Genomic DNA, 60948 nt, shown 5'->3' with positions numbered 1-60948 from the left:
CATAGGTTTTACATACAGTAATTAAAAAATGCATTGTATAATATTTGGAAGCTCATATTTTGAAAAAAATTGCTAAATTATTTTGTTGTTGAAACATGCATTCAAATTTAGATAAAAATATCTAAAACTTTAAAATTTGGAACAAGATTCTTCATACATTGTTTTAACAGTATTTCTAAAATTGACGCAATTTGTTTATTAACGAAATTTGTATTTTGACAACATTGGATATCTTTGTATACGAAAAATTATTCTTAGAAGAATCGGTGTATCAGCCATAAGGTGATATAACCACCAAGTATATTTTACGATGAGTTTTTCTTTTATAGAAATTATAAAGTAATTTACTTTATTTTTATTGTTGTACTAGATTAAGATAATTTTTTTCAAAAATATTGCATTTAATATATTTTTATATATAATTTCTAGTACAAATTATTTGGTCCACCGAGTTTTCCGTACTCATACCAGTTACACCATATATTTATATAAACAACATGTCTCCGTTTTACAAATGTATAACATAGTGTCATAGTAAAAACCATTTCACGCGAGCAAGAACCGTTAGGGCTGAGTTAAGCAACCAAATGTCACACTAGAAAGAGAAGATTTCGGATTATGCAACACCGTTTTTATTTTTTCGATATCAGAACTAAAAAAAATGTTATTTAAGTTTGAAAAACATAGAAGTAATGAATTTTAAAACGATATAAGAATTTTTTGTAGTAACATGTTCGTTATGTATATGACTTGAACGGCCCAACATTTTCGCAGTCCGCCGAGGTTTACTCGGTAATTCGCTGATTCAATCCGGCAGTGGGGTTAATAGCCCATCATACGACCTTAATTATGTATTTTGAGACTTAGCCATGAAGGTCGTAGGACAATCAGCAGTAAAATATTTAAAATGTCGAGTTAAATAAAAAATAATTAGCACTATTTTCTTATATTTTGGCGGATATACAACATAGTGGAGTATTATATAACAGCCATACATTATACCTACCTATGTAAGATTAAATATCATTATCGAATAAATTAGAACTTATGAGTTATGGAATGTACATTTAAATTTACTGAATGATTTCTTAGTTTTGTTAACAAATGTTTTTTTTAGCTGTGGCACTCGTGAGGTGAGAGTTTGTTTAACACAATATATAATGTCTAAATGTCTTGATGAGTATAGTTATTCTCGCTACACATCAACATATTCATGAAATATTTTAATTATATTGTAGTTATAAATTATTAATACATGTATGTATTAATATTTATGTGTTAGATAGTTAGACAGCGTTACCAGAGACAAATTAATAATATAGTGGATGGTAAATCCATCAGTCTTCAATTATGTTAAACATAAGTTATGCAGATTATATTAACACTGTCGTTTAGTGAGTTTTGAACAAATATAAAATAGGTACAGGTCTAAAATTATATCCAATCGTGATAACTATATTTTATTTTCTGTTACCCATGGCAACTCTGTACAAACAAAAAAATGTACCTATGTTTATCTGAATATCAGTATCTAATAAATAAGTGGCATTCGTTCTCGCGTTTAATACGATTAAATCGAACTACCTGGAGAGTATTACATTATATTATGATAATATACGTATATTGTTCAGTTGTTTTAGAGAATATTTGTTTAGGTGTTATCGACTTTGCAACCTTTAGCCTACGTCACCGTTTAAATATTTGATATATATTGTATAACTAACTCGTCCAGATATTCTAATTAAGAAAATGCCGTATAGTCACCGAGCATATACGATATTAGCTATATTATGGGTTTATACAGTATGGTCGGAGCTAACCGAATTTTTAATACACGCACACGAACAATATTAATTCTACATTACAATATATAATAATATAATAGTACTCGCGGGCGCACTATATATAAAATGTTCAGTACCTATATAAAAATCTGAATAAAGTAAAACACGAAAGCTTCGCGTGTAACTCAAATCTAACCCTCGCGTACAGCCGCGACCACCCCCTCAAACTCGTCGTCATCGCCCTCTCCCCCTTTACCCCGTCGCGTACTCGTTGTACGAATATTATATAGCTTATTATTTTATAGGGGTTTGTCGGCGGCGGTTCGTTACTAACCTGCTTTGGTTTTGTTTTGCACGGCGTGTTGTCAAGGAACCGTTTTAATACATAATATTAAATACGTCTAAAACATAATAGGTAGATACCTATATATATATATATTATAGTGACCTCACAAAAACGTAAAAGTGTATTATATAATAATAGTATACGGACGTTCCGCGGGTAGGTGGTACGACGGGTACCGCGGGCGGTGGACGATTTTCACGAGACGGAAAACAAATGCGTTTTCCGCTCGCTCGCACTCGGCGTGTACCCTACGCGAGACACGACACGACGAGGGGGGAGAGAATAAAAATCGTATTTTATTTTTATTTTTTTTTTTATTATGATTATCATATCGCCGGTGTTAGAGACACGCATTGCACCGTTTCCTCGGCGCGGGCGGCGGAGGGTGGTTAGCAGAGTTTTATTCGTTTTGACGTATACCTACACAATACGAGGTCAGCGGGCGCGTTCGCCTGCAGTGATGTGTGTACGCACGCCGTACGCACATCAATCACATAAAAAAATGTATTGTATCGTTTCGTCGATCGCCCCTCGTCGCGCACACGATATCGCCGGTAGTACGCGCGGGCGTCCACTCGCCACCCACTCGGGGGGGTTCCGGAGCGCGCCGGAGCTTTTATACCGCTGTCGACCCGGGCGCGGGCGCGACCCGCCCATTTTTGGGCCGCCGCCGGCCGTCCAATAAGCCACGAAAGCTCGGGCGCTTATCGATCCCCTGCTCGTCGTTTGACCCCTCGCCGGAGCGGCATCTGTACACGGCGCGAACGTCGTCATATACGATATACCTACCTATATATAATATCGCCGTCGCGCGTCGTTCCGTCGAGTTCGTGCCATTCGCGCGCTCCTCATCGCCGAATTCGGTTTCCGGCCGCGGCAGTCCCGTCGGCGCGGCGCGACGCGCACGTCGCCGGACGCTCGTCCGTCCCCGCGGCGTCGGCGACTATTACAATAAGTATAACGCGTACGTAGGTATATCGCTGCTCGCACAGACGCCCTCGTCCGTCGCGTTTCGCCTGCACCGCCACCACCACACGTCGCCGGCCGGGCGCACGCGCGATATATTACTATTATTATATGTTGTCGTTGTTGTACGACATACCTATATACATCACGCCGCAGCTGCAGTCGACGACACACGACTCGAACACCGTCCGTCGTCGTCGCACACACACGATTTTAATATTATTTATAATAATAATATTATACGAGTATACGATGATATTCCTTTACCCCGACCGTTTTCGACGAAAACCAAAATCACTCTCGTTCGCCGGCACGCGGAAATCCGTTACGGTGTTAGGCCGCGTTCACGGGGCATAATTTCGTGCGTATATACTGCAAGGTGAGTAACGACCTATATAAGTATAATATTATAATAACGTATATGAGACTATATTATTATATCGTGTGCTACGCACGCGCTCGTATATATTATCAGTGGCGTGCGACAGTCGAATATAATATTATTATATAATGATCTGCAATGTGGCACGCCGCTTCGAAATACAATATAGCAGTAGTATCATATTATATATAGTCTGTAAGCTCGTTATTTATAGTCTGTCGATTTAACTGTTTTTTAAGTAAATTATTATAATAATATATATTTATTGTTTTATAGTTGTAATATTCGTGCCACTTATTGCAGTAATGCAGTGTTGTTTATATATATATATATATGTAGGTATACGTAATATGTTTATAGAATGTACCTACATTACGTTTTATGCATTGTTTTATCGCGGTGCGCGCGCTCCGGTCGCATACCGTGCCTGATGTGTATCGTCGCACAATGTTAAAATATTCGTTTAATGTTATCGTATAATATGTAATACGATAATACCTGCGGTCGTGATTACGTCGTATAGCACGTCTAACCGTCCGTGCGACGGCGGTCGGTGTGAACGTTTTTGATTCGCGAGCGTAGGTATATTGTACAAAGTCGGACGCGTCGTCAGCGCGGTAGGACTACGTTTGGGGAACGAGCGTGATATTATTACCATTAGAGGTATATTATATATTATTTTGTACGTGCGGAAGACTGAAAAAAATCCAAACGAAATCGGTGGGGAAACTCGCGTCATGTACGAGAAGGGGGCACGTAATCTCTGGTGCGAGACGGCCACTACATTACGTAGGTATCTCTTAAATGTATATAATAATGATATTTATAGGTATATACTCATAAGTCTGTTTTATTTATGTATACCTATTAATGTAGGTATATATCCTTAGGAAAGTGGTTTTAATCAAATTATGTATATAATAATATTATATAGATATAGATAAATCGTATATACATATACCAATAAGTCCGATATACCTGTATAGGTATTATATTAGTAACATTAGGTATCTTTATTTTATATTTATATATATATATGTTTAATAATTCTAAACGAATCGCTATAATATATATAACAACAATATCAGCTCTATAGGTACAATACAATATTATACCTATGTATATAGGAGGGAATTTATTATTGTCGACTGCGGCCGATTAGTTTCCGTGTGTTAGCGGGATTTTGTGGTGTGTATTGTACCGTACAGGACGTATAAGAAAAATACTATGAAAAAACACGGAGGCTTAGAAAAAAATAAAAAACAAAAATTAACGTCTAAAACGAACCGAGTATGAAAAGGAAACACGAATTAGGTACGTGCGGTCTCGCGGGGCCCTGATTACGCGAAGCAGAACAGATAATCGCGATTATACATCGTATTGTATAGGTACCTTTATCGCATGATGTACCATGTACATGTATACTTGTCGGTGGGCAAGCAGAACCGTTAGAGGTCATATAATGAAAATTTACGGGTTGAGGAGCAACGGGCTCGGGCCAATACTTGCGTGAAAAATACAAAAAAAAAAGACACGGATGGAGAATTGTAGAACTGGCTGTTTTTGATGAATAACGCGTGATTACGAATAAAAATTATGAAAAACACTAAACAAACGCCCGGGTGTAATAATATTTTAATGTTATGTTATAAAATACTGAAGCGCACTACCTATTCACCGTGATGTAGAGTTGTGAATTACAAATCTTTTATGATAACGCGAACAGTGTTTCTTGATATTTTTTTGAATGTAAAATATTTTAAGTTTAAACTTTAAAGACAAATATTTAAGTATCTATAATAGTCATCAGTCGTTTTCAATGAAAATCGATACCTGGGTAGGCATTAAGTTTGCATTGAATTGAATGTTTGACTGTCAATTTGTTGTATGTAAGAAAATGTCAATTTAAAAGTTTTAATTAGTGACGGAAGGGGGGGGGGGGGTTAGCCAAGCCTCGAATCGCTAAAAACTCATATTTCGAGATAATGCACATCACTAAACGCATATCTATTCGTACATATAATTAATCGGTGTAATATGTAATGATAATTATATTACTATGATATTTTCAATGTAGATTACAATTTCAAATACTGTAAAAAAATAGTTCGTATCACATATTATCGTTGATTTAAAGAAAAAAAACATTAATAATAAGTATAAAGCTCGGAAGTTGTAAACATTGCAGTGTATTGTTCTATGTACTCTCAATTTATAAAGTAGAATTTAAATCATATAATTTGTACATATTATTTCATCAATTTTAGGAAAAAATTGCATATTTAATTGATTTCTAAACATATAAGTAATTAATATTTTCTAAAAAAAAAATGATTTTTTTTAACCTATGTATTATTCTAAATGATTTAAAATTATATTTAAGTAATTTTAAGTATTTAAACTCTATTACGCAGCTAATATGCCGAAATACTAACTTATCGTACATCTATATCATTGCTTATCCTTATTCATTAGTAAAGTTGTTTTAGGTACACATACATACAATTAATATTTGATAGTATTTTCTAAACTATTCCTTCATTAAGATGCCATCATGCTAACCAGTTTTCCGTATATTTTAAATGTTATACATTTATTTTTTCATATTTTACATTCGTTTTTGTGCATATAATTTGTTATATTAGGTGTTTGTTTTTAAAATGTTGAATATATTTTTTTTAAATCTTTTTGTATATTCAACTTTTTCTTATGTATATTTTTATAATTTTTTCATGCATATTTTGCCTGTTTTTTAATTCCTATGACTACTGAACCCTAATAATAAGTAAAATTATACACATTATTTAAAAAAAATTATTTTATAAACGCTGTAAACACACAAAAAAAACGAATGAATTAACATTTTTTCAATACATTGGAACAGTCAAATAAAAATATTTATTTGATAACCAACGGCCAACATAAACAAAGACAACTTGATGGTGTAAGAAATTCATAGTTATTAGCTACTGACGCCAAAATTAATTTATTGAATAAAATAATTACGAAAAAAAAAATGTCACGCATACGCGTGTAATTAGTTAATTCGTTCTTTAAAGATTATAAATCTTTTGCATAATTGGTACCTACCTACCTAATATTGTTTGTTATCGCCTCGCCACCGTGACATTTAAACTTTATTAACACTCCACACTAGATGTCTGTACATTGTTCTATATTTTTTATATGCCGTAGCCGTTACAAAACTTTCAAATAATGATAAATAATAATCATAAATGTTTTACAATTATTGTAGTAGCATACCTATAGTTAACAATTAATATTTAACAGGAAACGCACACACGTAATATTGTTGTCTCCGTTTCACAAGTGTGTAGTATAGCAAATTTACGTTCAGCAGTTCATGTTACTGTTAGCTTAATATTAAAGTGAATTTAACTTATTATGAAACTTATTGGTAACAACTTTATCTGTGTTCGTATGTAGGTTTTTTGATAATTCCGTTTTAGCGAGTTATGAGTATTTTTAAACTGTACTATTTTATATACGTAAAACTCAATAAAAAAAATGAATTATCATAAAAACCTTCATATGAACATAGATAAAGTTGTTACCATTAAGTTTCATATAATAATATGTTAATTTAATTTAATATTAAAACTAACGAAAAAAACGTGAACTATTGGGCTTATTTACCATGTTATGAACTTGCAGGACTGAAACAACAATCGCGGGTGTAGCATTCTCTTAATAATATAGTACCTACATACATACAAAAAATAAAACAGTTTTCTAGCACATTTTATTTGTTTCGATGATAAATTGTGTTTTAAAAATTTAATGCCAGTATTGAATGTTGCAGAAAATAGTTCATTAAAATTAATTTTCATCAATATTTATAATCAGCTACTGACGTTATTTTTAAAATAGGTATGCACTTTCTGTTACAATTATATACAAATATACTTGTACAATATAGCGACAGGCTAACAATACGATTAATATATATGATATATAATTTCAAATACCTATTATAAGAATTATATTTACCCTTTTTTCATAAATGTATCACATTAGACTAACACTAACCTACTGAAGATATAAATATATTAATTATATATCAATATAATATCATTGAGATATCTGATACAGGAAATATCGTTCATAATAATCATGAATATCAAAATTTTAGATTTTAGTTAAGATTACTGACTTAGATGACCAAGTGGTGGAGAAATAAATTGTTTGCGAGTTAGGGAGAGCGATAAAAAACAAATACCGCATTGTATTTATAAATATATATATATCACATATGTGATACCTATATAGTTATTTTGTATATTATAAATTGTATATTACTAAATTATTTAAACTTTCAAAACAATTTTCAAACTTTTCGTGTTAAATATCAGTATGTTTTGATTACCACAATTTTGTTGGCCATGTTTGCACCTGAAAATAAGATCATTATTTTCTCTCACTTATAAATGCATGAAAAAAAGAACAAATTTACTTTATTGGCATTAAAAAAATTCGTTGAACAATTATTAATTTAAATTATATTTAGAAAATTTCTTATCTCATATTATCTAGTCCTAAGGTTGGAGTTATCGAGTATTTTATGTAGATACCTACTGACAGTTTTATGAAAAACCCATTGGTATCTTAATAGAAATTTTTCAATGTATATTAATAAATAATAACAAAGTTGTACATAGGAGGTCATAGGTTTATTTACGCCTTAAATATTTTGTATAATATATAAATGTATAGCAATACCAATGTATTATTATTTATGACACAAAATTATATCGTTCTTAGAATGTGAGTTTGTAAGAAAGAATTATTGATAAGTAAGAAAATATAAAATTTGAAACAGTAATTTAAGTATTTAGTATAATGAGTATAATAAGTAATAACTACCAACTAGTTTCTAAGGAATATATTTTGGGTAGTTAGGTTAATTGTAAATTCGTTAATAATTAATACTACTAATCAGGAATAGCTTGGTTCTAGGATTTTATTATTTGTTGAACATAAATTAACAAATGAATATCTGTAGATATTTTAAATTTACAGCAAATATTTTATGTTAACATTTCCTATACATGGTATAATTTTCAAAATATTTTGAATTTTTTAAAGTAGTCGTAGACATTTTACAACTTTGATTTTTTTCTATGAAGTCGATAAAAATATTTTGATAGGTTAAACTAATATTTCTATATATTCTTTGTATTTTGAAGTCAATCTATTAAACTTTAACATTGAACTTTATACGCTTCATATTTTGAAAAAGATTATAATTTATAATAATAACAACATTGAATATTAATTATGCCAAAAATTAATTCAATCCATGCATTGTTTAAAATCAAAACAATTTTAATTATAATTCTGAAAATATATTTTACATTACTTATTATAAGTTTTGATATATGTTAAATTTAGATTATGTATACTTATTGCCTATTGGTAAAAGGATTATTTTTTTGTGAAACAAAACTTTATTAGACATAAATATGATATAAATATTTTAATATTTAATATGTTGGATAAATGTACATAATTTTATTTTACTCTTTTGTGTTATAAGCTTTAGAATAGATTTGTTAATGAGAAGCTAAGTTTAAGACTTGAAGTTGGACAAAGTAGGCGAAATCTGATGTTTAGTATAATTTGAAATTTCTATTTGGATTTTATATTCTATATATGTGACATTTGTCTAAAATACAAATAAGATATATTAATAAAACAATAGTTAAGATACCTATTTAATTAGTTTTTCAATTGAAATAGGTACTTTTCCTATGAGATGAATTGGAAAGATATCTTTGATTTTAAAGCAAATGGGACGTAAAAATGTTTTTTAAATTTATTTTTCATTCAACTGACAATTTTTGAACTTTTTCGAGTTATAAATGAAGGGTTTGGCAATTTGGCATAGTATGGTGATAGCGAAACTTATGCACAGGATATCAGTAAACGTTGCAATTAAGTAAATATACGAGTTTAACTATTAACTATGTACTTATACATACCTAAATTATTATAATATTAAATATTAATAATACATTTTTTATTGATCTCATAATTTATTTTAAGTATTTCTTAAAGATTTTTTTGTGCTTTATTACTTTAATTCAAATACTTTTTCTATAGGTACAGAATTCTGGGGTGGGTTGACATAATTTTGGGGAGCTACAGCCCTCTTAGCCCCCACCATTCTACGCCTATGCTTATAACCCTTTTCTCTTTAATAGTTTTTTATTTATTTAAAGTTATAAGAACTTATTATATATATTATAAGAACAATTACTTGAATATAATATGTAACCCAATCCATACATTATTGCCGTTATGTTGAATATTGATAATTAATGATGACTGTTTTATCGTATAAAAATCAATAATGTTATCTGCTGCAGCTAGGTTACGGTACCATTACTTATGTAATATACTTATATACTCGCATATAATTACTACGTATTAGTGTATTACATTTCCTATATAAACGCGCGTTATAAATTATATTATATATATTTATATTGTTATAAAAGAGTCAACATTGATTTATAAAAAGGAATTCTAATTTTCAATTACAGCAGGTATACCTGCCACATTATTACAGACAGGCATACTATTTTTTCCCATGCGTGTGTATAATGTAATACGATTTTCTACGAACGGTTCATGGATTAATACGGTTTAATGACTGAAAAGAACCAAGTAGAACGTGGTGGCACACACTCTGAAGAGGGGGTGGCCGTGAGGGTGGATGACAAATTATCGAACCTTACTTATTTTTTTTATTTTTTATTTTTATAAACTTTAAACGATCCTACACACACACACACACACACACACATACACATCCATCTCGAACTCAAACACACATACCACAAACACGGACAGTAACCGTGAGCGTTTTCGGTAAAACTCTTTTTAAGACCCGCGATCAAGCGAATCGCCTGTTGTAATTATACATAGGTATAGGTACTAATGCGAGGACGTCAGAGCTAGAATTGGTAACATTAAAAAAAAAAAAAAAAAAATTAAAAACCGATTAAATCCTATTGTTGTACTGAAAAGCCTATTATTTGCCATCAGCTGCCTTAGCAAACCTGCAGCAGAGTGTGCTATGATGGCGGCTGCAGGTGCGTTTCGAATGGTAATAATACTAAATAACTAATAACCACTACGACTGCGGCTACGGTGTGGAAACTCCTAATGGGCCTTATAATAGTGACTGTCCCACTCAAAGTATATCGTCATATTATGTAGTTACGTTTTGACGCTTTCTGAATTTAAGCCACGTTTTGAATTATTCCGATGAGAGTATCACACCAACTTGGACGAAATCTAAACACCCTGCATGTATTAAGTATATAAGCTGCTACGGGAAAAAGTGCTACTTTCGTGTTCGTACTTTTATTACATTCTGTACCTTTATCAAAGGTGTTTATATAGGTGTATAAGTTAATGAAAATAATTAACTCAAGTTAACTCGAGAACGCTAGGTTATGGAAGTTGGTAGTTAACAAATAATACCTATGTTTAATTATCCAAGTCTTAAGTTGATATGTGGAATGGATCATTATACCTATTATTTTATCAAGAAAAACAATAGAAATTATAAGTTGTACTTTTCTTATTGGCTATTAGTTTATAACTAAAATTTCATAATCATTTTTACTATTAAAACTCGATACAGGTTATTCTGAAATCGACCGAAAACATTTCGATCGTTTACGAAACTATGTATAGTTGAAGACGACTTAAGTAAATAATAAAAAAAAAAAAAAACTAATACTATCTCGTCGAGTCGAAAGGTTTTTGAAATAATATGTACTTTCGTATCTACGATATAATAACCGCTAATGCTGTCCCTATCAGCTTTGCCTATTAATATAATAATATATATTACCTAATTATGTGTTTACTGCACACGAAAATCGATATTATATTATATTTTTTATATATTTTATATAAATTTAATACGTACGCACTGAGACACATCATCTCACGGAAATTATCGCGGCGACGGCGGTCAGGTTAGGTTTGGCGCACAAACCGTTGAAAATGTTTAAAAATTTTATAATATTATTATTATGTGTTAGTGTCAGCGCGCGCACATAATAGTTTACGCTATGTACGCGCACAGGTATTAATATAATATAATATAATATAATATATTGTATGCATACACGGTAAATTATATACGGTATACGCGCGGTATATACCAACATGTACCTATACGGTCGTCGGCGGATGTGTGTGCAAGAGCCGATGAGAGACTCTTTGTGTCTACGACCGTACACCGTCTTCACACGTATATTAACGGCGACGGTGCGCGTGTGTGTGCGGTGTATATGGCGCGTTTGTGTATAGTGTACGCCTGCGTGCGCGTGCATAGCAGATACCTCTATGTATACGCGCCGTATACCGCGGTTGAGGTATACAGGGCGGTCGTTTTGTTGTCGGACAGCGCACTCGTTATTATATCATATTTTCGAAAACAATATTTAGGTTATTTTTATTTTTTACACACCTATAATGTCTGACTATCGTTACTTTTTTGAATGTTTCTGATTTCAAGTGTGTTCCCGCAAAACGTAATCATATGATTAGATACAGTAGATTCGCGGAGTGCCTATTCCAATACAGGTATGTAAATTTACTTAGAACTATTATATATCATATAATTATCGACTCGACGGTAGTCGGTACCAATGTATAATAAATATGAATCGAATTTCGGAAGAGTTGTATTTATGACTACTACCTAAAGTTGGTAATATGACAACTTAAGCCGATTCTCTCAACACACGAATACTTTCGTCCGAAGTTCGATTTTTATTCGTCGAAGTATTACCCCGAAAATTAATATTCTGCATAAAAGTAAGGAATTCAAATTCATAGGTTAGGTATACAAAATATTAAAAAGAATAAAAACGTTTGGTAATAGTTAAGTTATTGAAATAATGAGTGATGTTCGATAAACAAATTTTTCAGTTTAACGGTGGGTCCAAAACTTCCAGATCGGATTAAAAAAAAAGATCGGGAAGTAGTTGGAAATATCATTATCAATATTATACATCTGTATAGGTTAAGTTAAGTAGGTCTGTTATATATTTGTCCAAGATCGAACGCACGAATATCAATTCATAGACTCTATTGGATATTATTTAATATACGTTTAAAATATTAAAATAGATTACTTAAATGTAATATTATACTCTTTAAATGTCAGTAAGTTTTTTTTAAGTTTACTGCAGCGGATCACGCTGTATATTCACGACGCTACACTGCATATTATGTTATTATAATGTAGAAAGAGGAGTTTTGTTTTTGTAATCTTAGACACTCATTATGTCAGTCAACTTTTGTATTATTTTAAACGATTTTGTTTTTTGAAGTACCTATGTATCTATAATATAATATGCATTATACTGTAGTACTTATACCTAGCAGGTTGTCTTAGTAGAAACCGTTTTTTCTTAAAATTATATATTAATTTGCATAATAAACCTACTTTGTATTATTATATTTTTACAATTCGAAAAATATCAAAATGATAACTATTATTTGTATTTATTGCGGCGATGCTCACAAGTTGTAGGTTTATTACTTTTCTTTTATGTTAAGTATGGATCTTATTATTTTTATTTTCATATTTTGAAGTGGGATACTTTTCTTAAATCTTTCAACGTGTAACTAACATTAGATGTTAAAGTATCGATATTTTCAGAATATAAAAGTAAAAAGCGAATAGAATACGCCGATTACGAAAAGTCGTTAGGTACTCGTTTCGCTTCGGTGCACGATATAGTTTGCTGCACGCCATCACTACATTACGATCTTAAATTTTACAATGGAAAATAAATCATCGCATTTGAAACTGATTTTAACAATCATACTTGCTTGCATTTATCCATTACGATTATAGTGCTACTTTTATTCATATCCAGTAAAATTAAAAAAAAAACCCAACTAAAAACTCTCGATCTCTTCGAAGTATCAAATTAACTTAATTATTATAAATATGGACTTTGATAAAGTGCTCTTTCTATACTCAAAAAGGCGTTTGGAGAGAAATTTAATGTAAGATTATTAAACAAAAACACGTAAAGGCTGGAAAGCGATGGTAAAAAATTAGATTTTCATCGTAAAGTATGCAAAGTAGTATAGTGTGACAACGAGTATTGATCATTCATTGATTAATGTGTATACATGCGGTGGCCTACGATATTTGTAATTCCTATAATAACATTTTTTCAGAGTTTTAATCGATTTAAAAAATATATCAAGTTTATTAGCGTGGATATAGTTGATGGAGAGTCTTTTTTAGATCTAGTCCCCTAAAAAAATGTCACGTTTGGAGCGCAACGTGCATTATTAATTTATTTATTTATCCTTGGTATGAATTGTTTTAAATTTAATTTTGACTTTGAAGTTTAAAAAGGTTATTTTAATATCATAATCCCAACTCGTCTCGTTCCGGGAATAAAATCATTCTATTATTGTACAATAGATTACAGTCATTCGAAGCATATTTCGCAGTAAAAACACCAATTAGCAAATTTGGAGAATTTTCGTGCGTTCGGTCCGAATTTTCATTACACGTGGTTTAAAAGTTAATTTCAATAGTTGTTTTTAATCTATTGTCGCTATGATAGGATTAATATATACGAATTACGAATATACCGCCTGCATAATATGTGATTGTAATTTTATAAGCCCTTTAATAAGTGAGTAATAATGTAGGTAATCATTATATTTCATACGTCAATATGGGGCGAGAAAATTGCTCAAAATAAATCTGATAAGTTCAACAACACCTTCGGTTCAATATTGTACAACTCTAATCGTCGTGACAATATTTATATGTGCGGATACCGGCGATTTAAACTCGAATCGCCCTGTATAATACACCTGTAAAACAGAGTATCACACACCACTGGCCGAGTGTGCGTGCGTGCGCGCTTCGAAAAAAAAAGAAAGAAGACATGAATGACGGCGGCGGCGGAGATGAGGTCGCCGAAGAATGCTCGTGTGCTGGTCGACGATGGCTCACGTCGCCCATAACACGGTCGCCCTCTCGTACAGCACTCACGCCGAATTTCCTACCGCCGCCGCCGCCGCCGCAATCCGTCCGCCGACGTTATAATAATGTTACATTATTATTTATTATCGTTGTGACGTGAGCGCGTCGTCGCCCGTCGTCGTGCAGCCAGCACGTCCGACCTCGCGAGCGTCCGCCGCCCGACGAGCCCGACGGATATCGTGTAGGTACGCTCGGCCACACGGGTACGTCGTGTCCCGGCAACACGTCTCGATCCGCGTGATTTCAACCGTCTCATGACATGACATAATTATATACCTACCTACCCGTTTGTGTTCTATACCGTCTTCTACTGCATTGGTTATCGTTTTTACCGGTTGCATTCACGTTAATATAATATTGTTGTCCCGATTCGCGGGAAAACTATATTCCAAAATAGACAATAATATACGTATTATGTACCTACCTATAGTTATGACTTATGAATTGAAAATCGTTCGTTAAGTTCACGATCAAAACGCGAATCTCGATTTTTATCAAACATCCGATTTTGATTTCATAATATTTACAATGTTTCCTCCTTGTGGTCATAATCGATAATACCTATATATATATATATATTTCTTATTTATAATCTCGAATTATTCTCGATAAAATGAGTAAGTCATTTTATATAGTTACAATAATAAACAACTCATTGTAGGATTTCTTTTAAAACTTCCTTTTATGAACTTATAAAAATATGAATGTGTTGATCGGAATTGAATTTTCAATGCTGTTTTTAATTCTAACGAGTATTTTATACTTACCTAATGATAATAATGTAAATCAATTTTTAAGATTATTATCCTATCACTCAACGTAATTCATGTAGGTATTTTATGTCGAAAATATTTGTATATTAAATTTAATGTATGCCTATATAAATTGTGTATTATTGAATGGTTATTTATTTTGAATAGTCTAAAATTATCTTATACTTATGTGTTTTATTAATATATTTATATAGTACAACTAATTTGAGCATATTCTAAATAAAGTATATATTATTATTCATTAGTATTAATAATAACAATTAACATTGGCATATTTTATTTTGGCTTTTGCGCCTCTGGCCTGGGCCAGTTTCCTTAGTTTCTTTCCAAGTTCTAGTTACGGTTCTGCATAATAAAAATTATTTTCTTTTTTGTACATTATACTTTGATTTAAAGCCTTTGAATATATTATTTACACAGGATATATTATTATGTCACTGTATAAATGATATTTTTTTAATGATTATACGACAATATGGAATTTATAAAATACCTAGTTAATATCAATAGTATAATACGTATTTATTATATTATAATATACATAGATACCTACTCGATATGGTAATTTGTTTAAAAAGTAGTTTTCTTTTTGCAAGTCAAACTTCCGTTATTTTATATTATTATTTTATATAATATTACTATATTTATTGATATCTACAACACGATCTACGCGGCAGCAGATTTCTGCGACATTACGATATACCTACCGTGGTTAGAGTTCAATATAGTAGCTTTAGGTAAAGTAGGTATCTTATACGTTTAGTTCAGAGTATATATTATAGACACGATGGATCCTGAATAGCTGTACATTTTAATAAAATGCATTTTAAAGTTGACGTGAATAGCATGAGTTAAAAAAAAATATCATGGTTGTTCTGCTGTATAGTAGGTTTAGAGTGTACAAATGACATCTCTATACTTACAATAATGATGAATAATTTAAATTAAATGATAATAATTGTATACAAAAGACGATTCTGAGTTAAGATGTTGTATAAATTGTTATTTTTAATGATAATTTATTTACATTACAGCTATATTAGTAATTTATTTTTCCCTAAGCATATGGTTTATTGAACTAATTTTCCATGAATAAATTACCTATAGCATAAAGTTAATCCAAATATTTTGAAATTATGTGTGTGTACCTATAGAAAAAAAAATAATAAATTGATATATTTCAAATCTCTAGGATTAAAATGTTTTGAATTAAAATATAACATCTGAAATCAGGTTTATTAGGTGTTAAAATTTTTATGTCAATAAACAAAAAAAATGTGTCTATTTATAGAATACTGTAAGAGCAACGTATATGATGAATCTTAAAGTTTTAGTCTATACATATGTATGTATATTTACGTGATTTTAATGAATTTTGTTTAAAATTTCAACTTTCAACGTTTATAAAAAAATTGAGACAATGTATATTAGTTATTTTTATTTATTTTTTTTTATTAGTTTTTTTTATTTTTTTAGTTGTATAAGGGGAATTTTGCATTAATCGTTTAAGCCTTTTCACTTATAAATAATAATTTCATTATCCATAAATGTCAAATATCTAAATATAGCACAAAAAGATCTAAAACATTTTGGAAATTATATTATATTTAGAAAGGTAGAAAATATTAATACACTTTTTTTTAGCAAATATAATTAACAGTATTTTGGTAGGCAGAAGCTTCTCAGCGCGTGACAACTAAATTATCTTTAGTTTATTTATAATCAGTGCACATCCGTACTCTTAGATACATGTCGATAATTATTTTAGTCACTAGCTGTTTCTAAGCCAGTCAAAACGACATAAAATAATGATTGTAATCTAAAAAATTTTAAGACTTTGGTTATATAGATTTTAATTTTGAAAATGGATTTTGATTCCTTTGGTTTAAGTTTACTACGATCGAAGCTGTTTTTAGTATAACAAAAACTGTTAATGTAATGTATATCATGATACAATTTAAGAATTATTACAATTGTATACATATTTCAGTTGAGGAAATAAATATTGAAATAATCAAAGCTGGCATATTACAATATTATGATTCAGATAGTTATTCAGGGAACGGGTTTTTTTTTATGAACAATTTTTCCGTAACTAGAAGTTTGAGTACTATTTTTTATAGCTATACCTTACTTTTATCAATAAAAAAATAATCATTGAAAAACTATAGCCTCCATATCATATCTATTAAGATCATTAATAATATTTTATTATACTTACTACAAATATTAATATTTTCAAAAAACTTAGTTGTTGAAAAATGTACTCGTACAAGGAAAAAGGGTGATATTCATTTGAAAAAAAGTTAATATCACCATAGCCCCTAGTACTCTCTTTTAATATTACGAAAAATATAAAAAAAACTAAAAACATAGTTAGTAGATATAATTTCCAAAAATTAGAAATTAAATTTTAATATTGTATAAATTAAATTATATACTTATCTATATAAAAAATGGGGTTAGACTTGCTTGATGAATCACTCTGTATTATAATATCACACTTGTCTAACCTTTTGGACAGTGCAGAAAATTGTCGAGCGTGATATATATTTCATGTTGGTTAATTTTATACCTAATATAATATAATAGTGTGTATTCTATGTAGGATATATGGTAGGAAATTAAAAAATTTCAAACAAAACGTATTATAATTTAGTATAGGTAGCCAATAGGTAAGTTACGGTATTATTGATACGCTTGTGAATTGGCTGTGATAACAAAGAAAAATGAATAAAACATATTAAATTGAATTATCTAGAATTGTCGCTCCACCGTCGTGGGTCAAAATAAAAGTTCATTGATGAGGTCAAACCACATGTACTTATATACTAACTGGTTAATGATTTTTATTGCGCAAATGCAAATGTACCTCTATCTACATAATATTATACCTTGTGTTGTTGACACTACGCAAATAACGCCTTTGACAACTGTAAGTATAGGAATGAAGACGTTTTCAGCGTGAATTTTACTTTATTTGAATAAGTTAATAATATACTTTGTGTGCTTATACTGCTTATCTATATTATAATACGATGTACATTGTAATAAGGCAATGTCTCTGATTCCTTTATAGGTAAGTAGTTAAAAATTATAATATATAAGTACATGTTGTTAAATTGCTAATACCTATTTCCATTCAAATAGTTTTTATGGTATAGTCGACTTTCGAAACACTATAAAAGTATTATAAGTACCTACTTAAATGAAATTGAATTGTGAGCACCAATCGTTTTAAAAAGTTTTAAAAAATCGCGATGATTTTAAATAATGAGATGTGTCAGATATTAGACTGTTTGAATCTATTAATTTTGAGTTTCAAATAACTATAATTATACATACTGTTATAGCGAATCGGTACCATCTTTAAATGGTTATTCTTATCAATTATTATGTATAAATACGTTTTATACACGTAACGATTTTTTGAAGGTAAACACTTTAATTTTATCGAAACCCATTCGAATTTTTTTTTTTTTTGTTACATAATCTGAAGTCATTAAAAATATTTAATTTTTCTTTATTGTCATTAATTTTTAGGTTTTTGTATAAGAGCTAGGATATATTTTGAATTTTGTAATTCGAAGCTGAACCAATATTTTTCTAAGAATAATTTCAAATGATTAAGTACCGTAGTTAATTAAAGTTTGGCTTCGGATTTGATTGCAAAATATGCATTTAATAAAACAAAAATGTAACAGAAAAATTAATATTTACCTATATGCAATAGTAGTCAATCGTCAATATTTAATTTCTAGTCAGACATGATAAACATTTATATTTCCTTTTTCCTCTGTAAAATGTCTAGAATTTGTTGATAGTATAATTTAATAGGTTAATTCATCAATAATTATGTTACCACGTATTACACGTAGACGTATTATTATAACAACATTAATATAATATGTTTATAACTATATATTATATTAGAATGTTATTACAGTATAAAAATATGTTAATATTGCTCCGATAACTTTGGTAGATGTCGAAAATATACAAGAATATTCAATATTCTCTTAGTTTAATGTTAAGTCTAAACACTCTAAACTGTTTACGTTTTTCAAATGATAGTTTTTTTGAATGCGTATTTTTATTTATTTTTTTAATATTCAATTATTAATTAGGTAGTGGAAATACATAATAATAATGATTTTTTTAATGTTTTATTTTACATATTATAAATTTTTTTTTCGTTTTACTATCAAATTGAAAATTTCATGAATATTTAACTAAAAAATAATTATAGTAAATTTTCTCGTTTTTAACGGATTTTATAAAAAATTGAAATTTAAACACTTCAGAAAAAAGTCCTTATAGGTGTGTATTTTTTTTATATTGTTCTAAGAATAATTAATAATTTATAAGGAACCTTGGAATAATTTTTACTGAAAAACAAAGATTTTATTATACTTAAATTGAAATTAAAACTAATAAAGATCAACTATTTTAAATATCTATAAACAAGCACAAGAATCAAAATATTTTGTTATACTTATCTATTGAATATTTATATGAATACTTGTTGAAAATTTTAAATCTATATGGCTAAATTTATTTTCAAATTAAACAGAATATTAATTTAATCAAAAACTGGTTTTGCATAAAATTTTCATAAAACGGCAATAATTTTTGAGAAAATAATCGTTTACCTTTAAATTGATAACATCGCACCTAAAATAAATTAGCGAGGAATATGCATTTACATTTCTATCATTAAGAAGATACATTTAAATTAGATCAGGGCCCAGGGGTTCACCATTCTTTTTAAACAAGTGAGGTACCTATATTTGAAATTTTAAGTCTCTGGTGATCGACATCCAGGATAATTAGGTCTTTAAGAAGAGATCTGTCTGATGAGCAAAAAAAAAAGTCTAAGCTCCAAAGAATAATTATTTATTATTTCCTCAAAATCATAATTAATAATTAACGTAATAATTTATTATGCGATCGACTGATTATGGTAAAATTAATTTTTATAATGATCGACCTAATTCCTAGAAAGATCGACTGGTTGGTGACCTCGGATTTAAACGTTAATAAATATATACCCATTTTTATTTCGGTTCATTTGTTGTGTAGGAACCGTTCGTTAACACAATTAAAATTATAATACATTCCGAACGCCATTTTCGGTATTGTAGTCCGGTGAATAGGGTGCGGCTCTGAGATGCTGCGGTGTTTGTGTACTGTGCGCAAGTCGTTTGGGATGGACCCATCTCATCGGAACTTCGGTCCCTGCCTCTTTTACAAAAGGGGGTGTGCGATACGTTTGCCAATTCGTTGTTTGCGTACACCATTTTTTTCATGAACATTCTTTCGTTTTATATGTGTATAGGTGCTATCAAATAATGCAATTTATACGTTTATTTGTAGGTACACAATAATGTTATTATACAATATACATGTGTGTGGTATACCTCTATGTTTCCCTGTAAATCGATTAATCATTATTCACAAAAATACAACATGTCTTTATAAAGACTCTTCAGTCCTCAGAAAGTAAATATTTTACAAGGTCTTCAACGAAAAAACTTAAAGAAATTTTTCTATACGGTACTTACATAATCCTTGATGATAGCCGCGATTTTCCTACGCTCTAAAATAAAATATGCATTTGAATTTATAAGGGTTATAATTTATAACCCATAATTTGTGTTATAAAGCAACAGTCAGCAACTATAAACGTATTATACACGAGGATAGCGTTTAAGTTAACAATAAAATATCAAAATGTCGTGTTCTATGTTTTATGGTATTAATGGCATTTACTTTACGTTAGCAAAAACCTGCTTATTTCAAACGATGGTTATAATCTTTATTGACTTGGTTATTTATGTGATATTTTCGTTATTTCACCACATTTAAATGAAATTGCTTGAACTTAAATTTCAAATAATAATCAATCGTTCTTTCCGCTTTTCATCAGTGATATATAATTATGAGTATAGTTTATTAGTATGTACAATTGCTATTTACTACCTATTTAAAAATTACATCCTATATAATTATAGTCGTTTTAGTAAATCGTATGCATATAATGAATAATTAATATAATATTCTACACTAGTTTTAGTGATTAGTGTACAGCGGGAAAAACAAACATAATTTGGTATACTCACTATTCATAAGTAATAATTTAAGTATAATGATAGGTAAGTGGTAACTCTAAATATTAGTGAAGAAAATATTATCGGATAATATTTTTAGGTAACCTTACCTATACTATAATACTTTCTTTAATGTACCATCAATTAATATTATATGCGTTAAGAGCAATTATAAAATTAGTAATAAATTAAATACAAACGAGTCGAAAAATATTTAAACACAGTTATATAATATGATGAACTTGTAAATGTTTATAACAAGAGTTAAAATATTAAGAGGATGCAGCACAGTGCACACTATTTTTTCTCTTTTTAACAGAATTTACGTTCAGAAAATGTTTGAATGTTTAAATTTAATATTGGAGTAAAGAATTAATCTACAAATTATAATCAAAATTTAAATTAAGAGTATATTATTATCTGTATTTACTGTTTACACTTGAATTTTTTTTTCTGATATTAAAAATGTTAGTGATTTATGAATATTTTAAAATTATAAATTGTAATATTTTAAATACTCATGTATAACTACTATAATTAGAGATAATTTTTTTTAGTTTTATAATATTGATCAATTCACTAATATAAGTTATAACAACACGAAATTGGTTATGTTAATGAACATTTGCACACGTTGTATGTGGTTCTTACTGTAGGTACTCATTAATATTTTTAATGGCAATTTAGATTATGTATTATTGCGTCTAAGAGTGATCATTCAATCATTGTAAGAATGTTATAAAATTTAATATTTTGGTTGGTAGAATCACGTATTTTATTTACTTTCATAATTTTTTTAATTTAAATATTATGGCTTTATATTATTAAAAAGCGAGTGATTGGCTAATCTAATATTTATAAATTAAACTGTCTTAATATTTTCTGCCAACAATATTTTAAGTGAGTATGTAGATATATTTGAAATTAATTAATTATAAAAGTATTTTTGACAAAAATCACAAAATTTATCCTAAATTATTATTAAAAAAAAAACGGTTATATTTAGCATCTGCTATATTCATGGGTATTATTTACAAAGTATAAAATAGACGGGTGGTTTCACGTTGTTAACTGCTGCAGGTGTGTTTTGATATCGTATAGTAATTATAATGGTTCAACGTATTTTCTCAGTCTACTGTTGTTGTTAACCCTTTATTCTCAAACAAACTTCAAATACATAGGTTTAACAGAGCTTATATTCAATATTGCATTATTGTATATATTACGTTGTTATACTGTTTCACGGCAAACACGTGCTACAGACATCAAATAAAACGGCATAATATCATTAAATTATAATTAAAGAAAACATACTTTTGGTTACATAATACATGTAAATAGTGAATATGCATAATATTATGTATGTAATATGAACAATGGATCATAAAATAATGTATTTATTATTAATATACAAACGCAATAGCAGAGTTATCCGAAAACAACCAAATTTTTCAGTACGCGTTCGATATGTTCACTTTGCTCTATACTTAATAAATATAATGATAAATCTTACATTTTTCATAGTGACCATGATGTGCGAAACTTATAGAATTTCTTATGCCTCGAAAAATCGTCTAAATAAAAAATTTAAACTTTTATTAATACGCACCTTAAACGGCGTAAACACTATATGAGCAATTAGCATAATATACATTATAATATACGTCTTCTCGTACCTTAGAACCACCCAGAATCTGAACGCGTTTAAAGTAAATCAATCGATTCGTTTGGGGGGGGGGGGGGGAAACGACCGTTAATAACAAGTAGCGGTAATATAATATTATATCATATGGTTTTTATTTCATTTTTTAATTTCAATCGATCACTAGCGCGTCGTCGTTGTACGTACAATACGTACTATGTACAAGTACCTATACACTTATCAAAAGTTATCGACGTCGTCGTCATTGTCGTCGCCATGGCCGTCGTCCGAACGTCCGGAAGCGATCTCGTCCGAAAGTATGGCGTCCGAGAACGTAACGTCCGGTACTATTTCCGGCGGAGCGTCTTTGAAGCGCGGATGGCGTTTTTCGAGCCGTCGGTACGTCTGCGGTCGGTTGGCGATCACGTCGTGGACGATCTCGTCCAGGCGGACGTCGTTGCGGTCGCGGCGCGCGCTGTAGCCGCGGAACCGGTCTTGCATCCAACCGGCCAGCTGGTCGTCGGCGGTCAGATAGCCGGACGCCTGCAGTTGGCCCAGGGCTTCGGCCCGCAGACCGGCCATGTAGTGGCCGGCCAAGGCCCGCGCGTGGACGGCCCGGAACGTGGGGCCGGGCGCCGCGCGCTCGGCCAGCGCCAGCGCGCGCAGTCCACAGCGCCGGCGGCCGGCCTCCAAGCGGTTCAGCCGGTCCAGCTCGATGCGCTCGGCCCGGCGCTTGGCCACGTAGACGGCCTGTTCGCGCCTCAGCGCCGCCGCGTCGTCCTCGTACGCGACGGCGCCGACGGCCTGTTCCAGGACGACGTCGGCCAGCGCCTTGGCCAGCGGGGCCACCTCGGTCTCGAAGTCCAGCAGGTCGCCGTACGTGACCTGCGTGTCCGCGTCCAGGCCCGTCTTGCACTTGACGACCGCCTCCAGCGGCTTGCTGAAGTAGCCCGGCGACAGGTCCGTCTGCGCGGCCGCCTGCACGCCCCGCGACAGCGTTTGCGGTTGCGTCGGGCCGCGGGCGCACTGCACGCTCGCGTGGATCCGTCCCGTGTCGCCGGCGGCCAGCTTTATCTTGCGCATCAGCCGGAGGCGGGCCTCGCGGAACTTGCGCTTCATGATGGGCGACGTGATCGGCGTCGGCGTGGGCGGCCTGGGCCGGGACGGCCGGTGGGCGTACGCCGCGCGGCCGTTCAGACAGCATCCGGGCGGCCGCTGCGGCAACGGTTTTCGCGGGCCCGCGGCCAGACATCCGACGTCCATCGGCTTCCAATTGACCAAGATCATGGCGGCGGTCATGACTGATTGATTGACGACTTCGTTAGCGACACTGCTTCGTCGAGTTTTGTTTGACCTTTATTCGTATATATTATGTAGTGTTTGTTTCGTACAATTTTTGTAAAGTATATTATTATTGTCGCACACGATTGACGTTCGCCGCGAAACGCGTATATTATTATACACAGTATATACCTATAACAGCGGTCGCCATCGTTACAACACGATCACGATTCACCGATATAACAGGTCGTATTAGGTATTTAAACGCGCGTTTTGAAAAAAAAAACATCATGCTTTTGACGTTGCCCAAAATATATCAGTGATGGGTTTAATTCGTCCTGCAGCCGGGGGTAGCGAGTACGCGGCAAGGAGGTAAACTGGCTTACACCCATAAAAAAATATTTGGTATATATTATTTGTTTAGTATATCGTTTCGGTTTACACGCCGATCGAGGCTTTTAATTTTCAATTCAAAATCATTGCTGTGGATGAGTGTTACGATGCGGGGCGTGATTAAACCAAACAGTTATAAAGTTTACAATGTTTACATACACGGTCTGAATGTACACATGCAAAGGGGAAGGGTTTGGGTGTACACAAACCTTCAGAAATATTTTCCGATTGTTTCTTTTTTAATTCGAAATCAAAACACAGAATTTTTTTTTAGATACACGCAACTGTGTCGGTACACTTAACACGGAGTACTTTTAACATTAATCGTACATACCTTGTTTTGCACACCCTGTGAATTATATAAATAAGTTATATATTTTTACGCGGTTGAGTGTGCGGGACCGGGACGTGAAGCGCATACGACTTGCGGATGTCTGTATATATATATAAATATTACATGTGTACACGGCCGACGACGACGGTTTTCAACCAATTGAATTTTAGATATATATAATATAATACCTATTATTAAAAAAAATATATATAAAAACTAGATGAAAAAAATAAAATCCATTCACTGTTGTTCGAGTCCTGTGTTTTCACAGCAGAACGAAAAAAAGATTATTTTATTTTAATGGTAGAAAGGCCAAGATCCGTCCCGGGTTGTCGCACATTGTAACCTTGAATCATACCGTGAGCGTTTTTTTTATTTTCCACCCGACTCGACATTATTACAACGGCGGCGGCGTCGGTCGACCTACGGGACTTTCGTCGCAGTAATTGTGTATCAAATCCACAAACAAAGAAATCTCTTCTACCACTTCTGTCTCGCTCAAACTATCCTCACTCTCTGTATTTTCTATCTTTCTCTGTCTCTTTAACATTCTATAATATATTATATACGTAGGTATACCTACATACTTACTTACAATAGAGCCGTTTTCTGTGATTTTTCAAATTCGACATAATTTATACATATAATATTTTACAACAGAGAGAAAGGATACTATGTATATGATGTGTAATATATTATATGTATGTACTTTGTTGTATAAGCTCTAAGCGTCATTCTTATTTTTCTCTATCTTTCTCTCTTGCTCTATTTCGACCGTAAAAAAACTGATTTCTCAAGTACCTACTAAATGAAAAATGGAATAGAATAGATTAGCTAAACTATAAATTACAGCCCTGCACTACAACTAGACTAAATCGGTCTGTTCATACACGATTGGTTATACTCGCATAGTCTAATATATATAGGCATTAACGCGCGCCAATACTTACAATATTCAATGCTTTATACTCATAACTATACTCACATCCGTGGCTTACGCGGAAGCAGCTCTTATACACGACGTTATATTATGTTATATTTTCATACAATATACTGCAGCACCGTAAATAATATTATAATATGTACCAATACGTTCCATCGCCGTACACACAATATAAACACCATTGACTGTATCGAGTACTTGTCTATATAAATTATAGCAGTTTATGCTTAATGATAATTTTTTATATACCTGTATACATATATATATATATATATATATAACGCTATATTCGGTCTCGCGTGAAAATTGTTTCCATCACGGTGGATTATACGCACGTATAATACCAGCACCTGTATACATTTGGTCCTCGACCTCTTCGTCCTTCTCCTCGTCCTATACTCATGCACATTTCGTGTGCGCTGTGAATGATTATGCTTCTCGAGAAGGAAACCGTCGATAAGAGGCGATGAAAATAAACTAAGATACTATCTATAGCTAATACACATATAGACTTATACTTGAATAAATGCATAAAACGTAACCTACTTCAATAACTACAAAAAAAAAGCAACCCAAAATAGATTTTTTTTTATATAAAATACATTTACAATTTGTGTACACATATTAATATAATGAGCAAATAGGATGACATTTATATACTAGACATGGCAAACACGAGGGAAGGGGTTTAAGTTGTTAAGAGTACTGTAGTGTTAGTACTATGTATTATTTGATAAATCACGTGACCATTTACGTTTTAGACGACGGAGGGGGTTGTCAGGTACTCAGGTATTATGCAAGTAGAGAGTTTACATATGAGGGGGTTAGTGTGGTTGAAAGTGTTTTATGAAATAATATGTTATAGTGACGAGTGACAAGTATGGATATTGTTAGTAAATTGAAGTCATGATGTAGAGTGCTATTGCTGACGTACCAGGGAGTATTATAGAGAGGACACGGAGAGTTATTGATTGGAATAAACACGAGCTTAATACAGTTAATTTTTTTTAAAACGAAGTTCTGTTGAGTTGTCAGCGTGACATATCTCCTCGACACACGCGATAACAGAAGTCACAATACATTATAAATATATCAGTGTACATACATAGGTAAACATGTTTGTTCAGAGCACGTTCAAAAACGTATGGTACGTATACCACATGTTACTCGTAAGATGTCTTAATTAATTACGACTTACGATCACGGCTTCCATGGTGGTATAGTCATAACTCGCGAGAGTAAAAAGTGAGCAAATTAATGAAAATAATTTACTTGAATTTGTTGAGCTTAATTAATGTTACTAACGTCAAATTTACGTTCAGCAGTTCCAAGTTTGTGTGGTGAGCTTACAAATATACCTATTATAAAATTAATAGGGTAAGGAATTGTATGTATTTGTCGTTGTTTATTTTCTAAGCTACTTATGAGTGCGTAAAATATTGATATAAAAATGCTCAAAATAACTTGCTTAAAAAATTAAAATATTGTAAAAAACAAAAGAAACTTAAGAACACAAGTCATATAATGTTCTTATATTTTTAATTTTGATAATATTTAATTATAATAACCATTAATTCACTATTTCACTTAATATATATTAAGAAATATAACATTTCATAACAAAAAAATATATTTTGAATTTCAGTGTGTTATGCAGAGACAGAGACAACTAGACAAGACAGGTCAGACAGAGGTGAGTTTGACTTTTTACGATTTAATTTTTACTTTTCGTATTAATGTAATTAACAATAATATATTATGTATTTAATCTAAAAATTCAATGCGGAAAAAATATTAACTGAACTTTAATTTAGTTTAGTGTAGGTATTATTATCTGCACCCTGTCTACACGACTACAGTGCAACTTTCCATTTTTTTTTTTAAATAATAACTAAATATACCTATTTTGTTAAAAAATGTTACTAAGTATATTCCTATTTATTGCACACTTGCCGTGTAGTACCAAGTGGTTTAAACAATCAGTGCACGTTAGTAATGATTACTTAGTTTTAACTACAGTTAGGTATATATATAGATATTATAACTTGACGTATGCCTATTTATCAAATTAACTGGAAAAAACCGAGTTACAACAATGGACTAGTTAATGCTCTCCTATAATACTATTACCTAGGTATAAGGTTTAAAAAAAAATTTAGACCCGAAACGTTTACCGGTAGCACTTCGCGTCGAATAGTATAAACATCAGCGTTTTTTTCTCCGCTCCAAGTGCTCCGCCGGAGCGTGTCAGATTTCATTGCGTCACGGGGAGAACAATAATATTATAATAATATTATTGTCGTGCGGTCATTTCCGTCGCATTTTCACGCCGGTCATAATTCACCGAACCGCGGTAACCACGGCGGGGCATTTCGAGAGCACCTTTTATACTAGCCACTATGCATATAATTATATAATATGACACTTGTAAAATATATTTTTATCCTCTTTTCCCTTCGTGGGCTCCACAAATACGTATGGCCGATGCCTTATACTCTATAGAACCTAATAACCTGTAACCAGACCGGAAGGAAACCCGCTGCTGTTGCTGCGATCAAGATGACGATGACCGCCGCGCGTTCATAACACGATAAACGACCGCAAATCGCAATACAATACAATAATATAATCGGTCGGAACTTGGAGGTACTTTGGTATACCTAAGTATGATGATATATATTATAACATTATAAATGTGGTGCGTACAACATTCGTAACAATATTATTATAAAATTATGTCGCATTGACTATACATATTATAAGCGTATATTCCGTCGTTATACATCATTATTCATTAAATTGGAACGTTAAGAAAGACTGCCGTGAAACGTGATACTTTTTATTACCTATATACTTACAGTATACGTTATAATGATACAATATTTACTCGATACACATATATTATACAAGATTGCATCTTTATCCTTCGAAACGAACTTGCGACCTTGTAGTTCAACGGTGTCACAGATGGGAAATATGAATAATACATTTATGTATATATATCCAAATGTCACTCGATGAGTTTTATAATTCATTCATTTATAGAATTCAATAAAATGTATTAACAATATTGAAAAAAAATGTACTTGGTTCCGTATTATCTTTGAAAGAAAATGATTTTGGCATAATTTTCTCACATGACCTGATTTTCGTAATCTAGTATAGAATGCATTGTCGGTAAATTTTTCAAATTGTTAGGTTTTATTAAATGCCATTTTTCTAAATTTAGTGACCACATGTCCACATATTATCTTTTAAACCTCTTAATATGGTATTATTGCTCTATAGTTTTGAAGTATGCATCTATCATTTGAAACCTTTACTCTAATTCAAAATGCGAGTCAATTGAACGAGTTAAATACCACTTTCTGAAATTCATAGGTTTTAAATCAAATACCCGTTTGGAATCCCATAGGTATAGACTATGGTCCAGTTTGCATACTACTGGACTTGACCATCTTAACCACTTGTCGTGAAGCAGTGGATCAATTATTTTTATTTTTGTTATAACCTTATCAATGATCACATTACCTCAGTATTTATTAGATCGTATCCAGCTATTAAAATCTAATTTCAATACCACATATCTCTTTTACTTTTCTTCTTCTCATTTCATGTTTCTAATTTCTAAAAAAAACTAACTCTTATCTAAACCTATATCCACATGCATTATCCTAACTGTGATTTCTTCTTTAATTCATTAAATATGATAGTTGGTAACTAAACTTTATTTAAAGTTCTAATATACTATTTTATTTTCTATAATCTTCCCATTTATACGAGTACTATATACTTGTTATCATTACATTTATTATTACAAATTATCTACTGTTGTTTTATTTTTATTTTTCATGCACTTAATATGCATATTTATCATTTATCTTTTTATTTTCTTTATTAACCTGCAGTTAAATTAAATTTAAGTTTATCGTCTGTTATCAAAATTTGAATTTTTCCCCGTTTTATTCAAACGAATTATTACATTATAATATACATTAGGTTTTAACACTAAAGTAGCCATATAGCATAATCCATATAGCTGACTATACTTTTATATTGTGTATCATTTTTTGCAACCAGCTCAGATCCAATAGTTTGTCAGCGTGAATTCAAAATTTTTAACTTAACTTTTTTCCAAAATACAAATAGTGCTCAATATGCTACCAACGATTCGAAATTTGATACTTAAATCATACCAACGAATATATTATTTTTGCTTTTCGTGGTACCAAGCTATAGACGAATGTTTATGAAAATACAATTTTTATAGTTATTTTAACATTTTATCATGGTTATAGTAAATTACCTATTTGTAAATTGTAATACCTATCCTTCTTTATATTAAATATTGATAAATCAGCGAATTATTAGGTACTCTAGAATACTTAAGCTTGTAGCGAATATAAATTGAAACAACTATATATGAGTACAAATTGTTGATAATATTTAAAACAAAACAATTAAAACACAGAGAAAAAAGGCTGAATTATTTTTACAACACTTGAATTTTTAATTTACTGAGCTGAACATCGAATATAAACGTCCATAATATACCGAACAAACAGTTTTTAATTGCAATAAACTTTATCGTGATAAACTTTAAAGTAATTCAGACGAGCGGTGTATATAACGTAATATCATAGTTATATTTATAAAGCGGACCACAACTCTTGCAATGCACCCTTTGCCATTATATTCCGTTAAGTCAATATTTGTATACACTTAACCGGGAAATGGAAATTGCATTACTCGGCGTTATAGTATTATATGTTGTTATTACGCATTATAATACCATATCGAAAAACCTTTTTAACCAATCGATATTTCCGTATACACACGCACGCACATAACTGTGTGGTCTACACGTGACACGCATATCCATGTGTTCGCAAGACTAATAGAAATTCGAACCGTATTAATTTTGGTATAAAACATCGTGTAAACTATCGGCTGTTGAAATATGTACAGAGTAATGTAATAATATATATACTGTTATTCTAGCTCCACGTTTTAATCTCTCTCTCTATGGTTTCAATCCGTAGATTGGTTTGCAGCCATCTTCCAGTCTTCTCTCCTGTCTGCCTTCCTTTTCATTTACACATACGAGTTACATCCTTGGTCCTTTATTATCTGTTGAATGAATTCCAATCTTGGTCTACCCCTACGGTTATTTCCCTCTATTGTTCCTTCTATTATCGATTTCAACAATCCTTCGTGTCTTATGATATGGCCTATCCATTCATTTCGCCTTCTGACTATGTTATTCCATAGTGACTTTCCATCTGATAGTCTTTCCAGTACTTCTACATTGGTTACTCTATCCACCCAGCTTATCCTTAGCATCCTTCTATAGCACCACATTTCAAACGCCTCAAGTCTTCTTTTTTCCTCCGCTGTTATTGTCCAGGTTTCACACCCGTACAGGGCAATGCTCCATACATACGTCTTTAACATATTCTTTCTTATTTTCAGACTCATGTTTCTTGATGTAAATATATTTTTCTTTTTGTTAAAGGCTATTTTGGCTTGACAGATACGTTTTATAATTTCAATTCTGTTTCTTCCATCTTTACTGATTGTGCTTCCCAGGTATGTAAACTCATCTACTTGTTCTATTGTTTGATTTCGTATTTTTATCTGTATTTTTGTATTATTTTCCCTTTCACATACCAGTACTTTTGTCTTCTTCATATTTATTCTCAATTCCAGTTCTTTTCCAAATGTTTTATCCATAGCATTAATTAGTTGAGCCAGATCTTTCTTGCTGTCCGCAATTAAAGCTATGTCATCAGCAAAACGTAGCATACTTATTTTTTGTCCGTTAATCGTAATCCCTAGCTTGGCATTTTCGTTTATCATATATACTGCTTCTTGGATATATGCGTTGAATATAATTGGAGATAATGTACAACCTTGTCTCACTCCTCTGTTTATTTTTGCTTCCTCTTCTGCATCTTGGATCCTTATAACTGCGAGTTCATCCTTGTATAGGTTATACAGAAGTTTCCTATCTGTGTATTTTATCCCTAATCTTTTCATCATTTTAAACATGACCTTCCAGTTCACGTTATCAAAAGCTTTTTCGATATCCACAAAAGCTATAAACGTTTGTTTATCTTTTCTAATCCTTTTTTGAATGATTATCCTTAACGCCAGTATTGCTTCCCTTGTTCCCATATTCCTTCTGAACCCAAACTGGTCTTCTGTCAGCGATTGTTCTATCTTCCCTTCGATACGTTTGAAGATAATCTTTGTTAGTATTTTAGAGGCATGGGATAGCAAACTTATAGTACGGTATTCTTCGCATTTCTTTGCTGCTGTTTTCTTTGGGATGGGGATAATAAGGCTCTTTACGTAATCTTCCGGTAATTCACCTGTTTCGTATATGACTTTGATAATTTGAAATAATTCCGTTTTGACTTTTTCTCCCGCCTCCTTCCAAAGCTCCGCTTGTAATCCATCGATTCCTGCTGCTTTTTTATTCTTCAGGTTCCGTAAAGCTTTATCGAACTCTTCTCTCATAATTGGGTCTATTTCGTCATCTTCGTCACCTTCTTCAGATTTATCTTCTTCGATTGATTCGATGGTTTCATTTTCCCTAAGTGTTTCCCCCTTGTATAGGATTTCTAGATATTCTTTCCATCTTTTCGCTACATCATTTTGTTCGTATAGCATTCTTCCGTTGTTATCTTCTATTCCCCCTGCTCGAGGTTTATGCTGACCAAAAAACATTTTCACCGTTCTATATGCTTCGTCACTACTTCCTGTCTTCATGAGGGTTTCTATTTCACTACACTTTTCTTCTAAATATTTTTCTTTTGCTTCCCTTGATTTCCTAATAATTAGATTCCTCAGTACTCTGTATTTTTCCTGCCCATCTATACTGCTCGAACTCTTGTATTTCCTTCTTTCCTCTATCATGTTGACTATTTCCATTGTAATCCATTCCTTCCTCGCTGTATTGTTGCTATTTCCTAGAGTTTTCGTTGCAGCCAATGTAATTGTGTCTTTCAAGTTCTGCCATCTTTCTTTAATATTTTGGGATTCTTCAATAATTACACCATTAGTGTCTTCATTATATTTTTTGCTTATTTCTCTATCTCTCAGATTTTTAATTTTCCATTGCGTTATTTCTTTCTTTTTACCCGTTATTGTTTTAAATTTAAGTTCACATTTCATCATTACTAGATTGTGGTCGCTATCTATATCTGCTCCTGGGTAACTTCTACTTTCCTTTACTTGATTTTTAAATCTGTTCTTAACCATGATGTAATCTATTTGATACCTATTTATGTCTCCAGGCATTTTCCACGTGTATCTTCTTCTTCGGTGGTGATCGAAGCAGGTGTTTGTGATTATTAAGTTATGTTTTGCACAAAATTCTAATAATCGTTCTCCTCTTTCATTTCGCTTTCCCAACCCATAGGCGCCTGTTACGTTATTGACTTTTTCTTCCCCTACAACGGCATTCCAATCACCCATTACTACTAGATTCTCTTCCCCTTTAACATTTTTGATTATTTTATCTATATTCTCGTATACTTCTTCCACTTCTTCATCGTTACTATTTGATGTCGGCATATACACTTGAACTACTATTGTGTCTTTCGGTTTCGTCTGGAACTTGACTAGAATGATTCTATCGTCATATTGTATATAGCCTTTAACTTTTTTTCCTAAAGTTTTATTCATTATAAACCCTACTCCTCCTGTGCCAGGTTTCTTCTCTGATGCACCTGTATATATTATTCTATAGTCTCCGCTCCAAAAGTCTCCTGACTTTGGCCATCTCATTTCTGATATTCCCAAAATATCTACTTTCATTTTGTCCATTTCTATTTTCAGATTCTCCAGTTTCCCACATTGTAATAAAGTCCTTACATTCCAAGTTGCTATTCGTTTATATTCCTTCGCATCCCTAACACCCTTAACATCTCTTACCTCTCTTGTAGTCCCCACCCGGAGATCCGAACGGGGGACTATTTTACCTCCGGAATTTTTTACTTGAGAAGAAGTCATGTTGATTGCTGTTACTTGGGATATTAATACGGTGGTTTCCCGTTGCCTTCCGTATCGCAGTACAGCCACCATTTGTTGGCTGCTGGCTGATGTGTTGCTGATAGGCCTACACCCAGTATTGTAGTAGCTGCTGCCCTACTACAAGTCCCTTTTAGTCGCCTTTTACGACAGGCAGGAACAACCGATGGTCTATTCTAACCCCGACCAACAGGGGTGACGTTTTAATATAATAATAATATTATAATGTTATACTATTTGTTATTTTGAAGATAAACATATATTTTATCAGATATCAGATTTTAAGCGGAGTAATTTACGACGATATGTGTGTGTGTCTAACGTCACCTTCGAGAGCGGTAACATTTCAGTTTTAAAGTTTGAGGTTGTAGTTTCTGGTAAAAAATCAGATCTAATTGGATAGTCACAACTAACATTTTCAATATTTTTTTATAATCTTTTGAAGTTATTTTTTCCCCCCAAAATTAATACTTATCTAAACGAAAAACAAATTTTAAAATAATATATTATGTATTATAATTATACTCATAATATATGCAATGTTTTTGTTAAAAATGGTCATAACCTATTACCTACATTACTAATAGAAAATAAAATTACTCAGCAATAGCAGGGATAATTATTATAGTGCTAATAAATTATAAAATACTTATCCTTAGAAGGAAACATACACCTCTGAATCGTTTTTTGAAATGATAAATCATTGTATTTAAGTATTTAACACATTCATTGCAGTGAACTATTCCTTATTGGCACGGTATAGGTATTTAAAATTTACTATATATATCTGACTTCAATCATTTTTTTTTCATTTTTTTTTTGAAATCAATTAAAAAAATAGAATTTTTGTTATTATTTCATATGCTTTTTTACTTTTACATTATAAAACAGAATATTTTTCCGAAAGCTTCAATAATTTTCAATATGTTAAAATTAAATGTCAAACTTGTAATTATTATTAGCTACCTACATGTTATTACTATGTACATTATTACGTGTATGCACCTTTTAAAATTTAGATGAGCTGTATAGACTCATTATAATGGAGAGATCAGTGGATTAATACGTAATTGAAAAAAGTTAATACTTAAAATTGATACTGGTGAAAGTATTTTATTTTTTTGTTACGAGTTTAAATTCTGAGGTTACAAAAATATTTCCAAAATAGTTAATAATTATTCAGTATAAACAAGTGAACCTTTAAAAAAGTCCTTACTGAGATACTTTGTTGTATATCATTATTAACTATAGTATATTTATTATTTATATTATGATTTTTTATTATTTTTCTTAATTTCTCATTATAATTATGTGTGTTCGGGTAATGTTTGGAAAATCAGAAACACTGTGTGACGAAAAAAACAATATTACGTATTACACATAACGCATAATACCATGTTGTGAATCACTTCTTGGGGGGAAAAAAATTACGGTAAGCATGTGGAAAATATAGATATGCACGAATCTGTTGTCGGCGTTTTTGTGTGGCCGAGTGTTATGCCTAAAATATACGAGACGCTTTTATAAATTTAAAATACATCGTAGTCAATATTTTTTATTTTTTTTTTTGCACACGTTTTTGAAGAAGCCTACTTATTACTTTATTTTTATGTAATTTTATAAATTGTTCCATAGGAAATAATAAAAACGATTTATTACCGACAAAGAACGAGAAAAATGTACCCGTTACGCTAGTTAAAGTGGAGAAAAAAAAGAAACATGAACTAAATAAATGATCAAGGCCGTATTTACGGGAGGTTTTTGACCCATTGAAAATTATTATTATTGTTATTATTATTATTGTATTTTATTATATCGAGCCGTATCGCGTTAATTCATCGTTGCGGCAAACATTTTCGTCGGCCAGAAACAATATACAGCCAATGGTCATAAATTTTGCAGAAAAATAAAAAAATAAAATAAAATGCCTCGATTAAGAATATATTATAATATTAAAGCCATGTGCAAGTACGTCATAGCAGTATTTTGTGTACAGTTTTCTTCTTCTCTTTTATAAAACAATATAATAAGTAGACACATATAATTTACAAAAGCAACAGAGCATGGTAGGTATGACCATTCACGTTCAAGTTGCTTGGATTAGCATATAAATATAATTTGTTCATTACCCGAAATAAAATAAAATTGTTCATAAAATAATTTAAGTTTGTGTAGGTATATAGTTACTAGGAATAATAATTGTATGATGCCCATTGCCCATGAGTAATATTATAGTTATTATTTTTACCATTGTGTTAATGTTAAATATACATATACAGAGTGATTCATCGACCTACAGTCTTTTTTCAATAATGCAGTATTCAAAACCTGAATTTTGGAATTTTCAATTTTATGTAATAATCATATTTTTAATAAGTTTTTTTGTAATGTTCAAGTGTGTCTTGTGGATGTGATACAAGTACATGCTTTTTAAATGAGAACCACTTTCTTTTTAACTATAAATTATTTAGCAGATAAATTTTCTGAAAACTAAGACATGCCTTTCAGAATCGAAATTTGAACTAGTAGAATTTAAATTATTTAACATTGTATAAGTAGTAAAGATAATCTTTTCAAAATAATAGAATTAGAAAACTTAGGGCAATGAACGATATATATAGTAATTAATATTTATAGTTACCAAAAAAAGATTCAAGTAAATAAATATTAGATCCAATATTTCATGATGTTTTTTTTTATTTTTTTGTAAAACTTAGTGGCTTAGGATAAGCTTTTAATAATTAAGAAACTACTTGTTAGAATTCAATTTTGAATAAGGTATATCCATACCAATATTTAAAAAATGTTATTCACCAAATAATTTACAATACGAAAAAGATGGGGATTTATTTGAAGAACAGAAGTATTTTTTAAGCAACATAAAAAAATGTCAAGAATTTAAAATATTTGTCTGAGTGTATATTTAAAAATTCCTAAATCAGAATTTGAATAAACTTATTATTAAATGAAAAAATATGAGAGAGCTATATAGAGTACGTATGTATTATGTATATATATAAGACTGCGGTATTATGGGTTTTGCAGGATATAGGATCGTATGGAGATGCATACATAGCGTTAAATAAGAAGTAGGTTTTGGAGATTCTTACCTTTGCGTGTTTTCGTGCAGTTGTGGTTGTAGAATATTATACATTCATTATTCTATATGTAATACAAAAATTTGTTTTGTGAAATTAAATACAAAGATTGAGTTTGCATATTTTGTACATTTTATACAAAAATGCATATTCAACAAATTCAAACATTTTTTTTATAACTATTTATATAATTTAACTTATAAGTGCATATTTTTCCATACATGCATATAATATATACGGTTTTTATCCGTTTTTTCTTTTTATTGTTTCAACTATTATATTTTAGTACTTTTAATACATACTATTAGCATGATTAGAACGATTGATAGGTATTTGGTACATATTTATGAGGAAATTGAATTCCGAGCTTTATTAATAGTTAATAATAAATAAACTAGAAACACTTTTTTTTCATCATTATTAAAAAAAAATTAAATTAGTTATACATTTTAAAATATTTAGTTATATTTTATTGTAATTTTAATTGCATGTTCACATACATACTTTGAACATTCTTGATGCAATAATTTCTAAATTCTATAGTTACAACTTATAAGGTGAGAACTCAAGTAATACTACCATATAGTACCTACTATATCCGATAACTGCGATAAGTAACAAATACATGGCTGCAGTATAAACATAATATCACGTTGCAAGTATATAGTATGAAATGTTGATTATTATATATAAGCTCTCAGTGAAGAAACACCTAAAAAAGTTATATAACAGGCAGTAACATGTTATTTAAAAAAAAAAAGATGTGCCTATAATGTCTTTGTTCAAAGTACGAGTATAATAATGGCAATATAATATAATAATAAAATAATATAATATAATTATTATTCGATATAATATAATGGAAACGTGTACCCATCATGTATTCAACGCTCGGACTATAATTACAGGTACTTACATATAAGTACGTCGATTCTAGAATAATAATTTATTGTTTCTAAACCTTCGCGAAATTGATCACAGTAAATAGTATTACGTTCTATCCATTATCTATGCGTTATGTGTGAAATAATTAACAAATAATATATAATAATATTATGTATAATATTTCAACGATACCTAATAATAATAATAAATTATTAAAATAAGGTATTTGGATAAACAAAAATATATTATGAAATCATCTACCTATTTATTTATTATATTTTTTGGTTTTAATTTTAATTTGTACCTAAGCTGAGCTGTTTAGAAAAAAGCAAAAGTTATCTGTAAGAGCAAGTACCGTATGATTGATCTGACGCTAAACATTTAACCCTTTGATCCAAAGCGTATCGACTAAGGAAATTCCCGGTAATCCTTTAAGACAAAAATGACATAGACACATTGTTAAGATTAATAATAATAAAAAAAATTATATAAAGTGTTCTCAATGGCTTCTTTTGTCAAGCTGTTCGATGAATTATTTCACTCAACTCGTATATTTGTATTTCATTTACACTCTGTAGGTATCAATAGATAGATAGTATGTATAAAATAAAGAAAAAAAGAAAAAATCGTTTAATTATTTTAAAATGACTATATTAAAAGTAACAAAAGTATTACAATGTAATAAATGTATTTTATGTAATAATAATTTAATTTAAAGGACTAATTTGGTTCACGTATTAGTTAAAATAAGATATTAAGTTGATAATACGTTTATATTAATAGGTTTTTTTTTTATTTTAGAAAATACTTCATTTTACCGTGATTCAAGTTCAAGTTTAAGAATTGTACCAACTACCGCAAAAGTTCATGATGTATGTATAATGTATAAAATATTTTAGCTTCATTATTATTGTTTCAAAATATATTATATTGCATATTCTTAACACTTATTGAATAATAATTAAAAACCAATAGAAAGAAGCTAATAGGTAAACGCTTAACTCAAAAATAATAATAATAATAATAGTTGTATTCATCAAAGAACATTTTCTAAGCAAAATGAAATTATATATTTTATTATTATTGTTCGAAGTTTAATTAGATAACAATATTTAAGTACCTAGTTCGAATTATTGAAAAAAAAATACAATCCAATAATGAAGAGATTTGTTATTAAGAATCATTTTAACGCAGATTCAAGCTATTAGATGTAGTAATATCTCAGTTTTATAAAAAAACATTTGAAATTTTTTATGACGGATTTTAATGTAAACTTTATTAAAACCTGCAAGCCTATTTCGGCATTTCGCTGTATTTTAGAATAAGTTATAAATCTTCTTATTATGTAATTCATAATCGTCAATATGCCAATATGCGAATGCAAATGTAAGGCGACGACAGAAAAAATGGGTGTCTTGACCGTCATACAATTCGTATATTATACACTAACCCTCAGATACATAAATCAATTGTTTTCAGTAATATGATTTTATTCTGTCGGAGATGATGTGAGCTACGTACGATAAATAATAATGGCATGTACACGGCAATGTTTACGTATACTCTATAGGGATGCCGCTAAGAATTATGTGTCATTCTGTACACACACATATATTGTTCTTTTAATGCCTACATAATTATTTTTTTCTTTTTACACCGTTGCGTATATTGCACACACACACACACACACACACACACACACATCATAATAATAATAAATTTGAACACACACGTCCGTCGAAATAACGTATAAAAAACAAGGTACAGTTACGGGTGGTTAGTGTTGACAGGTGGTGTGCAGTGCATATGTAGGTATTGCTGCAGGGTTTCTCAAAATATGACGGACAAGCCATGTGCAGCTCTTGTCGTACTGTACACACCTGCCGGCGACGATCGTTTTTTTTTTTTTTGAATTTTTTTCTGTTCGCTTTGTTTATCGGTAAACGCCATTGGCCACCTGAGACCCGTCTGCCGGTGTAATTTTCGAGTTCGCAAGGTACCAGCACCCATAAGCCCGCTGCTACTCAGTTGCAGTAGTCATTACAAAAACTGCAGTTCCATAGACAAAAAAAAATAATAATAATAATATTGCTTTAACAACAGAGTAACCGTTTTTTTCTTTTCATTTCATTTCTAGTTCGCGATACGCACACACTCGTTAATGCGTGCATAATATTATACATGACGTACATAATGATATCCGTCCGCGGTGTTCCTATACGCGTTCGTATACTACATGCGACGACGGCATCGCTTCCTGTTGAAGTTAGTGCGCTATCAATAAGCTGTGCTTTCGAAATTCGAACCTACTTCCGGTCTACCGCCAAACATTATTATCGGTACGTTTTATTATTATTTATATCAATATTATAATGTACAGTAAATTATGATTATAGGTAATAAAAATAATGCTCGTACCTATACGTTATTGTATATCACAGCGGTGGGTACGTTTTATTTATTTGCTAACGGATGAATTTAGTACGAATAAATAAATGCATTATTTGCACTCTAAAATTACGTCTCGCTACACATTTATTATTTTAAGCTTAATTTTTTACTTATGTATTATTAGATATTATATCATAAGCATTTTTATATACAATATTTGAATATGTACAATACAACGTAGGTATATAATATGCAAGTCTGCCATAATAAGCGATAATACAATTTTTTATAGTATGTGTTATATATACACTGTGGTGGGTATTAGAAACAAAAGTATCCTCTGGTGGTAATTATATTATTTGTTGTACTGACTACTGATTGTTCTATGATAAATGATAATCAGATAGTTCTGTCAAATTACGAAAAAAATGTAATCATTTTACGCCAAAGTGATTTCTCATGCATGAAGAAAATTAGTGTATTAGAGAGCATGCAACTGACTACTGAGTATCAACATTTTACATTTATTTTCTATAGTATTTAATTATATTATTTATAAAAAAATCGTATAAGATACAAAAAATATTATACCGACAGAACATTCAATATTTTTTACGTACACCTACATTTCATAAATGGGCAATAGTAGAATAAGTGACGAAGATAGATAGTTACTACATATTGTATTAAAATTTAAAATATTATTAAACATTTGATTTTAAACTCAATGAAAAATATTGAATTGTAAGATATTGGAAAATTATAATAAAAAAAAAGCTGAAATCTAAATGAACAAAAAAATTAAAAAATATCAAACTTATCTCCATCATTTTGACCTGTGACCACAGCTGTAATAGTCAATGTATTTTACACTATAGATATTAACCGAGCTAAATAAATTGTTTTTTTTTACCCGTATTAAATTGTTAAGGATAGGTTATTTTAAGTTTGAATTTGAATTGGTGACGGTGTGTCGATTTAGCATTATTATAATTATTTATTACACGTGTTTCTAAACGATGTAAATATACCTACTACATTATATTTTGTAATTGCATCTAAAAAAAAAAACATGTACCAGCCACTCATGAGTGTAAAATGTTTGTACCTGTAGGCAAAAACACCATTTCAAGCAATTGTATTTAATTTCGTTTTATTCTAGTTGTATTATAGATATAATACTACAATATCATACAAACGAACGAAGTATTATCCTTTGCATTTAAAATTATTGCTTTTTGATAGTGTCTATATATATATAATGTCTATTAAGTGTTCATAGCGAGTATTTTTTATCTCGACGTATGAGAACAACTGCCTATATATTTTTAATGGTTCAAAACATCCGTTCTTTATTAAGTGATTTGGGTACCAGCAATAATGCCAAAACTTTATTAACAAACCAAATCTGATTTAATCGTGAAACCAAGGTCGGTGAAATTCTATAGTACTGAGTTACTAAACAAATCTATACTGTATAGATATTATTGCAATCACAATTTAATTTACAATTAATATTATACCTATTCAATGATATCCAAGGTAATTCACGCAAAATAACTATTTGTTAAGCCGTTATTCATTAATTATATACATATATTATTATGTGTTGCGTTTTAATAATAAATAGTTATACTTATACATATTATCTCCAAATACGTTACAAATTAATTAAATTAGAGCGGAGTGCTGGTTAGGCATTAAAAATATTTTTTATTCATCTGGGGATTCTCCGTTTTTTTTTTGGTATACGTACTCACACTATGAATAGTTTGGTGTATAAATGTAGGCGTACGGCGTTTTTTATTTGTTTGAATTGTAATACATTTTAATTGTAATAAACAAAAATAAAAAATTAGGTGACGTGCAGTCACACTTTTCATTACTATAGTAGGTATGTGAGTAATAGGTGTCTATAGGTATTTTTCATAAATATGATTATAATATACAAACGAATAGGTAATGACTAAATGCATATAATGTTTATTGCTTGGCTTGTACATATTGTCTAAAATAAACAAAACATTTAGTTGTTTCTTGAAAACATAATTCACAGCGTCGACTTTAACGTGAGTGTCATGACTCAGACTTCAGAAATATTAACCGTTTATTTGGTAGGTAGATTTGTTTTGTACTTTATTATACATTGCATTAACTTTAAATTTGATAAGATAATATTGCCTGTTTACGGTAGTGGTTAAAATATTGATTGAATGAAAAAAAATTATTCGTTGTAATAAATGTGCATTGATTCGTAAGTTTAACTTATCTTAAACAATAAGCTGCTAACTCTAAGACCTATGGTGATTAAAATATAATTAAATTTCATATACTTACACATCATATTATGTGATTGATAAACTTACTTACCTATAATTATAATTTATAAATGACTCAAACTTAATATCACATTAATTGGTAATTTATAATTTTTCGTTGAGTTTAATATTTTAAGTAATATAATTTACATTATATCATTTTATTTTTATTTTCAGTCATGACAATCAATACACACAATCGTTGTTCAATTAGACGATAATTGATTTGTATGACTCAAAATTTGAGTAAAAATTTAAAATATATATTTTTCATTATCTTTCAATAAGAACTGCACTTGAAAACAACATCGAACTCGCATAGACTCGCTCCCTTTTAGTTTTATTCTTTTATCATATATTATAATATAGATAATAGGTACAATCAAAATTTCAAATAGTCGTATTGACTTATATTCCACGTACATTGAAAATTTAAAGATAAAAACTGATTTGATAATTATATTATTTAAACTGTTGATTATTTGAAACCTGTATGAATTGTTAAGTACCATTTAGGTATCGGAATAGACAGTAAGTTAATGGAAGACAAAAATGTAGTTAAAATATATTTAAAATGCATTACTTTTTCTAGTAATAAGTAATAACCGATAGTTCATATCCAAAAAGCTGATATCTTGACCAAGTTGACCATGTTAAGTCGGTATGACTGACAGACATTATCAGTGTTCGTTTTGCTCACTCCTCTTATTAAAACTATACAATAAACATGAATGCGATGTATAAAATATAACTTGATTTAGTATAAACGCTTATACAATAAATATTCTGTTCAGCATCATACCTACTTAACTGATTGAGCAGTATACTTGATGAATATCATAGTATGTATTTATATAGCTAGTATATTGTTACATACACTTACACTATGTTCAATATATTGTATTTATTGCGATTAGTGAAGTACCGAAGTCAATCTCTTATGTAATATATTTTAAGAAGTACTTTTAGTTCATTTTTTTTTTTTAATATAATTGTATTCGTATAAATTATGCGCACGAAAAAATATATTAACGCATATTGATTTTACGTTAATATTGTTATATCTATTTATTTATTATTATATTATGTATTCAGTTTATGGGATATAAGTATGCATTAGGTATAGTAAATCGCACATGTATTATAATGTAGTACAAAATTCACGTGCATTTAAAATGTTTTATTTTGAATAATTGTTATTGAAGATATATGTAAGCATCTCATTATAATATACAGATAGCTTTGGATAATTAAATATAATAAAACACATTAGAATGATTGATTTCTAGCATCAATAATAGAATTTAAAACGTTCTCAAATTAAACAGGTATTTAGCTATTAAAGGCATTTAAATGTACTACATGCATATTATGATTATTGAGTAAGCTTGTTTACCTCTTTTTTCCCTTTTATAAATCTATAATTTATAATTAATTTATTTAAATTCTGGTTTTTAGAATTTTAAAGTACACTTAGTGACTTAGTCTATATTTTAACTAGATTTTTATATCATTTCAGGAAATATTCTGTGGAACAAATTTCTGTTTTTCAAATGAAAATCTCCATTATTTACTGTAAATTGTTAAGAAGATAAAATAATATCAATTATAAAATGTTAGTTTATTACTATATTAGTGTTATTTCTAAAATTCTCCCCTTCCCATTAAAGAACATAATGTTCAATAACTCTGTAACCACTGGTTCAATTTAAATACATCAATGTTTTCAAAAAAATCACATGTTAAATAATTTACTATAAATACTCGTAGGATGGTCTTCATTTGAAAATAATTTAGAGATTATACTACTTCAGGACATTTCTTGAATTGTATGAAAAATTTAAGTTATTTGAAAAAATGGTATTTTAATAAAAATTTCAAGAATCAGCTGAATAAATACTTTAATATACAAATTAGGGGTGAGCCATGTTTGATAAATTACCCCGTGTACATAATATGTATGTTTTATATATTATTATATTACATACACATGATCGTAGCATAATGTAAAAGTGAATACAGAATAACCAATACATATATATGTACGGGAAGCTCTATAACATAATATATAATGACGTTTTCTATTTTTCTCTTCCTCTTTTCTTGGTACGTTTTTGTGGTTTCATGGTTCAACTGAGTAATGCACGTCCTGTAACAACAGACTACAGAGTCATGCTTTTTGTGAAATAATAAAACATTATTACTACAGACCCATTCTATCCGTTTTGTTTTTGCTTTATAATAATAATAGTATGTATGTAGTATGTAGTATGTACCTATACTGTTTAATTTGAGTCAATTTTTTTTCGAAAAACAAAAATTTGAAAACAAAAAAAGTATTTTTTATTATACGATATGTGCAAAAACTAAAATATTATAATTAATAACAATTTTAAACATTCTATTCGTTTATTTAAATTACGAATAATAACGTCATAATATACCTTAACAATAATAGCAATACGTTTTGTGCTGTTGTGGTCATGTAGCGAATGCAAGGAACACATTAATGAACAATACAAGTATTGAGGATGCGGTGTGTATATGTAAGAGAAAGGTGGAAGAGGTTGGATAAAGCGGCGAAGGTCTTAAATGGACCGTTAAGTTAAAAAAAATGTGTGTATATATATATTATACAAAATGAATTTACTGACTTTATATATAATATGTATTATGTATATATTTATGAATACCCCGGGGTCGTCAACCTGCACGGAAAATAATGTAACGACACTATGGTTTATTAGAGAAAAATAACAAGAGAGCCGTCAGTTTTCCATACCTATATATATATATAAGGCATATTATATGGATGGATGTGTATTATTTTTTTTCTATATTTTTCCCGTTCTTTCTTCTTCGTTTTCCCAACTCGAATTTTACACTCGATGCAGTTTTCTGTTTACCCACCCGGGCGGCAGGAAGTATACAATTCACAAAATTCCGTCTCACGGTCCAGTTTTCCTCGATGATGTTCCCCACTTCACCCCTTCTTCCACCGTAGATCGCCGGTACCTACTACGTGAACAAATGCTATAAACCGGTCTCTTATGATCGGTTCCGCCAGTTTTCTCGGTACACGGTCCACTAAAGTCATTTCAATGATTTGTTCAATTCATTCATCCTAGAAAAAAAAAACATCGTGTCACCGTGACATCAACCCGATAATGTTATGCTCCGGTGTTCAAATCGACGAATCTGTCTAGTTATAAATGTAAAATAATAATAATAATAGTAATATTAAAAAAAACTTTAAGGAAAATACACTTACTTTCTAGATCGGAAAAAACGGGCTTCGGGTACACGTTTCACGGTATGATCATTTGAAAATTTTCGGTTTGTGCGGCTGATTATATTAATGTGTATAGTGTTTTGAATAAATAACATATCTAATTAGTCGGAAATGTGGAGTTTATTTAATAAAAAATATATATACATAATATATTATATTTAATTTTATTCAAGCTAATTAACCAATTAAAAATTAAAGACATTTTAAATTTAACGTGTTCATGAAAAAATGATCATAATGATATTCTTATGTTTATAGTGTTTATACACACTTTAATTTTTAAGTGAATATAACATACATATATATATATAATATGTATGTTAAGTTGCTGCTGAGGTTGCAAAAAAAACTTTAGATAATCAATTTATATATATAAGTGTTCGTGTATCATATTTATAATATTATATAATATCTTTAAATTTCGTTTAGTCCTCATTAAATTATGAATACGATTTAAAATATATTACCTACGTAAATCTTTGATCATACGTTATGCTTAGAATTTATATTAAGTATGGAAAAATATTTTTCAAAAAATAATTAGTAATTTACACTCATAATAATTTAATTAGTAACATAATATATAATGAAAAAAATAATCACACAGAAATAAAACATAGATACAGTGTAATATGTCCTTTCCGAATACGCATTACAAATATATAACATTATATGCTATACTTTAAAGACATGGGTATAGGTAATTGCAAAATTGCAAGGTGCTTCTCCAAGCATGCTGAGCCACCATTTTTTCCTTTAATATTGAATTAATTTACTTTCTGAGTTTTGTAATTTTTAAGTATAGAGTTTTATACTATTTAAGAAGTGTTCTGTGGTTTTGAAAACTTTATTTTTTTTTTAGTGAATTAAATTATTTAGTGGTTGAATTTTTTGAAAATATGTCTATATTTAAAACAAAATTCGAACGAGTATAATTTCTGAATTATTAAGGATAATGTAGGTAGATGATTTTATAATATAATAAAATTAATTTAATATTGAAACTAGTACTCATACTCAGAAAATATTTACAAATTATAAAGTATTGATAGATAATATTAATTACCAATTTTAATTATAATTTTCAAATTATCAATCATTTTATTCAAACCTATAATTTACTATGGTCCTGAAATTTTCTTAAGAATATAAAGTTAAATAACTCATAATCAACTGGTTTGCATTTCGATTTATCTTCATAAATTTATTTAAAAATGTCTTCGACTAAACGATTTACAGAAGAAAGGTCGATTTTCATTTAAAACAAAGAAAAGGTGGTGTAGCAATGTATTGGACATTTCCTAAATAGCACAAAACATCTAAATTTGGAGGCCTTAATTTTAGTAAGTACCAACTTAAAAATTTAAATAAACTTAACGTTATAAGGTGAAATGGGACTGAACAAGCTTGGTGAATCACCCTGTATACTTATGATCCAATTAATTCGTTGTCTGCTAAATGTACATCATAATAAGTATACATCTATAACAGGACTGTTATAACACGATCTAAACACTTTTTTGTGCATATGTATAATGTATACAGTGACAGTGTTTGTTATTTTTTTTATTATTATTATTTTAAATATTTCACACTCGTTAGCAAATAATTTTCATTTCTATATACACTGGAAAAATTATAGGCGCGTGCATTATGCACGTAATAAATAATAATATTATGCCTATCGATATTTTTCAAACTCCAGCGGTCCGCTACAGATGATTTCGAAAAAATAAATATAATAATAATAATGGTTAATATAATAATAGTATGTACTATTATAACGTTGTTTTCTCTTATTCGCCACGTACGATGATAGGCGGAGAAGATAACAATATTCCTCGATGGCGTTTTTTACATTTTATACGATATAATTTCATCAATTTCGACTAAATAATGTTTTTGGGTTTGCGATTGTTATTCTATATATTCTATATAATTTAAATCAACTCAAATTCGCCATGACTCGGCGTATATCATATTATTTAAGAAAATTTAATAAAATTTCTTTCACGCTTAACTAGCAACCCGTATGACTAACAAAATCACATTTAATATTATGTAGAAGCCTCGATTCCGAGAAAACATTTAGAAGTGCAATCCTAAATCACTAAACAACGTAGCGGGGTACAGTTACATTTACAATTAATTTTTATTAGAACTAATGTTTTTTTTTAAATTAATTTTATTCAAATTATATTTAATACAAATAATATTCTATACAAGATCTACAAATATACCTATCGAACAATTTATTTAAGTTATATTATTTATTCTAAAATATTTAATTTACTGTAGTTTTCCAAATACCAATTATTAAAGTCTAAGGATGCTCGTGATTCCTTTTACAGTTTAACTTTCTATGTTTGAAAATTGAATTTGTACTTGATTACGACACATATCTAGCTACCACAAAACCCGTGACCTCTTGAAAATCGTAATCGATGTACTTGTGTGCTCACTGACGAAATAATAATGATAACACTTTTGAATCGGTCTAATGAAAAAACTTCAATAGAATTGGCCATAGTTTAATGGCATATATGTTTTTATTACAATATATACCTAGAACACATTATTTAATACTATCACGGTTGAACAAATTTTTAAATTGTTCCGTCATTGTAAAATTATTAAAAGTGTAAGGAAATAAATTTGGGTATGCATAGGTAGTATTTATCGCGATATACATGACTCAACAACAGTATATTGTACGACATGTTTTTAAATCCTATATTTTGCCGTTTTTGTATAATAGTGACATTATTTTCCTTATTTTAACATCACACAATATGATATTTGTAATATATTATGTAGGTACCTATAATATAATGCTGTTACACATATTGACATTTCGTATAATTCGAAAGGTAATCGTAAAAAAGTAGTTACGCATAAATATTTGAATTTTTATTTATTCTAATGTATTACTACCATGTTTTAATAGAATTAAAGTTCATGTTGGTGGTTTTAAATAAATTATATTGTTCCTTGAGTTTATTTATCTGTATCGATCTACAATGTTTGTTATATCGGTAATATTGATCTCAAATAGGAAATCTAAATTTTTAATACTATACCTCGAAATTGCTACAAATAAAAAAAAACCAAGGGCTATCCATTGTAATACATGTAATTTTTTTATTCAATCCTGAGTGTATGTTTGGAAGTCATCGAGTAAATTTTCTTCTCAATAAAATATAATATGGATAATAATATTGATAGTAACAGTATAATATAACATAGAACATTCTTGTATTGTTCGTCTACGTCGTATAGTCTTCCGAATTGGTTTAATATTAAATAAAATTTGGTCCAAAAATTTAATATTAAAGCCTAATAATAGCATAGTATTTATCATAATAATTAAAAAAGGTTCAAACTAAAATAAAATAACACAATACCTAAGGGTTAGTAAACAAGAATATACCTAATGGTTTCTTATCGATATAAAGTTTATTTCCTGGGCATTTTATTTAGTTGATAAAAATTGTGTAAAAAGTCTACAATGAAGCTCCTTAATTAATGGGATCTTTTTAAATATCGAAGTCATTTTCTGTGTGAGTGATTTTTTGATTGTTTTAATATAAAAATTAAATTCAAGCACTATTTTCACATTCCAAAAAATATGGAAATGAAAACAACTGATACAAAATTTGGGTTATTGAAGTGTAAAACCCGATGTAAAAATTTAGAACATTGTAATAAAAAACCTTTTTTAATAAAACATTATATTTAAAAATTTTAAACCAAATTATGCTTCAACTCCTCCGATTTGATTTAAAATCAATATATAGAGATATAAAGTTATTTATAAAGATTTCGGAGCAATCATGCTACTAACCGAAAAAAATGTTCTCAAAAAAACAATAAGATAAATATAAAGAACATATAATTTGCTATAAACTCAATTACTCGCTTCACTTGACATCTACGATAATCTAAAAAGAGAGTTTTTTATTATTTATGATTTAAACTATAAATTTGCACTACAAATTCATAAAATATCACGCAGACAACGAGAATAGAACACAATTATTAAAATGAAACCGGATTAGGTAAGCAGTAACAGCGTATATTTGCTCATTGTACTCGCATATAATACTGTAGCTATATATGTCATATTATATAGGTACATCTCGCAGTAAAACAATATATTATTTTGAAATATTTCATATTTACAGAATCCATGATTTAAATAATATTTTCTCTCTCAAAACTAGCCATATTTATTTTTTTTAAATTTAAAATTCAAATTCTTTTTTGTCTCAATATAGATAGGTACCTACTAACGTTTTCGTGTACGTATTATAGTACCTATATTTTTTTTATACATTACTTCAAAAATGCATTATTAATATTTTTTTTTATCCTTTTTACCCGTACTTTTTTTCGTTATGTTTTTTTCTTTCGTCCTTGGACTTATTTGTCCGCTTACTATTGTAATCGACCATCACGGTTTGACGTAATCACGTATTAAACAAAACGTGGTGTCATTTTTCACACTCACTGCAGTGCCACATTAAAATGTTCTCGTTATAATGCGTAAACCATCAGCTAGACCACAAACCGATGTAGGACTTGGGAAAGACGGGGATGGAATGCGATTATAGCATTATTAGGTACGCGTAGCGTTGGATTTTGAACTCTGAGGGTCCGGGTGCAAAAGAAAATTGTGAAGACTTTAAAAAAAAATACCAATACAGTTCATATATATAAACGTCTTATTTTATTTTCATTAAAAACAAATTTGTTATTAACAACCTACACTGCATGCAAAAGCTTAAATACATTTTTTGCTGTGCAAATAATCCATAAATATGTATAATGTATATAATTAAAGTTATCTTTTGCTGATCATATACGTTGTACAGTGTTCCCGCGAATTTATCCCTTTTTCAACTTCATTAAATTTAAACTTCACAGATTTTTAACATAGTCATAATGTAAAATTTAAAAAAGTAGTTTTGAAGTGCACATTTTAGGGGTAAGATTTAAACCTATGTTTCAAATTTCAAAACCACAAATGTAGCGATTTATATACTTGGTTGCGGATCGCAAACACGCCCTAACATTGTCTTTTATTTTATACAAAATACATATTATTTAGTAATCATTTGCATGTAGTACGATATTATTGTGAGTATATCGTTTATGCCTGCTACTTTGATATCCATGTGACATCTGTCATCGAGGGCTTCTGGTCCATATACCGTGTTATTTCAATGTATTTCCGTCGGGGCCCCGATGCAATGCACCGTACGTGTGATTTATCCGGCACCCAGTCGAGCGTTTTCCTATAGCGTAGTCTGTCGATTCGGCGGTAGTGCAATCGGAGGGCAGCAGATTAACAATAATGACAATCGTACAGCGATTTCTCCGATTCACGGTTAGCTGGCTCGGTGTACAGTATGTGTTATTTAATCACTCCAAAAGTGCAATCATCCTATTTGTTTACACATCCGTGCACTTATATTTATGTGACGTGTAGTCGTGCTATAATCGCGGGCTATAAGGTAAACGTGACTGGAATCGTTCATATAATATACATATATATATATATACATGCGCGTGTATACGCGTCATAGTAACGTGATAAGATGAACTGAAGCTATTATATTATATTGTAATGTGTGTATATTATAAATACAACTTCTAGCTATATAAGTATTAGAATTTACTAACACTTTCATAGTGCCGACTTAACGCGGTAAAAAAAAAACCGTGTAGAGTACTATAATAATATATTATACAGGGTGATTCACGAAGAATACATAATGCTTACGATGCATTTTAACCATTTATTCAATACTGATTTTTATGATTTTCGAATAGGTATTTAGATTGATTTTACCATTTAAACCGTGATTTTAGTAAAACACGGTGATTTGTGGTGGTATAGATTTCTCTTTTTTTAAATGAGAACCACGCTATTTTTTATTGTACAATTATTAATCGGATGACTATTTTAAAATCGTCGAGGCGTCTAAATTGAAATCCCAACGAGTAATTAAACTTAAAGTATTAAGGTTAATATTCTTTACTAATGATTTCAAATAAAATACATGTAATTATATTTACTTAGTCTAGTTCTTATTTTATATACTCAAAGAATGTTTACCAATTATAAAATTGTAATAAATTAATATTAATAAATATAATTTTCAAATTATTATAGCACCATAGCCCATCTTAAAACCTGCAGTTATCATAGATTTTATTATAATAAATGATGATAGTTATTATCCTCGTAGGTACTTACTTAAAATTTAACAAGTTACAGCTGTGAAACTACACATTTGAATTTCAATTTATGTACATCAATATTTTCAGAAAATGATTGTCTTAATAATTTATAATAAATAAAGCGGTTTTAATTTGAAAAAAGTTTGTTTTGTAACAATTAACAAGACACTATCCTTATAACCCAATTTCAACGATTTGAAAATATGGCTTAGGTATACTTACAAATTTTAAAAATTAGAATAATAATAAATGTATTATCAAAGAAAAAAATGGAGTTGTGCATACTTGGTGCATACCATGTAAGTAATTTAATATTATATTGAAAACAAATTGATTTAGCTTGTAATACACGCGTACGAGGAAATATATCAAGAAATATCGTTCAAACGGCATAATATACTTTATACTAGCGGTAATGCGGTATGTTATACTTTTGTCTCAATTCTTGAGTTCCGTAGAATCTATGTTTAATATTACTGTCACATACGATCGCTAGTTTACAGCGAGTATACATTTTCTTTTCTCAAAAACCCTCAACTGAAATATTGATTTATATTCTATATTGTCTCAAGTCTATTCTATACTCCTTATGGTTTGGTCTAAAACCTAACAGTTATTTTCCTTATCATAATTTCTGTTGTGCACAGATTAGACTTATTCTACAACTTAGTAACCTACAATTCCGATTTATATTATTATATATAACTCTGACCCTTTCTCTTTTTACTAAAAACACGCACATTTTTACATTCCGTATAATGTGTAATGATAATTTAACTATTACTAGTATCCTCGTGCTAACAATTTAAATGCTAATAAATAAATTATAGAGACTATTACTTTTAATCATAGTTTCAGTTAAAAATTACAATCTCATAGATATAATCTTAAATTGAACCACTACCGGTACAACTAGCTGACCCACAGTCGTAGTCAATTCAGTAATACGTTCAATTTAGTACACGATAAACTTACTCGTATTCCGCTATTCAAACCAAATCTCTTTTTCGTATCTCAGCGCGTAAATATTATACGTATATACTATGTACACATTAGGCTCAAACGTAGGCTTATGTTTCCCTAACTGTTGCAATTCACTCGCTTGACATCATTTTTGACGGACAACCCCTGTATATTTACCAGCGACCAAATAAATTGTTCGATTTGTCGTTCAGTGTCAGTTTTCCTAAAGTTCTACAATATACCTAGTATATGGTCCTAAATTCTAATCAATCAAAACGTATTAACCAGTTATTCGGTCTTATCTAATGTAAGCTATCGTAACACAATTATATACTACGGGGGCATTTCATGCGAACTATTTCCCGTTCATTTCCCGGATACCACAACGATCCACTATCCATAAGACTATATGTAACATAATATATATAAATATAATTTGTTATTTCGTTGTTTGGTCATTAGTAAATATTCATGCTTTAGTTTTGTCGTCCAACGAACAGCAAATACGGTAATTTTTTTGTGGGCGTATAATATAAGGTTTTGTGATTCTATTTTTTATTGTCTTAAATATATAGTCTTACCTCCTTCACATGATAATGCAATTCTATTCGATCATTTTTGCTTTTTTTGTTTTAATGCGAGGCTTTAAATGCATTGTACACTCAATCATACGTTAGAAAATTATATATCACATTGTTTCAGTTTTATTATGCTATATTTGTATGGTATTTATTAACTGTGGCGACAACATATATCAAGTATAGATATACGCGTAGTAGGGAATCAAATATCTCATTTTAGACTCAAATAGGTTTTATTAATATTTATTTTTATTAGCACTAGGTATAGCTATACTATAATTCAGTGTAATAGTCAATTGAAAATTGATACTGATATACTTTGTATAACATTAAAATTTAAAATATACGGAACATTTGTTTAGTGTATATTTTTATATTGTCATTGTCCACTTCGAATGGAAAGTATCCCTATAAGGAGATTTACATCATCTGAATAAACGTATTTTGTAATTCAAAAATACATCAAATGAATAATATTATTAATGACAATCATTTATTCATATGTATTAGAGAATTTAGTGAAACAAAATTCAATACTCTATGTACCCTATGTGATATTGTAAACGTCAACTCTGTAAAATCTGTATGTGTCATTTATTAAAAATAATTTTTAAACTTATCTTAATTTGTATAAAATAGGATAACATATCAAACAATATAATATTTAACATTGTAGTTATAATGACACATTAACACAAAATAAATATTTAAATCAAAAATAAATAAATAAAAACAATAATATTAATATTATTATATGGTGTATATAAAAAAGAAAAAAAATTTTGAGAAATTAAAAAACCTTAATTAACTATTAAATTAACATTTAACACCGGAATATTCAATATAATATATTGAAATACCTATAGTATAGGTATTTTATATTATAATTTATGAGATTTCAATGTTTATTAATTATTTTTAAATGTTTTAATCGCTTGTATTTCTACTAATTATCTAATATTATATTAAAATGTATACATCACTAATACAAGTACATTATATTTTTATGTGCATATCATGACGTATTATTTTATTATTTTAATATCTATATTTAGTATCATACTGATACAAAAATATATGCACGTAACATCAATAGGTATATAAAATATCTATCAACTTAATTAATTAGATTTAAATGTAATAACAATTTTTGATGCATATTTATGAGTATATATTATATATATATATGATATTGGAGGTTGGTATTTAATGTTTATACTATATATATTTTGTGTTTCAATTATGAAACCAAACACGCTCAAAGTTCTAAGCATATTATCAATTTTTACAGAGGTCTTCTACAGTAATATTTTTTCATGTAATATTTATTTAAATACACATTATTTATGTCTTCATTTTTTATACCAAAACAAAAAGTAATAATAAATCATACGGTTAAATGGTTTTGTCACGTTATTTTCGAGCCAAACACGCAAAAATCAAATATATAAGTTAGTGTTTTGAACCAAACAGAAACTAAAAGTAACATTTTGATTGATCAATATATGAATACTGTCTTGCGCATTCTACTATTTTTATGGTTAAAAGTATAGTTTGGTGACGTCATTTCGCCCTAAATGTCAGTAGTGGTGCAATCGCTGCGGTTAATACAGTCTGTAGCGGCCACCCTCATTCAGTATCATTTAAGCGTGTAACGTATGAACTTATGATGAATTTATCATGATTATTAATTTTTTCATTTAATGACCAAGACAAATTTTTTTTAGTAAAAATATTTTTTTTCTGTATTCATCAAACAGATGATTTTTTTATATAATACTTAGACAGTATTTTTATGATTATGAAAAATAGTATGTTTATACTTATTAAATACGAGTATAATATTGTAATGCTTTACACTCTTACCTATATAGTTTTATTTAAAAGACGAGTTTCACTTATAACAGCCAAAATATTTTCAACTTTTTTTATTATTTCAGAAGCCAACATCTATCAACACAAAATCGGAATGATACCTCCATGTAAACTTATCGTCAATAGATATATAGACAATATCTCGTGGTCACTACTTTGCTACTTTTCAAAACAAGTCTATTGGGTGACACAGCCAGGTAAGCTAAAATAAGTTTATTGAATTTTAAATTCTAAATATACAATATAATACAATATCATAACCTGTAGGATATCTCAATACAATCTAATTCACTTTAGTTTGATATTTCTCCCACCCGCGATGTTTCCATCTTTTGTTCATATTAATTTATAATTGTCGACATTTTTGAAAATAAAATAAACAGGTTTTAAAAGAAAACATTTAAAAGATTGTTATAATCAATATTCAATATGCGTAATTCGGTGTGTTTTATATGCACATTTGTAATTGATAGTTGATATATTATTATTATCGTTGTTTTGATATTTATAACTTAAACTTTCAATCTATCATTTATTTTAGTTGATAAATAAATATTTTGTTGTGAATTAATTATATTAGTTTAATATACGCCAAACAACCACCGCCAATCTTAATAATATACTCTTTGTAATTTTCGCAATCTGAATAAAATAATACCAAAAAGATTTTCGTCATAAATACTTACATAATCTATTATTAATAACTATTTCAAAATTTTTACAATAATTTTTTTTTTTAATTTTAAAATAGTTGGTTAGCTTAATGTTTTTGTTAGTTATACCTTATGCTTTAAATTTTACGCAAGTAGTCACAGTATGTTTCTTAATTAATATTTTTTTAAAAAAATTTTACAAGCAAAATATTTTTCTCATCATAAAAATTATAATAATTTAATTTAGTAAAATTATTTATGCGTTAAAAATATTAATTTTAAAATGTTATCTAGGTTTTTATTTTGTCAGTTTTATATTTTAGGTTTTCTTTAAAATTATTGACCTTGTCTTTTATTTAAAGCTTAAAACACAGAAAAGAATACATAGAAATGATAGTAAAATTAATGTTCACAGTAGAGTTTTAGTGCTGAATATTCATCGATTAAGTTGAGTTATATTTTTGGTTATTTTATAAGTATTGTGTTCATCAACTAACTATTTACATAACTTTGAACTTTTAAACTCTTTATGCTCAGCAGCCTTATTCCTAACATTCGATGTTTGATATAAAAATATTCACTTCAGTATGTACTACAGTCTACAGTTATATACTCATTATTGTTTTATAATGTAAAGTAAAATAAAAACATGTTTATTTCAACATTTAAGTACTATTTTTAAAATTATTTTAATATGTACTTTGATAGTGACTTTGATACCGTTTGAATCTAATTTTATTACAACTTGTTTAACCTGAAACTAAACTACTGCAGAAATTATATATATATTTTTTTTAACTTGCATTTTTCCATGTGTCTGTACTGTGACCATTTACGTATAATAGTAACCTGTTCATCAATGTTAATATTTTTTTATATATTTTTTGTTTATTACTTCAATTATTCCTATACAAAATCATAATCGTGCATATGAAACAAGTTTTTTTAATCATAGGTAGCTAAATAGTCGCTATTGACAAAACTTGTTATAAGACTTATGTGACAAATTTTGTTAACTTATACTCAAAATCAAATATATATTATTATTAAAATAAAACTGGAATTGAATTTTAAATAAAATTTTTTTTTATTTGGTTAAATTTAACTTATGAGAAAAAATAATTTGCTATTCGTGAGAAAAATATTAAGATGAAAGTTACTAGTTATCAATGTTTTCTAATTTAATAGATAGAATAAAAATTCCACTTTACAGGATCACTTTTATTTTGAAATTCAAAATTTCTGTTTAATATTTTAATGATTTTGCTAATTTTAAATCTAAAAACTGAAATCACCCCAATTAATAAAAATATTTTTTTCCTATTCCGTGTCATAACCCTGTTTATGATACCATTGGAAACGAAATAAAAGTCATTAACAAAAAAAAAAAAAATGTATTTAACATAATACTAATATAGTAATAATAATAATAATACTTACATGGCGTATAATATAGCTTATCTTTGTGTATATAATTTTCATTTGACAGGTTGATTAGTATAATTAATAAATCATTGAAATTCAAAATTATTAATGAAAACAAGGAAATAATTAAACGATAATTTTTAAATCCCAGTAGGTATTCACTCAGAAAAGGGTTTATTAGATTTTTCGTCTGTTAATTAATACAATTAAGTACATTTAAAAACAATAATTTATCTTTCATGCACACGTTAGGCGTATGCTACAGTTTTAGGGAAATATACTTGATACCATGACATATGCTATCACATTTTAAAATAGTCTTTTAAAAAACAATTCAACAAAATACTGTTTTAAGTTTTAACCATTTTCAACGTTTTAATTATAGTGTCTCCGAAATGAAATGAAAAAATTCTTCGTTTTTGAATTATAGATTTTTTCTTTATCGATAAGTAAGCGATCGAATAAAAATTTTATTATTCACCGTCTATGCATTGACATGGATCTTATAGATATAAATACGATAGGTTTATAATAATATAATATTAAGTTATGCGCGAGTTGTATATCGCTGTGTATAATTAAATGTAAATACACGACGAAGAGATTTCGACTGGCAAATCAAACACGTTTAGTATATTCGAATATGGACCATATAAATATTTTAAGACAGTCTATTTTGGGTATGCGATGGTACGACCGATGATGTGATTATTATTGTAATGTAGAAAATAGTTAAATATTATATATGAGTGCTTGTAGGGTTCAGCTGGGTACCTATAATACCTATTTATGACGATGACGTATACGATAGATGATTTGTGCAGTAAAACGAGAATATTTAACAAAATAAATACAATATACAGAGTGTTCACACTAAAAATTTTCACCTTTCATAATGAATTTAATCAAATTTAATCAAATTTTTTGAAAGTTTTTTACTACTTAAGAAGTGTTCTGTGGTGATAAAGATTTCTGTTTTTAAAAGAGAATAAGTTTAATCTAAAAAGTAATAACTCAAAAGCTACTTGTTCGAATTTCAATTTTGATACATCAAAATTTACTGAAAAAAAGAGTGAGCATGCTTGGTGATCGGAGAACCATCCTGTATAATAAATCGTGGCTTGTTGATGAATTCGATCTCGAACGTAATTATTTATTTCTATATTATAATTTCTTGCCAGAAAAAAATGCAATTTATACCGCAATGTGCAAACCGTGTACTATGCTTAAATATCGTAATATCGTTAATTTCACACGACTTGCGTTCTCTGTATATGAATGCATATACCTATACTTATACATGTGGCTATATATATAATATAATTCATATATATATATAAATAAATAGGAAAAAAAACGGAACGGTAGTGGTGGAGTTCCAACCGACCTACCTACCTATATATAGTTGATGGCCATCACCAAGCAGTATCTATCAAAACAACATACGTGTACGATATAATATAATATTATGTTTGTCGATGGTCGAAACGCGATATACGCCTATATTGCGTCCGCACGCAGCACACATGCGATATCTACGATTATAATATTGTAATATGCAAATAGTCGCGTACTGGTACATCGGTATTGTAAACGTAAAATAGGTACAGTTTTTTGGTCATTATACGATAATAATATCATACATTAGATATGAAAAATTAAAATAGTTGTTTTTCAAATTTCTATTAAAAGTGCAGTGCGATTACTGATGCGAATATTTTTTCGAGCGCTGAAAAGTCCGTCCCCGACTCGCTGGCGTACGTGACACTGACACAGACAGTGACTCTATATAATACATACATATTATTTAGAATACTTTGTAGTTTGTACAGATTGTTATACTATACTAAGATATGACCATGCAGTCGGTTGCATCTTGCATTATATATACAGTTAGTGCACGAGTAGGATTTTTCCGTTTCCAAAGTCTATGATCGTCGGGGTTTTTCGATTTTTCGTTCCTCGTCTGAATGCTGCTGCTGATGCATGGCGTCCATGAAAACGTCGTGTGCTGGAGTCCAGCTGACCCGCATCCTGCAAGTGCGTAAACTTACAAATTACAATGTACAGTACTTATACGTAGAACAGTGGTTTCCAAACTAATTTTCCTCGCGGTACATTATTATTAACTACTTAAAGTTGCGGCACGCGACATACTTTCGACAAACATTTTATACATTTTGTATTTGTAATAATAACTAGTTCAACAAAACTAAACGGTCTTAACGCCAAAGACCAGTAAAAAACACTTATAATATTCACGATAATACTAGTATATTGAAATATGTATTGCATTGATAATTATTATTTTTTTCCAAAAACAGTTTTGCTCGAATAATATATTTATATTTGTATTGAAAATGTATTTTTCAATAATTGTTTTTTCATTATGATGAGTTAAAATAAAAAGTTTTGAGTTTTCACGGCATATTCTTTGAGAAACATTTATGTATTATATAGAGATACCTATCGCACGTATATGTTATATGACACTATTTAACAGTTTATAAATATATACTAGGTATATAATATCATAAGCGTCTAGAGCGTTGTTTATAAGTACTGAAGCCGAGAAACCTATCTACCCTTTTCTCAGCACTTAGGTCTCCACTTTCCGATTTCAGTGGGTATACCGTATACTCTGTATTTCACCCGTTTCAAGTGTCGGCACCCCATTATATATATATTATTTTATTATTATAGTTAAACCAAATTTTTAATTCGTAATGGCGAACGATCGCCGCCGCCGCGATAACAAAAACAGCAACTGTACCTATTATAAACTACAACAAGTACAACAACGGTGACCAGCAATTTGTGCGTATTATTATGTGTGGTTTTTTTTTTTTTTTTACTTTATATTATTTTATTTTTTTATTTTTATCATTATTATTATTATTATTATTTTTTTTTTGTCGTCCAATTGCGTCGTGCAACAAAATGTGAGTCATGCGCGACCAAGCATAACTCCGGCCCCCGGTAACGTGAACAACGACTGAAAAGCCACCAGAGTTCATCAAAGAATCAGACCACACTCCCTCCAAAACGAAAAAAATATACATAAAATAATGAAAATAATACGCCATCATTTTCTAGCAGATACATATGCAGACTTACACGCACACGTACGCACGCACCATAATATGCACCCCGTACAGACGG

The 60948-nt window shown here is 29.7% G+C and overlaps 1 protein-coding gene across 1 annotated transcript; it reads right to left on the bottom strand.

The window, feature by feature from the left end:
* Nucleotides 1-23204: 23204 nt before the first annotated feature.
* On the bottom strand, nt 23205-24550 carry LOC126552894 (uncharacterized). Its single transcript, XM_050208017.1, has one exon. The coding sequence runs from the start codon at nt 24368-24370 to the stop codon at nt 23312-23314; it is 1059 nt and encodes a 352-aa protein (XP_050063974.1). The 5' UTR covers nt 24371-24550; the 3' UTR covers nt 23205-23311.
* Nucleotides 24551-60948: the final 36398 nt, after the last annotated feature.

The sequence above is a fragment of the Aphis gossypii genome, chromosome X (assembly GCF_020184175.1).
Source record: "Aphis gossypii isolate Hap1 chromosome X, ASM2018417v2, whole genome shotgun sequence".
Lineage (NCBI taxonomy): Eukaryota > Metazoa > Arthropoda > Insecta > Hemiptera > Aphididae > Aphis > Aphis gossypii.
Note: the sequence above shows the minus strand (reverse complement) of the source record. Positions and strands in the feature narration are given on the sequence as shown.

Coding starts and splice junctions, on each gene's coding strand:
- LOC126552894 (XM_050208017.1), bottom strand. CDS start 24,370: ATGACCGCCGCCATGATCTTGGTCAATTGGAAGCCGATGGACGTCGGA.